This window comes from Diospyros lotus, chromosome 8, assembly GCF_014633365.1.
Source record: "Diospyros lotus cultivar Yz01 chromosome 8, ASM1463336v1, whole genome shotgun sequence".
Classification (NCBI taxonomy): Eukaryota; Viridiplantae; Streptophyta; class Magnoliopsida; order Ericales; family Ebenaceae; genus Diospyros; species Diospyros lotus.
In genome coordinates, this window is record NC_068345.1 from 13,449,407 (window position 1) to 13,521,495 (window position 72,089).

Here is a 72,089-nt window from a genome sequence, read left to right on the forward strand (position 1 = left end):
TTAGAATACCAAAAAATTGCCTTCATAACAATTACAAGTACCAAATTGATTGTAAGGAATGCCTCAGAGTGTAATTATCTAAGGAAAATGATATGATCTCGATGAGCATTACAAGATAGGATTTATGGTTTTAAAAGAAATTGGAATTGAGTCTATTTTTGGTACAGTTAAAATACAACTATGATTTAGGTTGAAAAATTGAATGGTTGTAGGGGACTCCCCGGAAGTCAACGCAATCCTAAAGGGGCTCCGGTTCTTCGTAAGGAACAACCCTTAAGTGGTTTCGGGATGAAACAAAGGGGTTTTGCAAGCAAAGCATAAGTCCGGGCCAAAGTGTAATTTTTGAAATTATTGAGGGAGGTCGAAATGACGTATTTCCTAGAACCTCGGGGGTCAAAAGAGAAATTTTGAACATAAGGGTCTCAATAGAAATGTTGGAAAACCTAGGGGCCTTGTGGAAAGGGTCAAAATGTAATTCGAAAATGAGAGGGGGTGATAGTGTAATTTCTAAAAGAACTTGGAAGCCATGGCCAACCAAGCTCCATCCTATCACTGAATTCGGCCATAGGAGGCCCGAGAAAGTGGCAAGGGACCTCGGGGCAAGGCCCTAGGACCGATCTTGGTTGACAATCGGCCTTGGCATGGTCGAAAATAGCTAAACTTTTTGGCCGAAATTGGCCAAAAAGTTGGCCGCTTAAATCAAGTTTTTGGGTTACTTTTGGTGGGTTTTGGAAGGAAATAGGGCAAGGGGAGACATCAGTGGCCTTGGGTTATGAGAAATTAGTTGTTTTGTGGCTCGATTTGGTGTATTAAAAAGGAACCATGGTTGTAATACCCTAAGTCATATTTGAATAAATTAATTTAGTCTATATGATATTAAGTTTATGTAAGTTTATGTAATTAATTTGATTTAAATTAAATTTGATTAGTTTAAGTATGTATGTGAAATGTAAATAAATGTATAAATATGTAAATGAAAATAGTAAGATTTAAGATTAATGTGATTGAATGAAATTATAATATGATTAAAGGAAATCATAATTTATGTAAATATAAGTATATATGCAGGTATGTATATTGTGTATATATATGTATATATATATATATAAAAATCGGATTTGCAGAAGCAGTGCGCGGCCAGAGCATGGCCGCACCTGCAAGTTGCTTCTTGGGGGTAAAGGAAGGGTTTTTAATGCTGAAATGACCGGGGTATGGCCTCTAGGACGCGTGGCCATCGATGGGGAAGCGAAGCACGTCGAAAATGGGCTATAAATAGCCGCTCCAAGACTGCCCAATCCATTCGAAAATTTCGAGGCTTAGATCGGTCGATTGGGAGAGAGTTTGAGAGACTGGTGAGTGGGGTTTTGATCTTCAAGTTGTGGGCATCGTTTCTGTTAAATTTGGTGGCTAATGAAGCAGCAAAGAAGGGGGAATCGAGCTTTCCGAAAAATGCGCAACTCGCCGGAGCCGCGACTTCAAACGACGAATCGAGGTATTTTCTTATGTTTTTTCTCGAATTTAAGGTTTTTATGGTGTTCGGGGGGTCGGATATGGGGGTTTAGAAGCTTCGTTCGAAGCTTTTTGAAGCGGCAGCATCACCGGCAGCGTGTTCAGCCACCGGAGAAGATGAAGCAGACGGGCGCATGCAGCCACGCGCCCGCGAGTAGGAAGAAGGCGCGTGGCTGGCACGCGCCCATCAGAAAATAAAATAAAATAAAAAGAGTAAAATTTTGAAAAAAAATTATTAAATTTGAAATATTGTTTATGATATATTGGTGAAGCAATTTTCTGGAAATGCCAAAATTATTAATTATTTATGTAGATTTTTCTATTATAGAAATAAAGAAAAAATAGGATTTTAATTCAAAAAATTTCAAGAAAATTTCAGAATGTTAGAAGTATTATTTAAGAAATATTAGTGAAAAGAAATTGAATAAAATGAAAGATTAGGTAATTATTATGTAATTTTGGAAGAGATAAAGCTTAGGAATAAAAGAAAAAATGGAAGAAATTCTGAAAAACTAGCAAATGGTATTCTAAAAATAAATCTATGTTGTAGGGATCCTTGTGAGCAAGGAGATTAAGGGATAGCCACTTGGCACGTAGTTCGAGACAAATTAGCTGTAAGTATGCTACCTGAATTTAATACAGTTATAAATGTAAAATGCTTTTATCATATTGGCATGCTATGATATGAAATCATCACGTAGACTGCATCAATGGCATGACTATGAAATGCATACATGCACAATGATACTATATGAGGCCGTAGGGAGTACGAACTGACACCGCTGGCCTATCAAGGGTGCACCCATACACCCCGGCTTCGAAGAGGTGGCCGCTAAAATGATAGGTAGCATGAGGGGTGTAGTTGACACCTACGATGAAAGACATTGCATACACTCATAGCATTGCATTTGGTATTCTTACTTAGATGATTCATCATCTAACATGGGTTCGCCCCTGGAACATTCAACGTTCCAGCCGGGACTTGCAGAGATGATTCAGAGAGTGGTGATGTGTAGTGACACGAGACACCAAGATGCGAGTAAATGTACGATGTTATAATATGATTAGTTTAAGATTTATGTATATTGTACCATCATCAAACGCTTTATGTATTAACTTGTATTAAATGCCATGTACAATTATTAAATTATGCATTACCATGAGCAGGTTCGATTCAGCTTCCGCTTGTATTTAATTTCTAGTGTAAACATCTCGTCAAGCACTAGATAAGGCCTTAGGGAATTTCGGGAATAATGTAACTAAAAAAAAAAAAATATATAGACCAAATTTCCTAAGATATAACATGTCCGAGAAGGCGGGCTGTTACAATGGTGGCCAAAAATTTTCAAAATTTAAGCTCGAAATCGGGCACAATTGGGGGTGAATCGAGACCAAGTGATAGAGGGCTTTTGTTCTTGTGTTGGTAAGGATGAATTCTGAAGAATTTAAAGCATTTTAGTGGTGGTTTGAAGGGTATTCGAGGCTTGGCCGGAGAAGGAGGCGGACCATCAGGCCAAAGCTTCGACTGGCCCGTTGAGGGCCTTCCAATGTTCCTTTCAGGCTGAGAGTTATGCCATTGGGATCGACTCAAGTAGGGGAGCAAGGTGGTGGAGGAAGCCAGCATCATCGGTGTGTCGGTGTAATACCCCATAATTTAATGTAAAGGTTGGATGTTGCAATAAAGTGTTTCAAATGGAAGTTTAGAATTAAAGTGTAAACATGAATGGTTTTAGGGCATTAAACCGAACCCAAGTGTAAATATCACAACTTGTAAAAGGGATAGCTTGTTTCCAACAAAAGGAATGAATGCAATAATGAATCCTTATCCTAGAAGCCATGTGTTGGAAAGATAGGATTGGTTTGAGAATTTTCCCTAAAGTCTTAAAGTGTTATGATTGTAATGATTGATTTTTATCCTAAAAGTCTAAACTTGGAAGATTAGGATTGGCTAGGATTTTCTTACAAGGGAAGAAGATGATAAATCTTATCTTGGAAGTGTAGTTGGGAGCCTAGGATTGGAAGAAGTGGAAGCTTGCATTAGAAGATAGGAAAAATTTCAAAGTTGTGATGATTACTAGGGTGGAAAATGAGTAACTTGGAGGCCAAGTGAAATCTTGAGGATTTTGGAATTTGAAAGCTATATAAAGGGAAGGAGTTAAGCCACGTGAAGCCAAGAAGAAAGAAAGCAAGCAAGGAAAGAAAGAAAATCAAAGAAAAAGCAAAGAAGAAATGATAAGGAGACTTGATCGGAAAACTGCGAAAACAGAAAGGAAATCAAAAAGGTAGGCCAATTTTCTTTCTGTAGAATCATAGAGCATGAAAATAAGAGTCCTTAGGTTCAAATGGAGAGCGAATCAGAGCAAAATGAGCAAGTTGTAGCATTTTTAATTTTGGGTTGCAAAATCCGTAACAAGGAAGGAGGAGGCGCGTGGCCAACCTTCCGGGGGCGCGTGAGGGCGCGTCCAGCCTCCGTTTGGCCTGAAATTTTCACCATAATTCTTATAATTTAATTATCTACAATACCATGTAGAAATATTTAAGGTTTGGTTCACTGAAATACATGATTTTTGCAGAAATAGCCCCTAGTGCTCGAAACCAGGCTGTGAACGGTGCTATCGAAGGGAAAACGATCGAGGTGAGTGATTCTTGCATGTTTGTGACACTTTGAGCGTTTGTTGCTTTACTTGTGTGTGGATGTTGCTTGCAAATCATGCCTTTGTGGCTTACATGTCATATTTTCCCTTGACTATGCATATTCTTTCTACTTTGTCATATATCATGTTTGTGTTGGTGATTGTGGCTATTTGTTGGGCCATCATGGAAGAACTCGTGCTCTTGCGGTGAGCCAAGGGGTGACTATGATGACCGCAGGAGTGATTGTAACACCCTGGTATTACTACCACAGGGGTGGATTTCATAATGGCAGTATTGCATTTGCACGTATGTACTTTTCTTTTCTGAGTCACTCACTTAGATGTTATTATCTAACTCGGGTGTTTCATACCCCTGGGATATTCAACGTCCCAGATTTAATAGAAGTGCTAGGTGTTCCAGGTTCTGGTGCGAGCAAGGGCGGAAAGATGGTACTTGGCTAGCTTTGGGTTTCACAGCCAGCTTCAGCCTTTATTTCATTATGTACCTTTGTAAACCAAGTGATGTATTGTAATAGAAGTTAGGATGCTAGAGCTTGTATTAAATGCATGGGTTGTGTTGGTGTAATATCTCAATTGTTGCACTTCAAGTGTTATATGGGAAAGTTGCCATGATAAGGGTTTACTTGCTATCTTGGGCATGTGTTGCAGTTATAACTACAAGTAGTGAGTTGTGTCTTTTGGGTTTATTGAAAGTTGTTTGCATTTCCTGTACATACAAAGGAATCTAGTGGAAACCCCTTTATTTAGCTTTGGTTAAGCTTGCAGGTTCGATCCAATGCTTTCGTTCGTAAGGGTTTCCATAACGCCCGTAGGTGATGTCTTAATTATATTTCAAGTTAATGCGTATTTGGAAAAGTGGGGCGTTATAGTCGGCGCCAGAAAAGATAATCGGCACGTGGCCTGCACGCACTAGTCATCACGCGCAGACCACGTGTTAGCGCGTGAGGGCATATGCGAGTTTGGAAAATTGTGCAAAAAATCTTGAAAATTCTAGAAAAAGTGATCTCGAGGTTTGTGCAAAAAGTTTTGGTGTTTGCCTTTTTTGTTTCTCTATTTTCGAAATGACCAACCTTATTTTGCGTACAATCAAAGCTTCAACATAAGTTCTGGAATTTTCTTTAGAAGTTCTTAGAATATTATGAATTGTTGTGGAAAAAGATTGGAGAAAATAGTTAAAGAAGTATTTATTTAGAAATTTTAGAGAGGAAAATGGAAAAAAATGGAGAAAAAATAAAGAAATTGAAGTATTGATATATTCCGTAAATAAATATGATGATTAGGGTGCTTTGAGGCTTAAGATGAAGTAACTTATGCGAATTTTGAGGTTAGCATGCAAATCGATATGATGCACGTATTTTGAGGCAAGGCGCAAGTATCAAGGTAGCCCGTTAAGCTTTAGAAGGTAAGTGGTTCGACCCCAAAAACTTGATTTTATGTAAATGAATTTATCATGTTGTCATGTCTTAATATGAATATGTCATGTAGATTGCATTTACATGTATTGATGATGAAATATGCATATAAGCACGATGAGATTTACGGTCATATGTTGCATGGGTTTGGTATTAGGGACTAGCGTTGTTGCTTTGCCAAGGGTGCACCCATACACCTCGGTCTAGCAGGGAGACTGTAAAAATGGCGGGCAATAGTTGGGTGTGGTCAACCCAAACATGAGAGTAATGATGATATATGCATTGCATTCATACGCGTGCATTAAATGTTTTGTTTCCTTATTTAGATGATTCATCATCTAACTTGGGCTTTGCCCTTGAAATATTCAAATGTTCCAGATAGAGATTGTAGAAAAAACGAGGATGAATGAGGCATGAAATGGCACTTAGCAAAGTGCATGATGAATTGAATGTATGTTATGTAGCCCATGTATTTAAGTTCTGCTACTTCGAATTCTGAACGTTTTGACGAATGGTGTTATATAACCTTATTTATGGTTAATGAGGATGTAAGAATTGATTTATGATTAATGTTAAGATGTTAGGTTCGATTCTAGCTTCCGCATTTGATGTTTATGATGGTTCTCTTTCAAGATAGATGTATGGAAATTTTGAGATAGATATGAGGAATGATATGATTTAGTAATAGTTTTTAAGAAAAAAATTTATTATCCCAGAATTGTCCTAAGTTATAACACGTCCGAGAAAGTGGGGTGTTACAACCTGCCTCCATACGCTACTGCATAGGGACCACACAATGCATCTCTCACTCGGTAACTAAATAGTTCTTAGCAATGGCAAATCTCTGACACCAATATACAAGACAACCTGTAAAAAAAAAAATATACAAGACAACTGTGTTGCCTCCAATCTAAGGACCAGTAACACAATCGAAGCCTATGATAGATCATAGATCCTCTCAACCATGTGATATATCATGTGCATCACATTCAACAGATGTTCCACTAGCATCTACTCATATGTATACTCTGTCCATCTCATGATGGCATGCGACTCACCATCCTTTATTATTAGCATCTCATACTAATCAAAGGTAGTATCCTATGTGCCTGTCCGTACTTAACTGGTCATAGTCCCCTTCTGAGAAGTCTTAAGGATTGGGAATTATTATTAAGATATCCTTAATAAAAAGGTCATTAGTCACATATTCTTAACACTTAAGAATAAGACATTTAACAAGAAATCTAGGTACTCATTCATATATAATGATTGGAGAGCTGTGAATGAAGATATAACTTTAAAATATGAAAATACATTTTACTATATATGCAAGAATTACATTATTAGTCTCATTATTACAATTACTAGATGCCATCTAAATCTAGCATTAGGGCACCAATACCAACAGGTGTATCTTGCAAGAATGGCCATGTTGCATCGTACCGTGGTCTTACTACGACATGCATGCTGCGACGAAATCGTGAGTTCCAATAAGCATTTCCTACCGCAGTCTTATCGCGGAATGCATTCTGTGATAGGACCGTGAGCTCTAGAATGTGCATGTTGAATTCTTTGGGGTATACCTTTTTGTGTTTATATTTGAATTGAGATCCTTTTGTTTCTTTGTAAACTAGACTTCATAAGTTTCATTTTGATATATAACTTGAATCATTTGGTTACGATTTGAGCTCATACCAACCCCGTTAATCCTTGCCTAAAATCTAGAAATGTTATTGTTTACAAGTTTTGCCTTGCTTTAGTTTTCATGGAATAACTTTTTGTAGTTATTTTGATTGCAAATCTATTTGTTGTTCTAGAAACTAGATTCTTGAACTTCAATTTTGACATATTGTTTGTGGTATTTGACCAAGTATTGAGCCTAAAACATGTCTTTGAAAATTAGCTTAAAACCTAGAATTTCTGGAATTTTGCTCATTGAGTTCCTTTTGTTTGGTTATTCTTCCTAAGCTTAATATCACGATTCTTGCCCACTTTATTATGTTTAACCTTGTGGTCTTCCTTGAATATTTGAGGAATTTCATTTGGAAGCCAAATGGGGTTTCAATTCACCCTATATTCTTGTGGAATAATGCCTAACCATGTTAGGATAGGTTCCTAAAGGGTATGGAGGTGTCGTGTGTGTGTTTTGGGTGTGTTGTATGTGGATTTAAGGGTGTAAGCTATAGAGGTTGTTGATCAATTGGGCTAAGTTGTCAATCGTTTGGTGGTCCTGCGAAAGGAAATTGTCGACCGACTCGAGGAAGCTTTTGATGGTTTCCTCTGTCAACTGAGGGTTGGCAACTATCATTGACTCTACCAATATTTATCACTCAGCATTAACTTGTAGCGTTGGGCTTTGGGATTGTATTATGGGCTGATCATTTATTATGTATGCTTGAACACGGGCATTATAGGGTGACTAGGAGCATTAGCATTGCATCAGGTGTGATTGACTACATGGGCAAAGCGTGGCCTAATGCCTGGATTATGGGGGCCATTGTATCACATGTATGCTTACACCGTTGTGCATTTCTTATGTGTTGCATTGCATGGTTTCTGACGCACATCGCAGACTTATCCGTTGGGTATACCCACAAGCATTGGCTTGAGATGATGACTTACAAGCGTTGGCTCGAGATGATGTTATATTAGCAGTGGCTCAGGATGATGTTATGGGAATTTTGGCCAATGGTGATTTTGTGGGAGCTTTAGCTCGAGATGGGGCTATGTGTCAGCCAATTCATGGCTGGGAACAGGTTTGCATACAGAATCCTATGTGTCAATGTGTCTTATGTGGGCCTCTTGCTTCATTTTATGTGCATTGGTGTGTGTTTGTGACCGATGGGTCGAGTTATGAATCATGGCATGGCTTGTATATGGTGTGAGGGTGAGTTTATCTTTAGTCTTGCTCCCTTATTGTTTCTTTATGCTTGCTGAGTCTTGTAACTCACTCTTGCTTTACATCATTTCAAGTAAGGGTAAAGAGATAATCAAGGGTGGGTCCAGCAAAGCTCAATCCTCCATGGGTAGATGACATGTACAAGGACACCCTGACTGAAAGACTCTTAAAGCATTTTGTTTTGTTTGAGTTTAGAAAAGACAATGTTTTATTTTTTTAGAACATGTTATTTTTGGTAAATTGTATTGCTCTTTTGAGCCTATTGGGCGGATGGGTCTGAATGTTAGGTAAAAGAATTGTGAATTATGTTGTGTCTTGCTTCCATTGTGAAAAGAATTGAAAGGAATTTGAGAATGTGTCTCTTGAGTTGGCATTTGTGTCCATTTTGACAAGACCACTGCTACGGACTCATATGCTAGCAGGACTTCCGAGGTTAGGGCCCTGACATATGTATATGAGAGTTTGAAATTAATAATGAATACAAGCTACAAGATATACCAAAAATAAATAAAATGAGGTAAAAGGCAACATATAGTAGTTCGATGTTTCCACACACACCTAGTTCACTCTCCTAAGGTCTAACCACCTTTAGGGTTCCATTAAACCAATCTCACCAAGGTTTTCTCCCTAGCTCACCTTGGAAACTAGACACACTCCTAGATTTTAACGGTTCTAAGCAACCAATCTCACCAAAGTTTTCTCCCTAACTCACCTTAGAAACTAGATATACTCATAAATTTTAATAGTTCTAGACAACCAATACAATCCACAATAAAAGTTTATATGAATATAAATATTTGTCTACACTTGGATACAAATGAATCAACAATTAAGAAGAAATACACAAGGCAATGATATGTAACTAAATAAATAATCAGTAACCTCAATTTTGATGGAGAAATTTGTAGTAGACTTGAAAATATTTTCTCCACTGGTCTTGTGGCTCTTTGATGGATGAGCAATAAAGCTTTGAGAGCCTTGGATTGTTTGAAAATTTTCTTGAGAGTGTTTGAGAGCTTGTGGGTGCTATGGATATACAAAATGTGCAATTCTTGATCTTCAAAATGAGCCTGTTGTATTTATAAGTGTTGCTGGAAGCACTATATAATGGTTGACCGTTAGGCTTTGAAAGTCGACTCTTGTTTGAACAAGAGTCAACTTCTTCAAGACATCGCTGGACAAATTGAGTGACGATAAAAAATATGACCATTGGGCTTCTAAGAGTCGACTTACTGGTCCAGATTGTGGGAAAAATTATTTTTATGCATTTAAAAATTTACTTGAGGAATAGTTCTAATGAAAAATACCACTTTTGATAATTATATACTATGAAAAGATATTTTACAAATTAATCGAAAACAATTAGGGACTATAATTTGTATATTATTAAAAATATCATTTTTGTTAATCATCAAAACTTAATTAGAGGTTAAGTGGAGCAAGTTGGCTCAACATTCTCTCTTTTTTATCATGACAAAAACATGTTTTTTGACATGATTAATTTATTTAAAAATATTTTGAAGTCTCCCTTAATTTTATACTATAGGCTTCCCCTTTCAAAAATACTGATAGCCTAATAAATAATACATAAAAAAATTTTGACAAATTTTAAGGACCAAAGAACCTGATTGCTTAACTCTCATACATACAATCTCTCATAATTACATAGGATATTTCATACTTCTCCCCTTTTTTGTCATAATCAAAAGAGACATTGTTAATGGAAAGAATAAAGATGTAAACAGCATAATTCATAAGAGAAATTAACCAAGCATAATCCATTGATAATATAAACATGAACATGATAGATAAGGAATAAAATAAGGCACTAAATATACTGAAACATTGTGAGGCACCATTAACATGACCTAATCTTCTATGCCATAAAAGAATATTTTCATTTTTCACTATTAGGCATTTCACATTAAATTCCTCAATATCGGCAATGTAAACATTACCTTGCCTATTAGCACATATAATAACAAAATTATTTTCATCAATAACAAGACTATGCCTTTGTTTGAAACTAAGCTCATAGCCATCATCACAAAATTGGCTAATATTGAGATTATGTTTTAAACCATCTACTAAAAGAACATTTGTAATAGTAGTGGAATGTGGCGAGCCAACCATACCTATACCAACCACTTTACCTTTGGTATTGTTAACAAATGTGGCAGATCCTCCATCCTTGAGAGTGAGATCTAAAAATAGATCTCTCTCACCGATTATGTGCCATGAGCAACCACTATCCATATATCATCTATTTCCCATTGTGGTCTTCACGCATATTTACACATTTGAAAAGATCATGTTTTAGATTTGGGTGCCCATCTATAGACGGGTCCCTTGAATTTTGTTTCATTTAGATCAAATAATTTTATTACTCTTGATGCATTTAAATAAGGTAAGTTAACAACATTTGAAATTTTGTGATCCAAAGTCTTCATAGTTTGGACTATCGCTTTGGATATCCACATTTGTACTTGACTACTCTTCCTAGGTTAGGGTTTCCAACTAGGTTGTTTCCACTCTTTCTTAGGTGTTTTGCGCCTTGGTTTGAGTCTTGAATTCTTCCTTGAAATCAATGTGGCAAGGGTTCTTTCAATGACATTTTTTTCTACTAATAATTTGTTATTTTGAGTTTTTAGGAATTTGTTTTCTTCTTGAATTTTAATTAATTGGTCATCTACCTTATTTTTATCTTCATTCTTTAAATCTTGTGATTTTTCTTCTAAGTTCTTTATTTCATTCTTTATTTTTTCATTTTTTTTCTTTATGAGATTTCTTAAAATTTTTTAGCTCTTTCTTAATAGATTGATATTTTCTATATGTTCTTTCCAGCCCAACAGGATTGGCAAGGACCGATTGCAATGGCGGTGGAATATCGCGGTCCGACGAGGGTGGCTGACACCTGCAAACACTCCGACGCTCAAATCAGTAAGGGTTCAAAATAACAGAGTGAGGGTAAGGCTTGGAAATAACATACCTTACCCTGCGATCAGGCTGGTTTATATAAAGATAAAGGTGCCCTGTGTGTCACCAGCCGTTGTGGGAGGATAGAGGACAGAGATACACAACAATGATAGGGATCATCTTCGAGGATCTCTGATTCGATGAAGATTACGAGCTAATGAGGATCAGCATACGAGTTGCTCAGAGTTGATAAGATCTGTTACCAGAGCAAAGATCTCGGCTTAGATAGAAAGATTATTCAAGCTTCTTAGGCTGAGATCTGGTCTGAGGGCCAAGCTCGGTGCCAAGCTATAGGCCTATGGGCCAATGGATCAGATGGTCCAGCCAGAACCACTGCTTATCCTTTTGGGTTGTGACAATGGCACCCCATTATCACAACCCCAAAAATTCAGAAGAATTATGGAAGTACATGGCATCCAAGAGAGAAACATTCCCTGATCTTTACAAGGCCTACTCTTTTATAAGAACAAGAAATTGGGTGGTGAGATTGGGATCTCAGTATGGCGTGGACTTGGTCGCCTAGCGTCACCATCCCGCCTTAGTGCACTCTAAATATGCGGTGCTTGTTTTGTCAAGAAGAGAAGGCGGAGGCGCAAATGGGCAATTGAAGGTTTGGTTTGATCTCCATTGCACATTAAGGCTATGTGGCAATGTTGCAAAGACACTATTACTTCTTCACATTGATAGAAATGGCATTTGTGCTGGTTTTCCCTCCTATTTGGATAGTTATAGTGTTTGAAGAATGCACCAGCATAAGGTGGAGTTCAAAATAATGTCGCGAGGATAAAAGCAACAGTTGAAACCGAAACCAAATGGTAAGCAATGGGGTCTTCCGTCCTTGCTTTACTGTGTACTATACCTTTACTTTCACAACACTTTTATTTTTTAAGTCTTCTCTAAGAATCGTGCTACATTGCCCGAGGGGCTTACCGAATGGGGTCAAAAAAATCAAAATGCCCTGACCCAAAATACAAATTTGCAAGGGATGCCACTACTTTTGCCTTTCTCCTCTTTCCCTTCCCACGGTAGTGATGCGACCGCCAAACGTTGCTGCCTTCGCCTCGTTGCCTAACCGACAATCGTTGCATCCTCCGACGGTCGACGAGACGATGGTAGCGAGGCAACGAGGCGAAGGCCATAGCGCTCGACGATCACATCGCAGGCATGGGAAGGGAGAGAGAGGAGAGCGAAAGCAGTGGCATCCCTTGCAAATTTATATTTTGGGAGAGAGCACTTTGATCTTTTTGACACCATTTGGTAAGCCCTGCGATAAGTCCCTTGGGCAATGTAGATTAAACTTTTATCTAATGATTGACTTGAGAGAACTTCAATTATGGGCCACAGCAACGACAAGGACGCTTGTCGGTGGATTTGCAATTTTTCTTTTCTTTTTTTTTTTTCTCAGAGACAATAATATTCCCATCAAATTAAATTCTTCAATAAAATAATCTGAATTTGATTATAAAATAAGGGTTGGCATTATTGGGTTGTCTTCACTTTCTACAAGAACATGAATGATTGTAATGATTGCGATTGGTTTGGTTGGATAAAGACTACATAATTTATATTTATGGGGAAATGTGATGGTAGCAAGGCAGGCTAAACTCAACTATCTGCTGTCTGTTTTAAAATAGAATGTGATTGTGAAATTGATGTGGCTGGCGACGATGTAAGTAACAAATAACATGCAAAGGGAGACGAGACTCATTAGAGTGCATGAATGAATGTGTGGATCAACAAAACCCAGGAAGTAATAAGGTAAACCACAACCATGACCGAGCAAGCAGGGAATGATGTGTGTGGGAACAATAACAAGAATACATATGAACACGTATTTTTAGTTCAACACGCAACAAGATTCATGATCAGCTATCATATATATATATATATATGTATATATAATAGGACCCTCAAAACTCCAAAATCTTGAAACAAAAAGAAACCAAAAAAAAAGCAGAGATTGAAGTTATAATTAAATTGATCCAAAAAAGATTACTCAGGTATAATCTTTACTATAACTAAAGAATTGAATATCACAAAGAAATATATATGTAATAAATGGAATGATGACCACATTACAAGGATCACGTGCTTAATTAACCCATTATTCTTCTGACAAACAATTTAGGTTAACCAAAAAAGAAATAAAGCTACAAAGGGTATTATATCACGGTCATAAAGTGACGACTGGGTGGGTGACCGACCACCGACACCGTGTGTCGCTGCTGATGTCTACAAACAGAAAAAATATGCTTTAGCTCTCTTTCAGGCACAGGACGGAGCCAGGCATTCATCAACCATATCTACAAGGTTAGGATTTTCCAACGCAGCTGCAACCCGCTCTTTGTCATTCAACTGTTTATTAACTGTCAACAGACAGACAGCAGCAAAAACAAATGTCATTTATCTTCTTTTTATGATAATTTGAGTTACGATGTAAAATGATAATCTCGCCAATTTCAACCACATTGTATTAATTCCATCAACTAGATGCTGTTGGTTTTGTAGGGACTCCATTAAGGAAAGGACAGCCAGTTTTGGTCGGCCTACAAATCATTTTTCTTCAGGAAACACTAACCAGAACTGCCACTTCTCAGTGTTAGAAGTTTGAAGAAGCTCAAGGAAAATCCAATTCAGTTAAAGGTGTTCTCGCAAGGAGTGCATGGTCACTTGCCAGATCACAATGGGCACAATATGCTTTTCATAAATGGGGATGTTTTACCTTAAGTCATGGAAACACGAAATATTTTATGTGTGTGTGCGTGCGTGTGTGTGTGTGTGTGTGTGTGTGTGTGTGTGTGTGAGAGAGAGAGAGAGAGAGAGACCTGCAGCTTCAGTTGCATGAGACCCAGGAGCCACCCTGATATCCACCTAGAGGAATAGCAAGAGATACCATGGAAAAAGCAAACATGTGAGACAACCTAAAATTGAAGGCTTTTTATCCAATAAAACCATAAATTGATGATATTCCAACTGAAGCAAAGCATTGATGTCGATGACACTTAAGTCAGCCACTCAAAAAGTAAAATTGCAGTTCCAGAGACTTGCCGCCAGATAATAGAACTACCAATGATATACTTCATGAAATACAATCCTCAACAAAAGGAATCTGATATTTATCAATTATTGCGACATCTGTCAAAAAAAAGCCAATATTTAACAATAAACATGAAAGTGACTTCACCACTGCTGCTTACGAGAGAAATTCCAAACAGAAGCTCAGATCCATACTCATATCAAAGCCTTGACACAATCAGGTACAATGGGTCTCAAAACAACGGTTCCAAATTTTTGGGTAAAACATGCTCTGAGCCACATTTCTGGTCACAGTAAAATTGGAGGTACATTTGAGATACATTTTATTTAATGAACATTTCTTAACTTTTCAACAACAATAATGGGAGTGTCTTGTAACCAATAGAATACTTGGCCCAAACAAGCTCTGTGAACACTCTCAACTTGTACATATGATTAGGTGAAGTCAGCTATATGAATTCTATATTTCTATCTATGGGTATATCCTCTTGTAAACGATTATATGCATGTTGAAGCGTTCCCTAACAAGTATTTTTTAGCCCTTTTCTCCCTCTTTTACAACAAACTTCCTCCATTTCATCAACTCATCACACGCATCTACCGTCTTCTATCCTCTTCTCACATGTCTAAATCGTTTTAATAGCAATCCCACTTACTATCTTCAATAGACATAATTCTAACCTTATTACATATAATCTCATTTTTTATTTTGTCTTTTTTTATTCTGCACATTTTGGTATTTAACAACCTAACAAGCTAGCCATAAAACATCAACAAAAATGATCTTATAGCTGTCCAACAACTCAAATTGTAATATCTACAATTTTAGTATTAATTAAATATGTATCCCTATCATGTCAAATCTGAAAAAAAGAAAAAAGAAGAAAAAAAAAAACTACTGAAAAGGTTGGGGCTCGTTTGGTAGGATTCCATTTTAAGTTTATGTTTTTGTTTTATTATTTTGGAAATGAAAACAAGAAATGGGATTTGATTGCTTGTTTTAAAAAATTTTGAAAACTTTTGGAAAAATAGGAAAGCTAAAAAGGTGTTTCCACATTTTTTTCATTTTAATTTTTGACCCTTCCCCACTACAGGCGGCCTTTGTTGCTGGAGGGAGTTGTCAGAATATCTGGGGACTCACAGATAGGAGTCTTTGGAGTCTAACAGCCCCATCGATGATAGAAAGGAGAAAGGGAAAGAAAAGAAAGAAGAATCATGGATTTGCTGGGGACTCCACTAGCAATGGAGAGCGAAGAAGAAGAAGATTTGAAACAAAAAAGGGGGAAAATTGTCCCAGCTAGTGACAATGGCTATCTTACTTAGTGTAAATCGGTGAATAGCAGCAGAAGAGAGAAAAAGCTAGGCAGAACAAAGGAAAGAAAGAACATAGAGAAACAGAGAGATAGAAAGAGAGAGAGAGATATTGAATTTCAGTGAGAATTCTCGATGATCCTTCCTAGAAGGTCTAGGAGGAATATATATACCTCCTAGCATGGGTGCTGCCATAGCAGATTCCCCCTTACAAGCGGTTATAACAACCGGTTTTGTCCTATTCTAACCCATACACGTGGGCCCTCCCTAGAATATTTTTCTAGTAACAAACTATTACAGCTGGAAATTAAGGCAACAAACTACAATAAGCAATAACAATAATAAAGGAAATAACAATTACAGCATTAAGGAAAAATTTTGAAAATATCAAAGAATAAGTCATCGCACGTGACAGTTCCCTCCCCCTTAAATCATTTCTTGTTCTCAAGAAATGCTAAGGAGGCTAGTAGCCTTGGGAAATCACTGGAGAAGACTTGGCAGGTATTCCCAAGTGTTGCTTCCCGTGTCTCCTTGTTGCCATTTCACCGGCACTTGGATGAGGGGTACCCCTTGGTTGAAGATCACCCTTTTGTCCATAATGGCTTCCAACTCCTCCAAATTTTCCTTCTCCTTAGGAATGGTGGGCAGTGCTGGGTTGACCGACTCAACTCCAGTTGACTTCTTCAATAGGGAGACAAGGAATCTAGGATTCCTCGGGGAGTTGTAGACAGTAGGCCACTTTCCCTACTCGGGCCACTATGGGAAATGGCCCAAAATACTTGGGACTGTGTTTGGACACCAGCCCTTGGGTGAGGGATTTCAAGTGGGGGTACCTCAACCATAAATACACCTTCTCTCCAACTTCCAATTCCCTCTCACTCCTCTTCCCTTGGGTGAGGGATTTCAAGTGGGGGTACCTCAACCATAAATACACCTTCTCTCCAACTTCCAATTCCCTCTCACTCCTCTTCTTGTCTGGATATTGCTTCATCCTATTTTGGGCTGAGCCCAATTCTTGCTTTAAGTTGTTGTAGTACCACCCTCCTCTGCTGCATATACTCCTCAACAGCAACAGCTGTGGCATGTCCCTCTAAAGCTGGTAGGATGGGAGGTTTGTAACCGTAGTTGGCCTCAAAGGATGACATTTTTAGGGATGTGTGGTGGTTAGAGTTATACCACCACTAGGCCAATGCTAACCACCGGTGCTAGCTCTTAGGTTGTAGAATGCATACACACCTCTCCAAGCTTTGATTGACCCTTTCAGTTTGCCCATCCGATTGAGGATAATAGGCTGTAGACATATTAAGCTTAGTTCCCATAGACTTCATCAATTCCTGCCAAAACACATTCATGAAGATCTTATCACAATCTGATACAATGGTGTTTGGGACCCCATGCAACGCCACTACCCAATCCATGAATGCCCTTGCCACCTCTTGCGCTGAGTAAGGGTGAGCCAACCCTATGAAGTGGGCAAATTTAGATAATCTGTCAACCATAACTAGCATAATATCCTTCCCTTCAGATTTAGGCAACCCTTCAATAAAGTCCATTGACACACTAGTCCAGGCTTGGTCAGGTATAGGAAAGGGTTGAAGGAGACTGGGGTAGGCCACATTTTCATGTTTACACCTCTTGTAGGTGTCGCAGGTCAAAACAAACTCCTTAACATCAACATTTAGCTTGGGCCAATGAAACAACTGTCTTACCCTAAGGTAAGTATTTTGGATTCCCGAATGTCCTCCTACAGGAGATTCATGCAAGGACCGCAGAATCTTTCTCTTGAGGTTCCCACTGCTGCAAATAACAATCTGGCCATTAAACCTTATCATCCCTTCACTTAGTGTAACCCTCAACCTCCTTAGATCCCATTGCTAGTCTCTCCCATATCTTCTTTACCTATTCATCCACCTCATAGTTGTCTATGACTTCTTGACACCACTCAAGTATTACAATGGTGATTGCTGACACATTTCCCTCCTCTTGGCACCTCGAAAGTGCATCAGCTGCCACATTTTCTTTACCCTATACTGAATTATGTAATCTAATCCCATCAATTTTCCCATCCCTTTCTTCTGAAGTTGCGTTAGCAATTTTTGCTGCAACAGATACTTCAAAATCTCATGATTTGTTTTGATTATAAATCTCCCACCTTCCAAATAATGGCACCATTTTTCTACAGCCATCAGTACTGCCAAGAACTCCTCGTAGATGCTCAATCCTAACTGCCTTGGGCTTAATGCCTGACTTAGAAATGCCAATGGCCTCCCTCCTTGTAACAGTACAGCCCCAATGCCTACCCCAAAGGCGTCTATCTCTAATACAAAGGGTTTGCTAAAGTCTGGCAAACCCAAAAAAGGTACCCTGCTCATTTCCACCTTCAATCTTTCAAAGGCTTCTTCAGCCTCCTGCCCCCAGCTAAAATTTGCCTTCTTCGGTAGGTTGGTTAGAGGTTTACTAATAATTCCATACCCTCTAACAAACTGGTGATAGTATCCAGTAAGGCCAAGGAACTCCCTCAGAGCCCTCACTACTGTGGGTTTGGGCCAAGCTAACATAGCTTCCACCTTTCTAGGATCAGTTATAACACCCTCTCCTAATATCAGATGACCCAAATACTCGACCTGATCTTAAGCAAAGGAACACTTAGACCTTTTGATGAAGAGCTGGTTAGACCTAACGACTTCTAGAGTAATCTTCAAGTGATGTAGATGTTGGTTCAAAGTTGGGCTATAGACAAGGATGTCATCAAAAAATACAAGTATGAATTTTCTTGGGTAAGGTTCAAAGATTTGGTTCATTAGGGATTGAAAAGTGGATGGTGCATTGGTGAGCCCAAATGACATCACCAAGAACTCAAAATGTCCATGATGGGTTCTAAAGGCCGTTTTGTGGACATCATTATGGTTCATTTTTATTTGGTGGTATCCCAAACGAAGGTCAAGCTTTGAGAAAAATTTGGCATTATGCAACTCATCCATTAGGTCTTCTACAAGGGGTATGGGGTACTTGTCTTTGATGGTCAAGACATTTAATTAGCGGTAATCCACACAAAAAGGCCAAGATCCGTCTTTCTTTTTTACAAGAAGGACTGGTGAAGCAAATGGGCTCTAGCTAGGTCTTATAAAGGATTGCTTTAGCATTTCCTTCACCATTTTCTCAATTTTTGTTTTCTAGATTGGGGAGTAATGGTAAGACCTGGTGTTTACTGGTTCAGTATTGGGTTTGAGGTTAATTAAATGGTCCAAGGTTCGAGTAGGGGGTAAAGTAACAGGTTCGGCAAATAAGTCCTTAAATTCTAGCAGCAATTTATCAATAAGGTTTGAGGGTGTACCTAGTCAAGCTCACCTTGCTGATTGCTAACCGTCATGTGCAATTCTCCATATAATCTTTTCTCGACCCTTTCTTTTGTTGCCACAATGGAGAACAATTGGGTCAGCTGGCAGCACTTGTTTTTGAACACTCAGTGGAGCCTCTTCCCTGTTATCATTCTACAAGCCCCAAATTATTTCCCCCCTATGAGAGTCATTCTTTTTCCCCCTTTGTCAAAGGACACCTCCATCCAGTCAACCCCCAATACCACGTCACAACCCCCTAATTGCAGCAGCCTCAAGTCTTGATGCGGACACTAATCAAGACCCGGCCCAAGCCAAGTCCGAGCCGACCATGCCGGAATAATAGCACCAGAACAGTATTTTAATACTTCATAAGTTTTAGAATTCTACTTCAAGTTTCTACTTGATTTAGGATTCTATTTCATGTTTAATTAGAATTTATTTCTATTAGGATTCTAGTTGGATTTTGTTTACAAATATTAGATGAATTTGGATTAGCCAAACACTATAAATATGCCTAGGATCTAGAGTTTGTAATCAAATTTTTCTCAATCAAATTTCAGCAACCTATTTGAGTTTTTTTAGCAAAACAGTTTTGTTTTTGCGTCTTCATAAAAGCCAAACTTCGGCCATTGAAGTTTGTTCTTTCAAGGGCTTATTTTGGTGTATTTTTTCACACACACACTGCGTTAGGTGGTATCAGAGCGGTTCATCAACCAATCAAATGGCCAATCTTGAAGGTAACGGTAGCAACTAGCCTCGTGAGGGTGATCAGGAGCTGCCCGTGGTTTGAAGAGCAATCAAAAAACAACGAGAAATAACTCGTACAATGCAGCAACTGTTGGAGCGAATTCGCAACCAATTAGGCATTTTACGAGTTAAGGATAATCGAAACCGGACTAATGGCGTGAATCAAGCCAGCTACATTAAACCGGGAAGACCAATCATTAATCCTATCCTTGTTAATCCTAGAAAACCAATGATGGATGATAGCAACGATGAAGATGATCTTGGTCGTATGATAGCCAACCCTGGTAGTAAAAAGGTTAAGAGGAATGCGCAGCAACACAACCACTGGGGAAACGATGAGTATAAACTAAAGAATGGTTTTTCGATGAGTTTGGATCTTGATCTCAAACATTATGTTGTCCCAGCAACCTCAACGTTTGCAAACTCAGGTCCGATTTATTATGCTAACATGATAGAAACTCCAAGATTGTCGACTCATACTAGGGTATTTCTTAGTTCCGAGGGCTCAAGCATTGCTTCGCAATCCAAGGAAGGCGGTGTTTCTTCTGATTGGCTTGCGACTGTAAAGGAGATGGAGGCCATGATAGCAGATTCTTCTATAGTTTATTTAGGCTCTGGCATGATTGAATCGAAGGTAATAGAAACATATTCACCTTTGCGATTGCAAAAAGCAAGATGGTCACAGGGGTCTCTTTGTGAATAGGGGTGTTGGATCTCCCAGGTTAGTTAACTTGGGTAGCGCAATTGCTTTCGATATTAATCTAAAATTAGATTCCGAAACTAAGAATGATGTAGCAGCTGCTATTATACTTGATCAAGTGCTTAGATCAAAGGAGGATTCAAGCATCAATATTTAAAGTGATGGAGTGACTGCTAGTAGTCATGGAATAAGCCTCTATTCGAAACAGTTGCAAAAGAATGCTTCTCCAGGCAAGAAAAATCTACAGATGAATTCGGAAGCTATTGAGAAGTCAAAATCAAGAAAGCTGATGAAAGGACCTGTGATAAAATTTACAAGATTAGAAAAGCACTCAAGATGGAATGTTCAACGTCCTCAATCTAACAGTAATAATACAGTGGAGGCAGATGGCAACAAACACGGTGATGGTTAGACCTATGCCAATGAAGATAGGGCTAAGAGGGGAAGAAATGTCATTGCTTATGTTCCCTTAGCAGAAAAGTTCAAACAGTTCAAAAAGATGTCAAGTAAAAGTTGCACAAATAAAAAGTACAAGGCGACAACTAAAAAACATAGAAAGCACAAGGTATTTGCGATTAGAGATGAAGTCATGATATTCTTGAAGAATGAACGGATTCCAGCAAGGAAGCAGAACAAGCTCAAGTCAAAGAAATATGGTCCTTACAAGATTACAAAAAATATCAATGATAATGCTTATGTTGTGGATTTGCCAAATCATATGGGTATTTCCAAAATATTCAATGTTGCCGATCATTCTTTGTATTTGTCAGATGTTGAGTTATCATACCCGGATTATAATTCGAGGACGAATTCTTCTCAAGTGGAGGTGAATGATGCGGATACTGATCAAGACCTAGCCCAAGCCAAGGCCGAGCCGACCATGCCAGAACAGTAGCACCAAAACAGTATTTTAATACTTCATATGTTTTAGGATTCTACTTCAAGTTTCTACTTGATTTAGGATTCTATTTCAGATTTGATTAGGATTTATTTCTATTAGGATTCTACTTGGATTTTGTTTACAAATATTAGATGGATTTGGATTAGCCAAACCCTATAAATATGCCTAGGATCTAGAGTTTGTAATCAAGTTTTTCTCAATCAAATTTCAGCAAGCTATTTGAATTTTCTTAACAAAACAGTTTTGTTTTTGCGTCTTCTTGAAAGCTAAGCTTCGGTCATTAAAGTTTGTTCTTTCAAGAGTTTATTTTGGAATGTTTTTTCACACACGCTACACGCTGCGTCAAGTCTGCTTCAAACTTCTCACCTTGCATCTCCCAATTAAATCCTGGACAGATTGACTCACTGATCACCCTATTCCCATTGGCCATAGTCACACTTAGGGGTTGAGTTCCCTTAAGTGGACACTTCAATCTTCTAGCAGAACCTTCATCTAGGAAGCTATGCATGCTTCCACTATCAATTAAGATCAATAAACTATCGTCCTTTACTTGCCCCTCTACATTAATTATCTTATTATTGGTCACCCCCTTCAGTGCATGCAGTGAGATTTCACCCTTATCCCTTTCTCTGAACTCCTCATCTTCTTTTCTTTCTCCTTCTTCTTCTTCTTCTTCTTCTAGCCTTTCCCTAGAGTATCCCTCTAACAACAACAGCTAGACACACTGGTGCCCAAGATAATCCTTATCCCCGCACCTAAAACATAGCCCAGACTGCCTCCTCGGCTCATTGTATTTTCCCCCAGAACCGAGTCCCCCTGAATTCTTGACACCCTGATTGCCTCTACCCCAATCATAGTTATGTCCCTTTTCCCCTTGAAGAGACGCACCCCCGGTTACAACCTTGTGTTGTTGCCTCTGCTTCCTCATCAAGGCCTCCACCACCATCTCTTGCAAACGTGCACTCTCTATCGCTTGCTCCACTGTCCATAGCCTAATCATCTTCACCATAGGCCTTAAATCATCGTTGAGCCCACTCAAAAAACTACACACAAAATAAGCTTCTGAGAGGTGGGGATTGTTGTTGATCATTAATGATCTCAGCTCCTCAAACCTCCTCAAGTAGGTATTCACCTCTCCCACTTTGTTTTAATTTATTAAACTCCTCAATAATGTCTGGCATGCTCCTCTCTCCAAATCTCTCACACAGCCTATCAGTGAACTCCCCCCATGTAGGATTATCCCTAACCCTAGTCCACCCCTGGTACCAAGCGTCTACCAAGTCATCAAAGTAGGCTGAAGCCAGGGCTACTCTTCTCCCTTCAGGTACATTATACTAATCAAACATGCACCCACACTTCCTTACCCACCATCAGGGGTTATTCCCATCAAACACCGGAATCACCAGCCGAGGCATTGGAAACCCCAGTTGCTATGGATGATTCGGTCCTTCTTATCCACCTTCCATCATATTCCCTATATCTTCCTCCGGTTCAATCTCAATTCCATTATTTCCCACTACTTTGTCTCTCCTATTTTCTATTATTAAGGGTTTTATTCTATCTTTAGAAGGGAAATTAGGAGCCACTCTTACCGTGTTTTAGCGAGTGAGCATCACCATAAATTGTTGGAGTTGGTCTCCCAACTCTGCTCTCATTTACACATTGTCCTCCCACATTGGAGACAGAGCACCATCGAGTTTTCTCTCTAGCCCCCCTATCGAATTCTCCATCTTGCGATCCATTGCCATGATCGCCTCATGATTGCATTTCAAACCCAGCTCTAGTTGATCTACGCGGCTTTGGAATTCGGTCACTGTCGAGCTAAACTGCTACAACTGCAACTCGAAGTTCTTCATGTGGGTACCTTCCGCCATAGAAGAATTCTCTACTAACTCCGACCAAGACTATGGCTCTGATACCAAATTGTCACTACTAGTAACAATGGCTATCTTATTGACTTAATGTAAATCGGTGAATAGCAGTAGGAAAGACAAAAAGCTAGGCAGAACAGAGGGAAGAAAGAACAGAGAGATAGAAAGAGAGAGGGAGGGAAGGAGAGAGAGAGAGATTGAATTTCAGTGATAATTCTCGATGATCCTTCCTAGAGGGTCTAGGAGGGATATACATACCTCCTAGCATGGGTGCTGCCATAGCAGATTCCCCCTTACAAGTGGTTATAACAATTAGTTTTGTCCTATTCTAGCCCATACATGTGGGCTCTCCCTAGAATATTCTCCTAGTAACAAACTATTATAGTTGGAAATTAAAGCAACAAACTACAATACGCAATAACAATAACAAAGGAAATAATAATTATAGCATTAAGGAAAAATTTTAAAAATAACAGAGAATAAGTCACTGCATGTGACAAAAATCAAATGCAAAACTTGAAACAAGCCAAGGTCATAAGAAACGTATCACCTTTTTGGTTTTTCCAACTGAAAACAAAAAATGAACACAGAAAAAGTAAAAGCAAAAAATTGGAAGACCTATCAAACACGTTCTTAGAGCCCATTTGATTGCACTTTCGTTTTCAGTTTTTTGTTCTCATTGTGTTCATTTTGTATTTTTGTTTTTACTTTTCAATTTCATTTATTGTTTTACTCACATTTATACTTGTTGGAATAATGTCACAACTCTCTTTCTCTCAATGACACTTGCACTCACAACAAATCTCTCTCTCAGAATCACTCAACTCTTGATGCACACAGGAATTAATGAAACACAGAAAATACGAACACAAAATGAGAATCAAGAACACCAAAACATTTATCTTGGTTCGGTCTTTCAACAAGACCTACATCCAGACTGTCCGAGGCACTTTATCTCCACTATCTTGAATGAAACTCCAAGGATTACATGCACCAATAACCTCATCAGCCTTATACCCAGAATTGCTGAGAGTTTCCCTACCCAAGAATACAAAGATATACCCTCTTAATACTCAAGTAGAACCTACGCATACTCCTCTCACCTTCTCATCCCAAAACAGTATAATGCTCTCTGGAAAACCTCACACCCGACCTCTATTTATACTACATAGAGGTGGTAAAACAGAAAGCTATCTAGAAACCGGTAGTTTAACCAACTAACCGGATTTAAAAACTGCTAACTAACCCTTCTAGAAACAATCCTTCTAGAATAACACAAGTGATACACAAATGCTAACAGCATAAAACCCTCCCGAGATAACCCAAAGCTAATCTAATACAAGTGATTACAACAATACTTAACAACCACCACCTACTTGCTTCTCACTAGAGATGTCAAATGAACTGGCTTAACCCAACTTGAATCAACTCGTAGCTTGCTGGTTAAGGCAATCCAATAGCTTGTGAACCTTGACTGAAAACTCATTTTATTTTATTATTTTTAAACTATGATATATTTTATAACTTTAAAATAACTTTTACCTTAAAATTAAAATCAATATATGTTATACATTTGAATCAATTTTTATTCTTTTAACCACATAATGGCTACAAAATGATTGTAAGCTAATCATGTTTTAACTTCTAAGATAGTTGCTATTAGAATTAATGTTGTAAATCCCATAGAATTATCGTTTCCAGTGATCAAGCTAAGCAATCGCATGCAACTTGATCTATTTGACATCTTTATTTCTCACTAACAAACCAATATTCAGCTATTGTCTATTATTCAACTTATTACTCATTCTCAAATTGATAAATTTTTTTATACCAAACACATTTTCAGTTTTTATTTTTTAAAATTTTGAAAAATAACAGCGCTATCAAACAATATATCAGTTTTCATTTTTTTAATAGAAAATTGTTAAAAGGCATTTGTATTAGATTAGGGTTTGTAATGTAAGAGAGATGTTAAGGTTTAGTTTTTGTATAAATTCTTCTAGAAAGGCATGTTTCTAGAAGGTTGATCGGATTTGTTTTAACTACTATTTGGGGGCAGTCGGTCAGGTGGTTACTCCCACTTCTATAGCCTATAAATAGGGGTCGGGAGGTAGGCTTTGAGAGAGCTTTCATCATGTATTCATTCTATCTTGTGCGAGTTTGTGCTATGTGTGAAAGAGGATATTTCTTTCGGTTTCAACTCTATATAGCTTCCAAGTTTATGGGTTGTGAGTGAGTTGGGTGTTCAGGGCACATGTAATCGTGTATCATTACTCAAAGATAGTGGAGAAAGCTAAGGGTAAAGCCAATCTAGATGTAGGTCTCATTTGAGACTGAACCAAGATAAATCCTTTTGTGTTCTCTCCTATTCTTAGTTAAATTCTTGTGTGGTTTCTGTTTTACTTTTGTTTTTCAAGAGTAAGAGATTGTTCGGGTGTGTTTTGAGGGTTGAGCGATCATATTAAGAGGTATGAAAAAATTGAAAACAAAACTAAAAGTAGACAACTCTCTCAAACAAGCACTTAGTTTCTCGCAGAAGCAAACTTTTGTTTTCTCCTCAACTCCTATAATGTTCAGTAATGAAGGTACTAAACAAAACAACCCCCAATAGGACCAATCCACAAGAAACAAACACGCTCTCCCTATCATAACGAAGCAAGAAAGAAGTCCTTGGTCTCGACCCCGCATAAGTCCAGAAATGTTCATTTAGGAAGCAGGATTATTACATTTATATCAATAAATATCTGCTACTACCTTGACTCTGACCAATTAGGATCAGTACCATTTCAAGAAATCTAGAGAATTCTCTTATAGTTAGCAAAAGGACACCACACAATTCAAAATAAAATGATGAAGCCATGAAAACTTTGTTGTTAAGGAATAAAATTGTCTTTATTCCACAGATTACCAGAACTTCCAACACATTGGTTCACTTGGACAAAATGGTAAAAGAACATTAAAATAAACCATTAGCATATAGAATTTTATTATTTGTTTCAATTATAAAATGCTGTCAATTTCCATTAAAATAAACCTTACTAAATGACGTGGAACCACATCGTCGGCCATGTGATTCACATTATAGGTTTGGTAAATTTCTGAAAAAAAATAGCAAACTTTTGCTGATTTTTCAAATTAGAATATGTTTTCAACTTTTTCAATGGCCAAATTGAACTTTATTATTTGTTTCAATTATAGAATGCTGCCATCTTCTATTAAGATAAATCGTTAGCAAACAAAGTGAAGGCTGTCATCTACATTGTAAATTACTGATTTACCACATCATCCAAATGGATTGGATATCCATTTGATCTTTGGAGTTGCTTCAGAGTCTTCAGAGAGGAAGGGGTCATAATGTTAAGGGATCTAGTCCAAGGGTGATTAATAAGGTCAGTAGCTATTTCCTTGCAAGAAGGAGATGCTTTGTTAGTTCTTCTTCCCTTCCTACCTATGGTGAAACCTGGCGCTCGTTAGAGAGAGCCCCTCAATCTCTTGTACAAAGTGCTAGAAATAATTCTTATTACTTGCCAAAACTTTAACAAGCTAGAGGGTATTTATAATAACCCTAACACAACTAATTAGGAAGCTCTAACTTATTAAGGAAATAAACTAAAAAAGGAAACTAAGTAGTCCTTTTTAGTTTTAGGATGCCTCTGATACACACGGTTGATTGGCTGCTTTGCCGGCTTTGATCCTGTAAAGCTCATAACATCACTTCCCAAGTGAGAAATGTGCTTTTCCTCAAGCACAAAGGAAAATTGGTCATCAAAATATCCTCATGTTCCCATGAAGCCTCGGCTAGACACAATCCCATCCAATGCACCAAATACTCTTGTCATGACCCAAGAATCTATAGAGGGCAATATAGTAATAGGTTAATAATAGTTGTTAGAAGATATTTTAGATATTTTAGCAAGTGGTTAGAAGCACATAGGAGCATGTGCTAGACTGTTAGAAGGCAAATAGGCCTATAAAAGGTTGTTGTAATGGTTTGTTTCCTTATCCAGAATTAATGAATTGAATACTATTTTCTCTCTAAATCCACTCTTTCTCTCTCGTTCTTCTTCCTCTTTCTTCTATTCTTCTATTTCTCCCTCTCTTTCTCTTAATATCTCTCCCTCCTTCTATTGATTTCCCCCCTCCTTCAATCTGATTTTCTTCCCCATTTCCCCTTTTAATCTATCACGAACCCTAGGTTCGTGACAATTGGTATCAGAGCAGTCAATCCTTGGCTGTAGGTTTGATTTCAGTGGACGAGACCGGTGAAATAAATTTCAATGATTGAGCTCCAGATCGAGGAGGCCTCAAGGCGACTACTGTGAGGTGAGCGATTGTTGGTGATTGAGGCAGCTAGGCTTGAGACGATCCAAGTGGTCCAGTGAATCCAACGGAATCGAAGTCCTAAAGCTGGTTGATCGCGATTGGTGAGGGAGTCCGTCAAATGCGTTCTCGAAAACTCGGGCCTGTCGTTTGCGCATCGTCTGGCGAATTCAAGTAGCAGTGTCGGTGGGGAGTCAAGTTGCTTAAGGCGAGGACGAGACTCACTTCAGAGACGAGTTTGAAGGACGGTAGCGGAGCCGACATCGGCCATCCAGGCAAGCTTAGGGAGCGACAGCAGCGGTGCAGGTTGGTCGGATGACTGGAGTGCGTGACTAGAGGGTGACGCGAACGGCCAGGAGGTCGCGATTTGGACATGAGAGTGTTGTGATGCAATGGGTTGGACTCGGGGGTGTCTCGATACAGTGAGTGTTGCGATTTGGACTCGGGAGTGGGTGTAGCTATTGAACTAACAGTGAGTTCTGGTGATTTTGGAATCAGAGGCGATTGCAAGTGGGCAGGGATCCTTGGACGGTGATTGGGTTGAGAAGAACCGCCATTAATTTCTAGCGCGACTAGGCTAATTTGATCCGACAGTGCCTTCGGTGAGCAAGGAAGGCTGTCGATTAAGAATCAGCTGCAAGTGGAGAAGCCGAGCAAAGTAATTTTGGCTGGGAATTGAAGACGACACAAGCCAGGAGAGTGCCGATGATGATACTGGTTCTTTGTGGCTCTGAAGGTGGCGGAATAGGTCTTGGATCTCGGCTAAGAATCCCAGCAATTTCAATAACTGATTCCAGCAAGCTCGTAGCAGCTGGGAGTGTAGTTTTGAAGGCATTCCTAAGCCGATGAACCTCAGCCATTGAGTGACAGAAGCGTGACAGAGCAGCGGAAGTGTGGTGGACCTTGTTGAAGAACCGAGCAGTGGATTTTCCGTGTTTTGAGATTTAAGTCGGAAGGAAACAAGGTTGTTCGGAAATTAATAGCAAGCAGTCCAGGCTGTCTAGGGTGCATTCACATCGATTATTGGCTGTGATCTCTATTCAAAATTTGAAGGAGACTCCTAGAGCAGTTCGGTGATTCTCAATTGCTGCGATTTCGATTGTAATTTTCGACTGACAGTTAAGACGGTTTAGAGGACTCTTGAAGGCCGATCAAGTCACTGTAAGTGTGCAAATTTTTCTGCTGTTACAATAAACTTGGTCTTGAAGCATAACAGTGGCTGCAATTGCCACTTACTGGATCAATTTTAGAGGTGATTGGGTGAGGCAATTATAGAAGGAAATCAGGATGGAAGGAGCTGTTGTTTCTTAGCCTATTGCTTTTCCAACCAGTGAGATTTCGGCCAAGAGGAGTAGTGCACAAAGGAGTCCAATGGAATCTCAGTTGCAGCAGAAGAATTCTTCCTTTTCAGTTGGAATGGAGCATCAATGGCAACCAAAGAAGGCTGCATTTTCAGTGGGGTGTCCTACTCATGAAGCTAGGGAAGGCAGTGCATACATTAAGCAAAATGCTTCATTTTCAGTAGGAATGGAGCATCAATGGCAGCCAAAGAAGGCTGCATTTTCAGTTGGCAACAACAAGGAACAGAAGAAGGGGATCAGCCAATTGGACAAAGGAACTAGCGGTGGGTTTGATGAAGAGTGCAAGGAATTTGGCCGTATGTTCCGTGAGAAGTTGCAGGAGTTTGCGATGATACTAATTAAGAAGTATCATTACAACTTTCCAATAGAATATTTTGATGATTATCACGAAAGTTTTAACAAGGAGGACTTCCTTGGAGTAGAGCAGCCGAATGAGGAGACAAGAGTACAAATGACCGATTCATTGCCTACTAGAGTCTTTGGGCAGAAAAAGAAGCATTGTGACGGCGGCAACAGTGACCAGAAAGATGGCTGCAATATTGAGAGTAAATTTGGTGGTGAAAAGCATAATCTCAAGGAAAATTATAATGAACAGATTGATAGGGCAGCCAATGCAGAGGGATCATCTGATATTGCTGAAAAATAAGTCCAAATAGAGGGGAATTGCAGCCAACAAAAGGGAAAAGAAGTTGCTGAATTACTTGCAGGAAATCAAGATATCATAACTGAAACTTCAGTCATCATTAAGGATGTTCCAGGTGATAATCGAGGAGGTCCAAACCAAGAAATGATTGGGGTAGTTAATCAGAAAACAGTACTGATGGGAGCCAACAAGAAATTGGGAGACTTGGACATGAATTTGGCCACAACTGCTTTGCAACCAGCCCTGCAACAACAATTGAAGATTGAAGGCTGAAGGACTGCAAGTTTCAGCTGTTGCTTGTGATCAGAAGCAGCTAAATTCAATGAAGGCCCCAGATGATGATATATTGACTGGATTTGGAATCATATTGGATCCTCAATCTATGGGTACAAGCTATCTTAATTTGGTAGCTATCACCAACCCACGGAAAATGGTATGTCGCTCCTTGGAGGAAGATGCAGCTTTGATTGCACTGATTATCATTTTTGTTTCAGCTGAGGAGTATCCAAGAACACACAAGAAGCGGCCTAGAAAGGGAATGATTAAAGAAAGAACAACTAAGCTAGAAAAAGTTGGTATTGGTTGAGGAGCAATGGCTAAATTGTTGTAAATTCTTGGGGACAAGAACTCTCTCAAGGAGGGAGGAATTGTCATGACCCAAGAATCTATAGAGGGCAATATAGTAATAGGTTAATAATAGTTGTTAGAAGATATTTTAGCAAGTAGTTAGAAGCACATGGGAGCATGTGCTAGAATGTTAGAACGCAAATAGGCCTATAAAAGGTTGTTGTAATGGTTTGTTTCCTTATCCAGAATTAATGAATTGAATACTATTTTCTCTCTAAATCCACTCTTTCTCTCTCGTTCTTCTTCCTCCTCCTTCTATTCTTCTATTTCTCCCTCTCTTTCTCTTAATATCTCTCCCTCCTTCTATTGATTTCCCCCCTCCTTCAATCTGATTTTCTTCCCCATTTCCCCTTTTAATCTATCACGAACCCTAGGTTCGTGACAACTCTTTGCAACCTAAATGAAGACTGGAAATCGAGAACAGCTTGGGGGCTAAATTAAGGCAAGAGGTGGTAGTGCTGGAGTTACTGTAGGTAGCATACATGGAAACGCTTGAGGCAACAGACTTGAAAAATAGGATGAATGTGGCATATCTTTATGAAGAGCAAGCCCATAAGTAAGTGACAGACCAAATGTGACGAATCACCTGGAATCACTTGAATAGGATTTTGTAACCCACTGCATACAACTATTTCTTGTGACTTTATCATCATCTCAGACCTCGCAAGTAGTTGCTTGAACCTCCTTTGATAATTTGCCACTACACCAATTTGCCTCAACTCAGCTAGTTCACCGAGTCTTCCTTCCTAAATGGGTGAGGCAAACTATGTTTGAAATTCTTCCTTGAATTTTGCCTATCTTAGCATTGGATTGTCCTCTTTGACCTCATAAACCAAACTTGTGCATCCCCTATCAAGTGGAAGGATGCCAATTTTACCTTAACCTCCTCTAGTGTTCGTTAATGTCAGAAAGAAATGCTTGCAATGATTCAACCAGGCTAGCAAGTCCTCCATGACATCAAAAGATGGGATCTAAAACTTGGAATATCAAGGAATAAATCCTCCTTCGCTACCTGCAAGTTTGGCAGTCTCGTGGTGTGACCATTGTGCAATGTGGCTCTTTCCTCCTTAGGCCGTTAACTCTGTCTTTATTGTTGAAATCATTGATTCAACATCGCATACTAAGTTTTGGATCTATGCGAACATCCTCTCTGTCTCGGGAACCTCTACTGCACGATTGTATTCATACTTCATGAAAGATTCAAGGAGTTGACAGAACCCATTGTTGCTCATGGTTGGCTTTGATACCAATTTGTTAAGGTATTGAGTCCAAGGGCGATTAATGAGGTCAATAGCTATTCCTTGCAAGAAGGAGATACTTTGTTAGTTCTTCTTCCCTTCCTACCTATGGTGAAACTTGGGAATCCTTAGAGAGAACCCCTCAATCTCTTACATAGAGTGCTGGAAATAATTCTTATTACTTGTCTTTAACAAGCTAGAGGGTATTTATAATAACCTTGACACAAATAATTAGGAAGTTCTAACTTATTAAGGAAATAAACTAAATAAGGAACCTAACTAGTCCTTAGTTTTAGGACGCCTTTGATAGACATGGGTGATTAGTTGCTTTGCTGGCTTTGCTCCTGTAAAGCTCATAACACGACATAAAATATATTGTAGAGGCAACACCAAGATAAATAATGGACTGTCTTGTGGTAAAACATTAAGGAACATATGTCATGTGTTAAGGAAAAGGATAGTCCGTCTAGGTCCAACTTTGTCCCTAAATGTTGCAAACAGCAACTTTATAGATACATAACACAGACACACCAAACAGATGTACATGCCCTTTATAAATATGTATAACTATAAATCCTATAAGATATTCTAGAAGTTACATTGACCTTCCCTTAATCAAAAAAATATTAAGAACTTCATGCAATTTTATAAAACATTAGGGGTATTCTGTAATATAAATTTAACCTCATTGTCACACCCCTAGGGTTGAGCTATGGTGTGAAAGGGAATTTGGGAAGATTAATAGAAGAATTTAGAGGGAGATATCAGATGGAAGGAAGAGAAACAGAAAAAAGATGAGAATAATCAAGAGAAGGGTGAGAAGATAACAGAGAGAGAGAGACCAAAATATCAAATTCATTATTCAACCTATTCCATCCTATAACTGTGGCTTAATATATAGCCTCCAACTACACACAAGCACCCATGTGCAGTGTACCCCAAATCCTGATTGCCTATAGCTACAGGACAAATAGTCCTAACAGAAATTAAAAACTAAAATTACAATAGCTAACCTTGGCATGTGACAATTCCTCCCCCCCCCCCCCCCCCCCTCTCTTCAAATGTTTCTTGTCCCCAAAAAACTTATTACCATCAATCCCTTGTTCCTTTATCCCACTCCGGCTAGCTCTCCTACTTCGTTGTCTTCCTCTAAACCCTCCATATGTAGCAACTATCTTCTGCATTAGTGGCCCAGACTGATTTTGCCCCCGCATTTAAAGCATAATCCGAGTCTCCTCCTAGACTCCATAATAGGAGATTTGGTTGTATGAAGATGCTCTTTTCCTTGAGGCCATTGTCCAAGCACTTTCTCCCACCTCCTAACTAACTGCTCCAGGGATACCCTTCTGTTACAGTTTCATGCTTCTTAACAAATGCTTCCAATGATAATTCATGCAAACGGACTTTCTCAGTCACTTGTCTTATCGTAGGTTGTAGCATTTTGACCATCGCCCTTAGCTCATCACTTAGTCCACTGGGGAAGCTAGACACAAAATAATGTTCATCCAATGTCGAGTGAGCTTGTCTTACTATTAACTTAAGCTCCTCAAACCTTACCAGAAACTTTTCCACTGTGCCTTCCTACTTCAATTTGTTAAATTCTGCCACAATATCAGCTAGGTTTCGTTCCTCGAAACAAGCGTAGAATTCCTCTACAAACTCGGGCCATCTCCATTCCGCTCTCACACTCCACCCTTGAAACCAAAAATTTGACACATCATTCAAATAGGCAACTATCATGTTTACCTTGTTCCCTTCGGCTATTCGACAATGGAAAAAAAAAACACTCACATCGCCTGACCCACCATCGAGGTTTATACCCTTCAAACATCGGGATTTCAAGTCTTAGTGTAGGGGGGATTATTATGGTTCGTCAGGGATCCCCGAAGAGACCCCTTTAGCAACATTCTCCATTCGTTCATCCACTTCTGGCGAACCCCTTGGTCCGAGAAAAATGGGTCCTGTCGTGGCTTAGGGAGGGAAATCCACTAGCAAACGTGCATTGGGCTATCAGGAAAACATAGCGAGGGCAAAGCTCAGCTGCTGGCTCAACCCCAAAAACTCTTCCTGGATGTTCCTCTCCATCATTGACACATCTACTCAGATGTGGTTGATTTCCTCCAGGGTGTATCAGATCCCTACTTCAACCGTTTCTAGCCTTTCGTCTACTTGTTCATGGTTCGCCCAATTCCAAGGCGTCCAACCTCGACTCCAACTATTTCATCCGTGTGCCTTCCACCATCCTCTTCTCAATTGCTCACCCCCCCTACCTCCTCCTTCGTTGGTTGGACCCCTAGCCAACCTGATTGGTCAATATTTCCAATTAGTGGGTGTTTAGTTCGTTTGCCCGGGTTGCTAGATTCATCGCCTTCGGTCCTACCTTCCCTATCAATCAACATCCTCCCCAACTCGATCGGCTGATATTTCTAATTGGGTTGGTGTTCAATCCATTCGCTCAGACTGCTGGACTCACCTCGAATCCTTCCTCTGGTTCTGCCTAATCACCAATCACGTTCTCAGACCAAAATGGGTCTCCAAAACAAAGGCGTTATGCATTTCTAGTCAAGCTATCCGAACAACAGTAAGTTTGCGCTCAATGGCAAGATAATGCTCAACGCAATCGTGATTCTCTTTGTCGTGGTGGTTTTAATGATCATCCTCCACATCAGTGCCCGTTGGTATCTCCTCCACACCCGCCACTGCCAACATCTTTGTCGTCTAGGCAGCCGTCATACCCTCCCACAAACTCACGATCACCTCGAAACTTTCGCACTAGTAGTTCGTTCCAGTCACGAAACTCCTAACAATCCGCATCACCCTTCGACAGACTTCCACCTACTCATGAACTGTTATGTTGTTGTCTCGAGTATAGGATAAAGTCATTCCTAGAAAATCAGTGAAGGCAGTGCACATAAATGGCTATTGAAGGTTTAGATAGGAAATTGTATCCCATATGAAATTAGTGAAAGTTATGGGGTTAAACTATAATTATATACAATCTTTGTTAAGATGTCCACCCTATTCTGTAAATAGAGGGAAAGGGGGTAGCCAGGTGTGGACAAGTTTTTCTCATTTTCTATTGTAACGAGTGTTGTGATCATTCTGAGAGAAAGGCTAGAAAGAAAGGTAGCTTTGTAATCGTGGGGAACGAGGGTTGTGCGATGATAGGGCTTAATTGTATACATATTTTTATCTTAACCTTGTACTATTTTTTCTACATAAATGTGTGTTTATATAGATTTTATATTATTTTAATCTCTTTTTGCACGAACCCAGCAAAGGATATTATTTCGAAAATTTGGGCACAAAAAGAAAGAAAAAAGAAGATATAATAAAGTAATTAGTAAAGTTAATATTATATTAAATTAATATTATAATATAATTAAAAAATATTTATTTATTTATTAATAATTAAATATATATTATAGTACTTTATCTATATATATCATATATTATATTATATATTAAATTATATTATTTATATATATCTATTATATATTATACTAAACAAATGGCGTGAATAATATATATCTATTATATATTATTTATCTATTATATTATTTAAATAAGAAAGTGGCAGTGGTGTGGATTGGAGGGGGGCCAGGGCTGCCAGTGCGTGAATATATATATATATATATTATATTATATTATAATATAAAAGGAGAGAGGAATTGAAGATCTAGAGGGAGGCGCACAATGAAGAATTGCGAGAAGCGACAGATTGGAAGCTGGGCGACACAGGAGAAGTCACGCACAGAGACGCCTCACACATCAGCCAAGCCTTACGCACAGAGACGCTTCACACCCCGCAACAGTTGCACCCAGATCTATTTTAGATCTGGACAGGGAACTTCTTTCTTTTCCATTTAATTTTTAATTTTTTGTTTGTATTTTTATTTTAATAATGTCTAGTTAAATTATTTTAGCTAAGGTTTGGATGGATTTTAATTTTGAGATTATGTGATTATTTGTTTAGTTTGATTCAAAACCCGATTATTATTTGCATGAGGATTTATATTGTTGCATTTAATGCTTTAAAAGATTGGTAACTTTTTAATGATTTAATGATTTATGCATGACTGACTAAAGGATTGTTATAAATTAGATTCATAAGCAATATAAATCACATGCTCGTGTGTGGGAATCGAGGAAGTTTAGTGAGTCAAATTCCCTTCCAAGATTAGAGGTTTCCAAAGAACATAATGATTATTTATTTCGTTGATATCTGTTCAGAAATTTGACAATAAAATTGAAATAATAAAGGATTAATATGACTTGAGAGAGCTTATTAATTAATTGAGGGAAATCCACCATCACATCCAAATAATTATAAAATACTGTAAGTGTATTTTTTGTTTTGAATAGATAATTCCATAACCTAAATTAAATGAAATCTAAACCCTAGTGCATTTATTAATTAATTGAGGGAAATCCACCATCACATGCAAATAATTATAAAATACTGTAAGTGTATTTTTGGTTTTGAATAGATAATTCCATAACCTAAATTAAATGAAATCTAAACCCTAGTGCATTTATTAATTAATTTTTATCATAAAGAATTCAGTCTTTTCATTTATTTTCCTTTTTATTTATCCGATTAATTAATTAGTTCAACTTAGGCTAATTAAAATTGTTTTGGTATTGTGATCTAGTTCTCATGGGATCGGCACCCTTTTCATCACTATATGCATATTTGACTAAGGTACACTTGCCCGAATTAATTGTGCATAAATCACACAGCATGCGGTACTCGAGAATAGAAGGGAGGGAACTTCTTGTTGTATTGATCATTTGTTTGAAATAAAGGAGACTGTTCGCGGGGTGTTTTGATTGCTAGATGTAGGGTTGCAACACTTGCAATCTGAACCAAGATAAATTTCGACTTCTTATGGTTTGGTTTTCTAGTTTCTATTTAAGTTTTATGAATTCGTTACTTTTTGTTTGTGTTAATATTTCTTTCTGTTGATCCGAGAGTGGGAAAAGGGTTTGAGAGAGAATTGTTCATCTAAATCTGCATAAACCAATGTATATATTTCAACAAATTGGTATCAAAGCCTATCCCTAGTATCACGATTTGTCAAGATTTCATCTATTTTGATTCTTGGTCATAGAATAGTGTCAAATAATGGCTACAAGTAGGTATGACATAGAGAAGTGTGATGGCCAGAATGATTTCGGCCTTTGGAAGATGAGGGCTTTACTGTCATGACCCCAAGGATCCCCAAAGATATAGGAAATATAACGGTATTTAGCTTACATGCATTACCATATTTTGTAATTTCCTTTCTTTTTTATGTTATATATATATTTGTTTTAGCTATAGGTAATTATTGTCACTATTGTAACTGCACATGGGTGCATGTGCATTGTTGTGAGGCTATATAAGCCACGGCTAGAGAGGATGGAAGGCTATGTTTTTGATAATTGAAAACTCTAATTTTCCTTCCTCTAAATTCTCTCTCTCTCTCTCGATCTCTCTCCCTCACTTTCTGTGCTTTTGATTTTCCCTATTCTTCTTTTAAATTCTCCCTTCATTCTTCCAATTTCGAATCCAACCCTAGGTTAAACCCTAGGCACATGACAAATGGTATCAGAGCGATCGTTCTTCGGCTGTGGTTCATGCAATTTCACTAAATAGATTCTAACAACTCTTGTCGGAATTGATTGAATAGTAATTTGTGGACTCCGGCAAACTTTCTTAAACGCAACAGAATCCACAGACTTGATTGCTGCAATCGCAGCTCAGTGAGGCAACTACAGAGCAAGTCACAATCCAGTAGCTCCAGCAAGTATACATTGGTTGTTAGGCGAAGCCAATCCAATGGAAGTTTCTAAGCGGGTGAGCGTCTCTTAGATTGGATTCCGAAGGAGAAGCCAGAGATTGACCACGAATGTGATTTCGATAATTCTCAATTCAAACTTTGGAGGCGATTCACAGGAGTTGCAACGAGAGCCCATCGGACTCTCAAGACGTTGATACTTCCGATGTGGTGAATTCCAAAATCAATAATAAGGCCTCGATTTCTGCAGCTTGTGAAAATTCCAGCTATCCTAGTAGCTGGATCCAAGTCGCTGCGTGGGATAAAGGTAAGCAAACCCAGGCGATCTTGGCCGTTGTATCTTAGCGACGATCCTCAACCTCCTTCCACAGTGATTGATCCTCAATTCCAAAGAATCCCGTTAGTTGCAACACAGTCGCTCAAGGAAGTTGAGCAGCCCGATGATTCCAATGTAAAATTCTAGCAGTCATTGTTCAAATTTCCGCAAGTGCAACAGGAGGCGGCTCTTGGTTGGGTTTCCGACACTCCTTAGCGGTTAGTTTCTAATCATTAATAGGCCGTTACTTCCCAATGGCTCTTGGTTCGAATTTTGAGAGGCGAAGCAAACCTGGTGAATTCCATGGTTGCATCAGAGTTGGAGTAACGTAGCCGGGCAATTAATCCTTAGGTTGGTTTCGATTCGAGTTGAGGGCTACTGAACTAGGAAAATTTTGCAAGATCAGCAATGGCAGAAGCAACGCAAATGAAGAGCATTGAGTCCCAGGTGCAGCAATTCCACTCGACAGTCACTAATATGCAGACTCGAGTGGAATTATTGGAGATCAGATCCAATCACACCCATGAAGCAATCATAGCAATGGATCAGAAGTTGGATTCATCACGGGGGGGGGGGGGGTTGGAAAGAAGGATGAATGGAATCATAAATGAAGTGGGAACTCAATTCAGAGATCAACTACATAATTTAATGGTCATGTTCTCTCGCCAAAATCAGTCATCTCTAAATGGATCAACTTCAAATATTCCAGAAAGTACTAAGAGGTCTTTTGCTATATCTTTCTCCGCTCGATCTGGTGCTGCATCCCTTGTTTTTCGTCACGCAAGAACCATTCAAGGGCTGCACAATATACATGGGAGCTTTAATGTTCCTTTAAGTGGAGTTCAAAGACAGGAAGCCTTTCTAGTGGTCGTTTTGCTTTTGCCTCAAACAATCTCCCCATTGCCCATTTTCAAATATATCACGATAGCTCACATAGTCATTCAAGGGTGACAAACAGAGGTGGAATGAGTGTTGTTGGAAGCCTTGGATATAGCAGTGAGTGGCACAAATGGACTTGGTGGTTCTATTCCTGGGATTCTTCCAACCTCTGCAGCAATTGGTAACCAGTGTGTTGTTCCCGGAATGGGAGTATCTCCAATTCTTGGAGATGAAAGATCTCAAATTATAGGTTCAATGGGAAACATAGTCTATGGGGGCAACAGTGGGAGGAACATGAGCTCTGGTGAGGTTACTGAGGCAGCAAATGCAAAGGGACCATTTGATCTTTTTGCAAAAGAAGTTCATTCCAGCAAACACAAGGAAAAAGGAGTTGTTGAATTGTTTGCATGGAATCAGGAGGTTCAACTAAAAATTCAGTCAATATTAAGGAAGTTGGTGGTAGAACCGAAGCAAACTTATCAATGGTAACTCAGGATTCTGAAGAGGAAAGAAGATTGGACGAAGAGATCTATGTAGATCACACTTTACAAAAACAGGAAGCTGATGATTTGGGTGATAATTAGTCTATACAGTAGATTGGAGGTGAGAACTACTATGTAGATGGCTTCCATACATCTGATAGTCCGGATAGGGATACTGTTTCATCAGATAATTTGGTTGTAAATCATGTTGGAAAAGAACGTTGGGATGAAGGCCTTATGGCAGCCACTGAGGAACCGTTGGCTAGGATTTAAGTCACAACAGCTCCTAATGCTAATGCTCACAGACAGCCTTAATCTGAGTATCCAAGGCAAGTTTACAATTCTCCATTGTTGCATTTCAAGGATGTTGTTGATATTTTTACAACAAAGCATGGTTGTGGGTTGAATGGGAATACAATAAAGGAAGCTAAGGATGTAGGCCCACCATTCTTACTTGTATTGGACAATAATGAACTACTAACGGTAGTCACAGACACAGTTAGTCCTCCCTTTAGACTCCAAGTTTCAGCTACTAACTATATTGGTTAGAGTGTGGCTGATTATGTTCTTAAAGTGGAGACCAATCTTCATTGGACAGCTATTGTAGGAGGTGGTTTTAGTGGACTTGAACTCGATCAGCTTGCTTCTATTGAAGTTCTAGGCCAAATTACGCTTGGAATTGATCTTAGAAACCTAAGAACAAAGAAGAAGAGGCCTAGAAGAGAAAGAAAGGAGGAGGAATTAAATAGAGAGAGAAATAGGGTATTGGGTAAAGAAATAGCGATGCAATCGTTGAAAATTCTTGAAGACGAGAACTCTCTCAAGGAGAGAGGAACTGTCATGACCCCGAGGATCCCCAATGATAGAGTAGGAAATATAATAGTATATGGCTTACATGCATTACCATATTTTGTAATTTCCTTTCCTTTTTCTGTTATAGATATTTGTTTTAGCTATAGGCAGTCATGGTCACTGTTGTAACTGCACATGGGTGCATGTGCATTGATGTGAGGCTGTACAAGTCATAGCTAGAGAGGATGGAAGGGTATGTTTTTGATAATTGAATACTCTGATTTTCCTTCCTCTAAATTCTCTCTCTCTCTCTCTCCCCCCTCACTTTCTGTTCTTCTGATTTTCCCTATTCTTCTTTTAAATTCTCCCTTCATTCTTCCAATTTCCAATCCAACCCTAGGCTAAACCCTAGGTACATGACATTTACTAGGAAATTTAGGACTAGAAGAGGCTTTAGATAGTAAGGAAAAACCACTAGAAACTCTTATGAATGAATAGAAAAGAGAAACAACTAAATAGAGGAAAGAAATTGACAAGAAAGCATTCAATACACTAATTTTAAGCCATGGGGACAAAGTATTGCGGGAGGTAGCTAAAATGACCATCACAGAAGCACTTTGGGATAGGGAAACCCTTTACATGACCAAGACTCTTTCTACCAGATTGTATTTGAAAACCTAATTATTTTCTTTCAAGATGGGTGAGGGTCAAAAGCTACAAGAACACATAGACAGTTTAACAAATTGTGTTTAGATCTTGAAAACATTGACATTAAATATGATGATGAGGATAAAGCCTTAGTCTTATTACTCTTACTACCAAAGTCATATGAAACATTTGTACATATTTTGAAACCTGGTAGGGATAAATTGGCCTTGGATGATGTTATAGGGGCCTTGAACTCAAAAGAGTTGCAGCATGAGGTAGAGGGAAAAAGTGTTGCTGGTGAAGTACTCTCGGTTGGAACTAGACCGGATAGGAATGATCCTAGGCAAAGGGGTAGGTCTAGGTCAAAATCAAGAAATGATAGGAGAATAACTAAGGGCTATTACTGCCATGAGGAAGGGCATATCAAGAAGAATTGCCCTAAGAGAAAGAAAGAGTACCTAGAGAACAATAAGTCTGAAATCACCTCATCTCCATGTGAGTACAACTATGACAATGCCGATGTTCTAGTAGTATCTGAAAATGCTAATGGAGAAACATGGATACTAGACTCGAGGTGTTCTTTCCATATGTCCCCACATAGGAAATGGTTTGTGAACTATAGAGACTTGATAGGTGGTAAGGTGTTATTAAGCAACAACCAAGAGTATAGGATCAAGGGAATTGGAGATGTAAGAATTAAGATTAAGGTTGCATGATGGATTGGTTAAAATCTTAAAATCTGTAAGATTTGTCCCAAGTTTGAAAAGAAATCTAATTTCCCTAGGTGAATTAGAATTGGTTTCTCCCATAAAGGAGATAATGGAGTCCTAAAAGTTGCTAAAGGATCACTAATAGTGATGAAAGCAATCCTCAACAATGGTATTTATGTGATGCAAGCTTGCACTTTGTGTGGAGAAGCTGCAGCTACTAAAGAAAAAGCCTATGAGGATGGCTCACAATAGTGTAGGCCATGGGCATTTGAGGATAGCTCACAATAGTGAGCGAGGACAAAAGGAGGTATCTAAGACAGGGATATTAGGAGAGGGAAAAGTTGCAGATGTGGAAAAGAGTGAATCATGCGGATTTGGTAAAGCTACCAAAGTTAAATTCTCCAAAAGGCCTTGAATTCGTTTATAGCCCCATTAGAGGTCATTCATTAGGATCTATGGGGCCCTATCCAAACCTTGTCTCATGGTGGAGCTAGGTTATTCATGCCTATTAGAGATGAAGTTTCCCTAAGAAATCCCAAGCAAACATGAGCTTGCTAGAAGGTTGCCTCTGGTGTGAAGGGTTATGAGTAATGAAGTTTGGAGTTAGGTGTGCCTAGGTCTATTTATAGCTAAGGAACTTACCTATGATAGAAATTCCACTATGAAAGACATAAAATTAGATAAAACTAATGTCGAGGAAGGTAATCTAGAAGGCTGTGTAATATAAACAGCAAGTAGAACTTCTTGAAAATGTCTTAAATAGCCCCATGAACTGTTAGAGCCCCTGATTCGTAAGTTTTACCAGAGGCAGGGGCAGCCAAGGAATAGGACATGGGGGCAGAAGAGTCAAATTCAGTCGGGGGAGAATAACAACCCACGTGGTTGTAATGGACTGAGGAGGAGCTAAAGAGGTATAAAAACAGGTGAAAAATGAGAGAGAAGTAGCTAGAGAATTCTGAGCCTATATTGTTTTCTTTTATGTTCTTAGCTTGTAATCGAAGATTCTTAACATTGATTGTGAGATTATATCAATTACTTGCGAGGATCCTATCAATTTTGTATCAGAGCATCACCAATCCTAATGGTAAACCTGATGGACCGAGTAGGTGAATTGGAAGAGAGGATGGAAGGCATGCAATGGGGAGTTGATGCCTGGAGGGGTGAGGTTCAATTGGTGGGAAAGAATGTAGCGAGCTTGCTGGAACAGTTCGCTTGGATGAGAACGGGGTGGGAAGAGCAGGAACGGGAGAGGAAGAACAAGGAGGAGTTGGGAGACTAGCCTCGGAATTCATTCAGGATTCCAATGCAACGCCTGAAATAAGAGTGTGGCGAGCTAAAGCAGGGGGTTCCAAGGAGGGTTGGCGGCCGGAGATCCAAGGGCAACGGTTGGAGATGCCCCTCTTTGAAGGCAAAGATCTTGACGGCTGGATATTCCGAACCGATAGGTACTTTGCAGTGAATGGGCTGACTAACGAGGAGAATATGGACACAGCAGCACTATGTTTGGAGGGTGCTGCACTTTCATGGTTCCAGCGAAAGCAATGGAGACGGAGAGTGAGAAGCTGGGAAGAGCTAAAAGGGTTGCTGAGGAATCGCTTAGGATCCACGCAGGAAGGCACAGTGGAGAAGTCAGACAAGCTGGGGGACACAATTAAGGAGGGTGAGATGGTAGACTTGTCGCTAAATTCGGTGGTAGGCCTAACTCCACCACAGATGATGAAAGATCATGAAGAGGTGTGGGCCAAATATGGATGTTCCATTTTGTCAGATGGCTGGAAAGACAAGAGGGAAAGGACACTGATTAATTTTTTAGTCAATTCTCCGAAAGGAAGCATGCTTTTGGAGTCTGTTGATGGTTCTAGCTATTCAAAGACTGGGGAAAAGATGTTTCAATTATTAAGTAAATGTGTGGAAAAGATTGGAGTAAGAAGTGTGGTGCAAGTGGTCACCGATAGTGCTTCAAACAATGTTTTAGCAGTTATGAAATTCATTTTTGTAATTTGTATTATGTTTATAAATAGAAAAATGTGAATATTCATTAGATATTTATTATTTACTAATATCTTGTTAATTTCACTCTAAATAATAACAGGAAGATTTTTTGAGGCAAAATATCCTACGTTGTTTTGGACACCATGTGCAGCGCACTGCTTGGATTTAGTGTTGGAAGATATTTTCAAGTTGCCTAATATGAAGAAGACATTTGAGAGAGTTGTTATGGTGAATAGCTACATCTATACTCGTTCGGGTCTAGTAAACATGCTTAGAAGGTTTACCGACAAGAAAGAGTTGTTGAGGCCTACAAAAACACAGTTTGCAACTGCCTTCATCACTTTGGGCAAGATGCATAGTCTGAAAAGCAACCTTAGAATGATGTTTACCTCCGAGGAGTGGGTGGCAAGCAAGTGGGTAAAAGAAGCGGGGGCTAAAAAGGTTGTAGAAGTGATTTGGATGCCTTCATTTTGGAACAATGTTGTATATGCTTTAAAGGTGGCTGGTCCATTGGTGCATGTACTGCGCTTAGTGGATTGTGAGAAGAAGCCGGCTATGGGATACATATATGAGGCCATGGATAGGGCCAAAGAAGCGACTGCTAACTCTTTTAATGGGGATGAAAAGAAGTATGCACCCATTTTTCAGATCATTGATAATCGATGGGATGTTCAGCTTCACCGCCCCCTGCACGCTGCTGGTTGGTACTTGAACCCAGAATATTTCTACAAGGCTGAACGTATAGATCCAAAGATCATGACTGGCTTATATGAATGCATTAGAAAGTTAAATCCATATGTAAAGGTTCAAGACCAAATTGATGCGGAGCTTTCGATGTATAGCAAGGCAGATGGGTTCTTTGAAAACTATATGGCTATTAGAAAGAGAGCTGAGAAATCACTAGGTACACATATATACTTAATTGGAGTGTGTTTGAAAATGTAAGTGCATTGTACAGATAACACTTACAATTTTTATTAGTAGTTGGTTTGTTTCATGTAGCTTATTCTTAGTATGTTTTTACATAAATTGTTGCAGCTTCATACTAAACAGAGAAACAGGCTTGATCAACTTCGTTTAACGACTTGGTATTTGTGAAATACAATAGAGCATTGAAGCATCGGTATCAAATGCGTGATACCATTGACCCTATCATATTGACTCACATTGATGAAAGCAATGAATGGTTGACTGGAAAACTTGATGAGGAGAATGATAAAGATGATGAAACTGTTTTTCCAGATGACGTTGGGGATGGGTTGACATGGAGTAATGTCGTTGCGGCTGCAGGAGTTGGAGAGCCTAGTTATCGATTTAGAATTAAACAAACTCGATCACAATCGGGTTCAACTTCGACTTCGACTTCAAAGCTGCGAGTAACTTAGGATATTGAAGAAGAGGAGGAAAGTGAGGCAGAGACCGAAGATGATGAAGACTTGGAAGAGGGAGAAGAATTGGGAGATGAAGAAGAAGAAGAAGGGGTGATTGAAAGGGATGATCAAGATATTGACCTTGATGTTGATGATGATTGATTAAAACTTCCTTATATTGATTGTGGACTTGTAGTGTTTATGCGTTTGTTTATAACTTTGCATTATGATTGGTACTTGTTTGAGTTTAAGACTTTAAGTTTGAACTTTGATGATATTTCTAGTTTAGAATTTGCATGATGAATGAATCAATTTTGATGTTGTTAGTCTAGAATTTGAAGATAATAAATCATGAATGATATCAATGTGTTATTATTGATAATTTGATAGTTGTTTATAATTTTACAATATTTTGAGTTTTTTTTTCTAAAAGGTGCGCCTCGCGCCTCAAGCTCCAGGACCCTTTGCGCCTCTCGACTTTCAAAACTATGGGTTAGAGGTTTACTCACCATTCCATATCCTCTAACAAACTGACGATAGTACCCGATAAGGCTAAGGAACTCCCGCAGAGCCCTCGCTGTTGTGGGCTGTGGCCAAGTTAACATGGCTTCCACCTTTTTAGGATCAGTCCTAACTCCTTCTTTTGATATCAAATTGCCCAAATACTCAACCTAATCTTGCCCAAAGGAACACTTAGACCTTTTGATGAAGAGTTGGTTAGATCTAAGGACTTCTAGGGTGGTTTTGAGGTGTTGTAGATGCTAGTTCAAGGTTGGGCTATAGACAAGGATATCATCGAAAAATACAAGTATGAATTTCCTTAGGTAGAGTTCAAAGATTTGGTTCATTAGGGCTTGAAAAGTGGTCGGTGCATTGGTGAGCCCAAATGACATCACCAAGAATTCGAAATGTCTATGATGGGTTATAAAAGTTGTTTTATGGACATCATCAGGGCTCATTCTTATTTGGTGGTATCCCGAACGAAGGTCTAGCTTTGAAAAAAAATTGGCATTGTGTAGCTCATCCATTAGGTCTTCTACCAAGGGTATAGGATACTTGTCTTTGATAGTTAAAGCATTTAATTGGCAGTAATCCACAAAAAAGCGCCAAGATTCATCTTTCTTTTTTACAAGGAGAACTGGTGAAGCAAATGGGCTCTGGCTGGGCCTTATGAAGGATTGTTTTAGCATCTCCTTTACCATTTTCTCGATTTCTGTTTTCTGGACTGGAGAATAACGGTATGATCTAATGTTTACGGGTTCGGTATTGGGTTTGAGGTTGATTGAATGGTCCAAGGCTCGGTTTGGGGGTAGAGTATCAGGTTCAGTAAATAAGTCCTTAAACTCTAACAACAATTCATCAATAGGGGTCTGAAGGTGTACCTGGTCAAGTTCACATCGCTGGCTGCTGACACTCAAGTATAATTCTCCATACAGCTTCTGCTCGGCCCCTTCTTCTACTGCTACAATGGAAAACAACTGTGTCAGTTGGCTCCACTTGTTTCTGAACACCCTATGGAGCCTTTTCCCCGTTATCATCCTACAAGTCCCAAACTCTCTCCCTCCCATTAGAGTCATTCTTCTTCCTCCCTTGTCAAAGGATATCTCCATCTTACTGAAATCACAGCTTATGGGGCTCACTCCTTTCATCCAATCAACCCCTAGTACCACATCGCAGCCCTCTAATTGCAGCAACCTTAGGTCCGCTTCAAAATTCTCACCTTGCATCTCCCAATTAAACCCCTGGCATACTGACTCATTGATCACCCTATTCCCATTAGCCACCGTCACACTTAGGGGTTGAGTTTCCTTGAGGGAACACCTCAGTCTTTTTGCAAAACCTTCATCCAAGAAGCTGTGTGCTTCCACTATCAATTAAGATCAACAAACTGTCATCCTTCACCTTCCCTTCTACTTTAATTATCTTGTTATTGGTCACCCCCTTCAGCGCATGTAATGAGATTTCACCCGTGTCTCTTTCCCCGAGCTCATCATCCTCCTCATCATCCTCTTCCCTTTCTTTCCCCGAGCTCATCATCCTCTTCCCTTTCTTCTTCTTCGGATCCCCTTCTAGTAACAATAGCTGACGCCTGTGTTGATGCCCGAGATAATATTTATCCCCGCATCTAAAACATAACCCCGGCTACCTCCTTGAATCATTGTATTTTCCCCCAGAGCTAAGCCCCCTTGAAATTCTAACACCTTGACCGCCTCTAACCCAATCATTGTTATGTACCTTCTCTCCTTGATGGGACGCGCTTCCAGTGACAGCCCGGCGTTGTTGCCTCTACTTCCTCATCAAGGCCGCCGCCACCATCTCTTGTAGACATGCACTTTCTGCTGCCTGCTCCACTGTTCTAGGCCGAATCATTTTAACCATAGGTCTCAGGTTCTCGATGAGCCTGCTCAAGAAGCTTGACACAAAATAAGCTTCCGAGAGGTGGGGGTCGTTGTTGATCATCAGTGATCTTAGCTCTTCAAACCTCCTCAGATAGGCATTCACCTCTCCCACTTGTTTTAATTTATTGAATTCCTCAATAACATCCGACATACTCTTTTCCCCAAACCTCTCGCATAGCCTGTCAATAAACTCCACCCATGTAGGGTTATCCCTGACCCTTATCCACCCCTGGTACCATGCGTCTAGCAAGTCATCAAAGTAGGCTAAAGCCAGGGCTACCCTCCTTCCCTCAGGTACGTTGTACCAATCGAACATGCGCACACATTTTCTCACCCACCACCGGGAATTATTCCCGTCAAACACCAGAATCTCCAGCCGAGGTGTTCGGAACCCCGGTTGTTGTGGACAATTCTGTCCTTCTTGTCCAACTTCCATCACATTTCTTATATCACCCTCCGGTTCCATCCCAACACCCTCATTTCTCACTGCTCTATCTCGCCTATTGTCTGGTATTAATGGTTCTGTTCTATCTCTAAGGGGAAACTCAGGGGCCAATCTTACTGCATTTTGGCGAGTGAACATAACCATAAACTGTTGGAGTTGGGCTCCCAGCTCTGCTCTCATTTGCACATTATCCTCCTGCATTTGAGACAGAGCCCCATCAAGCCTTCTCTCGAGTTCTCCTACCGAATTTTCCATCCTACGATCCAATGCTAAGATCACCTCATGATTGCGCTCCGATCCTCGCTCCAACTGCTCTACGCGACACTGGAAGTCTGTCACCGTCGAGCTGAACTGTTGTAACTACGACTCGAAGCTCTTCATGCGGGTGCCTTCCGCCATGGATGAATGCTCTACTAACTCCAGCCAAGACCGTAGCTCTGATACCAAATTGTCACTGTTGGTGACTCAAGCTGGCTAGTTAACTTAGAATTAATCAACGACAACAGTAATGAAGTGAGGTAGAAAGGAAGGGAGAGAGAAAGAGCAGAGGGAAACAGAGAAAGAGAGTAAGGGAGAGATTTTGATTGCTATTGATATTCTCATTGATGAACCCAAAGGGTCTAGGAAGGATATATAGGCCTCTTAACATGGACGCAGCCGTAGAGGATTCCTTTCCCCTAAGCGGTTATAACAACCGGTTTGTCCTATTCTAGCCCTTACACGTGGGCCTCCTCTGGAATATTCTCCAATAACAAACTATTACAGCTGGAAATTAAAACAATAGTCATAATAAGCAATAACAGAATTAAAGCAAGCAATTACAGTATGCAAAAGAAAGAAAATCAGGGAGTAATATCGTCGTGTGTGACACCCAAGTCCACTGCAATTGCCAAAGATCAGTTGTTACGAATTTTCCTTCTCAATCACAAGTTCCCGAGATTCAATCGAATGCTGCTTCGATAGGAACACTATGATATTAGTTGAGAAGCAACACAGAATCACAGCTAGATCCTAAAATTGATTGCCTTTGTTAAATTCGTTTGCAATCAGCTTCCGATGATGGCTTGGCTCTGATACGAGTTGTCACACCCCTAGGGTTGAGATATGGTGCGAAAGGGAATATAGGAAGATTAATACAAGAATTTAGAGAGAGATATCAAATGGAAGGAAGAGAAACAACAAGAAAATGAGAATAATCGAGAGAAAGGGAGAGAAGATAACAGAGAGAGAGAAACCAGAATATCAAATTCATTACTCAACCTATTCCATCCTACAACTATGGCTTAATATATAGCCTCCAACCATGCACAAGCACCCATGTGCAGTGTACCCCAAATCTTAATTGCCTCTAGCTATAGGACAAATAGCCCTAACAAAAATTAAAAACCAAAATTACAATAGCTACCCTTGGCATGTGACACTCATGTGGAAATCTGATATAACTTTTTGAGTAGTAAGGATCTAACGTGCAATTTCTGAAAAATAAAGGGTGCTCCCTAAATACTACCAAACCTTAGGGGTGTCAAGTATAGTTTACCTACCTTAATTTTTAGACAAAGTACTATTAAAATAATATTTTACAATTATAATTTATTTTATTGAAATTCTTTCCTAATATATATGGGTATTAATGATTAAAATTTCTTTCCATTTTGAATTTTATTCTTATTATTATCATTATTATTATATTTAGTGATGAGATTCATCTACATATGTAAACAAACAGATAGGGTGTTTCCAACCAAGCTAACTGTGAACTGAATACATAGCTGACATACCTTATAACGCAAAGGCAGGCTGCGCATGAGTTTCACCCGCAAGCAAAGTCCAATCACTGTTGCCATACTACAATGTTCAACTGTTGGAGTGAATGTCACCCTGGATTAGAGATTTTAACTTAGACGAGTTCAGAAGAGAACTATGATAAGAATAAAAAAATACCATCAGTGGCCAGTAGAAGGAAATTTCTTCTACCTCACATAGTTACGCTCATCATCTACCTCAATTGCATCTTCTGTAATAACTTTCAGCTCTTCCAATGAATAAGGATGCTCAGGATCTTTTATGTCTCTAAGATGATTTAAGATTGTTAAGAAAATAAAACAGTTTCTAACTCAATTCAATCGGTTAAAATTAATACAGGACTTTACAGTGAGGGTAAAACTATATTCATCATACTTAGGTGATGTGAGTTAAAACCTAATTACAGCTGAAGAACAAAAAGCACAAGAAAAATGAGAAGCAAAATTAACACTGAGATAGAATAAATTCTACCATTTTGCTTCCAGGTGATCCTAAGAAGATACATGACCCCAGATTGGTAAATGGGTAATCGAGAATTAGCATTGACTGACCCCAAGTAGTACAGAGGCAGTAGCATGTTAAATTGAGTTAATGAGTTCACATATTCAAATGAATATATATATTAAATACCAGCACCTCCTTCACATGTGCCTCTACTCCCATTTTTTTGCCTCTCAGGGAAGAAGAATGCGGATGGCATAAAATTTTGCGCAACAGAAACTGTCGACTCATGCAGTTTGACTTATTTGGTCAACATATCTAAACAAAGATTCTTTTATGCTACACTTGTTTACATGTGATTGCCAACTCTAGCACTAAACTTTAAAAGAAAGTTCCAGATGGTAAGACACAAAATTGGGAAAACACATGCACATGAGACAGCACCAAATGCAATCAAACTGAAAGGATATCAAAAATTTCCAACTGGTCAATGTGTTCCACGGCGTATTCATCCCCATCATCTGGTGCAGTTCGGGCTCGACGCTCCTTTTTTTCATACACAGTTGGATTGGCATTGATTAAATTGGGAACCATTCTCCTCAATCAGACTGCTGCAGTTTACAAAATTAATCACACATTAACAACTGTCGTGCAAACATAAGGAAGCAATATTACAAACACCAATCACCAGGAGCGAGAGCGAGGCGCCGAGGGCGAGCGAGCCACGGAGCGAGGCTGCGAGCGAGAGCGAGAGCGAGAGCGAGAAGAGGCAGCGAACGAGAGCGAGGCGCCGAGGGCGAGCAAGAGCGAGGACGAGCGAGCGACCCGCGACGGACGGAGAAGGGTTTGCAGAAGGGCGGGGGGAGAAGGGTATGGCGGTTTGCAGAGGCCAGAAGGGGGCGGGGGCGGCTGATTGGGGTGTTGTAAAAACATTGGCCGGCCTTATCCATGGACTAGATGCAGTCAGGTTGGGCTATTATTAAAATTTTATTTTTTATTTTATAAATTTAAATTTGATTGTGAGCTCTTCTGGACCTCGGCATCCAATGCTCCCAAAAGATATCCAAAGCAAAAAAAACAAAAAGCAAAGACCAGCAATAGTTGACAATTAAGCTACACAAAAATGAAAATGAAAAATATATATGATATAAAATAAAAATGGGAAAATAATATTTTTTAAAAAAATAAAAAATTAAAATGTGAGAAAACTTATAAATAAAAAAAATACAAGGGCATTTTTTGTAAATATAATTTTTAATAAAAAAATATAATTATTCAATCTAAAAATAAATATAAATTTCCTATGCATTCAAATAAAAGTAAATAGAAGTGCTACCATCTATGAACCATGACTTACTAATTAAAAATAATAATAAATTAAAAAATAATCAAACACAATATAATTTATAAAAATTCCTCCATTTCATCATTCTCTTCTTCTTGGACATCAACTAAGTCCAATATCATTTAATCAACACATCAATCAAATTCACACTTAAATCCATTCCCAAACTAAAGCCTAGCAAATTGAATCAGTATAATTAAAAGGAACGAAGAAAATAGAGAGATCACAATGTTGTTAAAAACATACCAGTTAGCAAGTTGGGATGGATAACAGAATCAACTCTACTAAATACTAAGCATTTATTGGGTTGAAATGAGAGTGGGTACATCCCTTTAACTGCCATTAGACAAATTTCACTTTCATATTAAAGAAATCAACAATAATTCAATTTGTAATAATTCTAAATGAGTTTATTTAATCAAACAGGGGCGGCCTAAAATTAGGATGACACAAATCAACAACCCTAGTAAGAAAAGGTTCCCAACTTGCAATCAATCTGAACGATTATAACAACGCAATCAAATTATCACAATGAGAGTAAAATCATTAGCTTACAGACAAGAATCAAACCCTTTCAAGTCAAAACAAAGGAATACGAGAATCACCACAAATAAGACCAAGAAACATACAAAGGAAGAAAAACAAAAGAAATCATACCCGTTTAAGTTGAATCAACAACAGCACCGAGCACGAAAACGTGGATTCGTGTTTGGGAATCAACGGCGTGACGTGTCGCGAGAAGGACTTGTTACCATAGCTCATTTATATTTTTATTTACTTTATTATTGTAATTCCTAATATAGAAGTTCGTTTATTTACTTTTACTACTGTAATTCCTACTGTAGAAATAGTTACTAGCATGTGCAATGAGGTTAGAAAAATATCAAGTTTGTTATGGTAGTAAGGGGTAGGGGCTACCAGGCAGAAGAATCTTCTCCTCCCAAATGCCTTGTGTATATTCTCCAATCCTTGGGATGGACTGGAATTAACAAGAATATCAAAATTTTTGCATCATCTCTCTCTCTCTCTCTCTCTCTCTCTCTCTCTCTTTTCTCTGTTCTCCCTTATTCTTCTTTCTTTCTCTCTGTTTTCTATTCTCTATTTCGGCGTTTGATAGTTCTAATTCTCATTGGAATTTCTGCATCATCTCTCTCTCTCTCTCTTTCTCTCTTTCTTTTCTCTGTTCTCCCTCATTTTTCTTTCTTTCTTTATATTTTCTATTCTCTATTTCAGCGTTTGATACTTCTAATTCTCATCGAATTAGAGGGAAGGGCATCGTCAAACTTAGGTCATGACAATCTTGGTATCAGAGCAACAGTCCTCGGCTTGGTCTTCTAGGGGAAAAGGCGATGGTGAAAGGAACCCGCATAAAGAATCTGGAGTTGAAACTGTAGCAAGCCAGCTCAACGATGAATGATTTTCATAATCGATTAGATCTATTGGAGTTTGGAGCTACTCAAAATCATGAGGTGATCGTGGCCATTGATTGTAAATTGGGGAGTTCCATGGAGGGATTGGAGCAGATGGTGGAAAGGTTGATTGCACTCAAATGCAACAGTTAATGGTGATGTTCACTCATCATAACTCTGTAAGGGTCTCTCCAGACTTCCCTCTTAGAGAAAGGAATGATCCAATCCTACAAGGGAATAGAATGAACTGGGGAAATGGGACCTCCGAGATTGAGGTAGAACCAGAAAAAGAGTTGGAGAAGATGATAGGTAGGGACAAAGAAGAATCGCCAACCTTCATCATCCAGGGTTTCCTATGCCTAGAATGAAGATTCTGATATTTAAGGAAGCTAATCCCCAATGGTGGTTGAGGAAATGCAAGAGGTTGTTTAAGTGGTACAACATACTGAGGGCACAGAGGGTGAGCTTGGCCACTGTGTATTTCAATGAAGTAGTGGATGCCTGGTTTCAAGGGTGTTTAAGGGTGAGATAAGAGTATACTTGGGAAGAGTTCTATGAAAAACTCTGTGAGCGCTTTGGGGAGAGGAGTATGGAGGACACCATTGAGGAATTTAATAAACTAAGGCAAACAGGGAGTATAGGACCCTATATCCGAAGGTTTGAGGAACTCAAGTCTTATATGATCGGCTATAATCCACACCTCTCAGAAGCTTATTAGGAGTAGATTGAAAACACCCCATTAGCTTTGATGTGGTACGAGGAGTAGATTAGATGAAAGGGGTAACCCCTATTAGCTTTGATTTTAACCAGATAGAGGTGTCTTTTAGGGAGAGAGGAAGGAAGATGGCATTACTATAGGGGAAAGAGGTTGGAACCTGCAAGATGATATCAGGGAAGAGATTACAAAGGTTGATTAAGGGAAAATGAAATTAGTTGACACATTTTTTCTCAGTTGTGGTAGTAGAGGAGGTACGAGGAGATCAAGGATTGCACGGGCAGATCTACCTAACAATTAGCGCGTCCTAAGGGATGTCGGATCAGGTACATCACTTAGATCTCCTTAATAAACTACTGGTAGAATATGAGGATCTTTTCATTGAACCCCAATCCCTTCTCCCTACCAGAATGTTTGACCACTCTATCAACCTAAAACCAAACACTGAGCCTGTTAACATTAGAACTTACCATTACCCTCCAATTCAAAAGAATGAGATTGAGAAAATGGTTAAGAAAACGTTCCAACAATTTATCATTGTACCTAGTCAAAGCCCTTTTGCTTCCCCTATCCTATTGGTCAAAAAGAATGATGGAACATGGTAATTTTGTGTGGATCACTACCAACTAAATGCTATGACCATCAAGGATAAATTTTCTATACCCTTGGTGGAAGATCTTTTGGATGAACTTCACCATGCCCAATTCTTTTCTAAGCTTGACCTATGCTCAGGTTACCACCAAATTAGGATGAAACCCGAGAATATCCATAAAACAGTTTTTAGAACTCACCATGGGTACTTTGAATTCTTGGTGATGCATTTGGGCTCACCAATACCCCTGCCACTTTTCAATCCCTCATGAACAAAATTTTTTAATCCTATCTTCAAAAGTTTATACTAGTGTTCTTTGATGACATACTCATTTACAACCTTACATTTGAACAACATTTAACCCACTTAAGAATTACCCTTGACATCCTTAGATCTCACCAAGTTTTTATTAAGAAATCTAAGTGTGCATTTGGTCAAGGTCAAGGGATATATGGAATATTTGGGACACATTATATCAAAAAGGGGGGGGTGAGTATTGACCCAAGAAAGGTAGAGGCCACGATGTCCTGGCCAAGGCCAACTTTAGTGACGGCCTTAAGGGGATTTTTAGGGCTAATCGGGTACTACAGTCGATTTGTAAAGAACTATGGGATAATTAACAAGCCCTTAACTAAATTGTTGAATAAGGGAAGTTTCAACTGAGGGCCAGAAGCAGAAGAGGCATTCAAGAATTTAAAAGGGGCCATGAGTAGGGTACTAGTGTTAGGGCATCTTGATTTCAATAAGCCTTTTGTTCTAGAAACATATGCAAGTGGAATAAGAGTAGGGACAGTTTTGGTACAAGAATGAAGGCCTCTAGCATTCTTAAGTCAGGTATTAGGTCCTAAACACTTAGGGCTTAGTATATATGAAAAGGAATTTCTAGTTGTATTGATAGCTATTGATAGGGGGAGGCACTACGTGGAAGAAGGTAGATTTATAATCAAAATGGACCGTGAATGTTTGAAGTTTTTGTTACAACAAAACTTCAAACGCAACTACAAAGAAAGGGGATGGCCAAACTAATGGAATTTGATTACATAATACAATACAAAAATGAGAAGGAAAATATAGCAGCTGGTCCACTTTTATGGTGCCATGAAGAAGGGAGTTTTGCAGCTATGACAATGGTGATGCCTTAATGGTACCGAGAGGTTATTGATAACTATTAGGGGGATGAGAAGCTTAGAACCTTGTTGCAAAGATTGATTATTAGGGCTAATAAGGCTAATGGGTATACTTTGAGTGAAGGAATGTTGAGGTACCAGGGAAGAACAGTGATTGGGGATAATGCATAACTCAAGAAGAAGATCTTACAGGCTCTACATGAGTCTCTATTGGGGGGGCAGTTAGGGGAACAAAATACTTACCTATGAGTTAAACGAATATTCCATTACCCAAGGATGAAATCGAAGGTTAAGGGGTTTGTGCATGCATGTGACATCTATAAGAGATGTAAATCAGAAGCGGTGGCCAACCCTAGGCTACTGCAACCCTTGACTATCCCAGACCAAGCTCGGTCAAGTGTGTCTATGGACTTTGTGAAAGGATTGCCTAAGTTGAAGGGTAAGGGCAATATTCTTGTAGTAGTAGACCGGCTGACTAAGTTTGCCCATTTCATAAGGTTAACTCACCCTTACATGGATCAGGAGGTAGCTAGGGTTTTCTTGGACTAGGTGGTTAAGTTACATTAGACTCCTAAGTCTGTAGTTTCAAACAAAGATAGGATTTTCACCAGCTTGATGTGGCAAGAGTTGATAAGGTCATTGGAAACAAAATAGAGCATGTCCACATCTCATCACCCTAAAATAGATGGGCAAACCAAGCGGGTGACCCAGTGCCTTGAGACTTATCTAAGGTGTATCTGCCTCTTAAAACCTAAGGATTGGCACAAATGGTTATCCCTGACCCAATGGTAGTATAATACTACCCACCATTCCTCAATTAAAATGTCCAAATTTGAGGCCTTGTTTGGGTACAAGCCATTTGTTCTGCCTACCATAGAGGGAGGATCTTGTTAGATATAATCCCTTAAGACCAATTCTAGAAACATAATGGACCTTGATCTTGTAATTCTTTAAATTCAATTTAATGGCAAGTTTTATGCTTAATTTAAATTGCAATATGGTTTGAATTAAGCATATAAATGTCCTTTAGTATAATAAAAAGTGGATACCATTCTTAAATGTTAAGAATAGTTGTGATGGTTAATCCATAGTACATTATATTATAAATGAGTTCTTAGCCATAGAGTTTCTAACTTGGATATTAGCAACTAGCAAAGGCCGGCACATCATCTTCCTTATTTGTTCGGTATGAGATACTAAAAGATAAGGTTGGTGAGTCTCGTGCCATTCTGTATGAGATGTAGAAGGAAGAAGAGATGGTGCTTATTATAGGAACGAGTTTACTGAATGGAACTATTAACATTGAATCACATGTGTTTTATTTCATAGTTCAATGATTCAATGCTAACTATGGATTTGCAACTAATCCTTAGACCTGAGATGATATGGATACTTATGTATTGGTGGATTAGGTTATTAGAAGTACTATATGGTCGTTCTAATCAGGGATGATCATATATATCTATGTGCCTAGTTTAGTGACACATGTGGTATGTGTACATCAGACATGGAATCTATCACCTCGAGATATACAAAGAGGATATCCAATGCAATCTAGTAATCACCTGATGATAAATCCTTGGCCAAGGTAATATGACGATGGAATGTGTCTTCCATAAAGGTTGTGTCATATTAGTCAATATTGATTTTGAATTTAATTATATGACGAGATTAAGAGATTTAACTTGCTGACTATGATCTTGTATCTTGTCGGGATATAGGATGATAGAGGGATGATGTGCTAATATTTCCTACATATTTTTTATACCATTATTACTTAATTTTATACTTAATTATCATGTTTTCATATTTTTTTTTATATTAAATTTAGGTAATTTATCATTTTGACAGGATTTGAAGAAAAAGTGAGAAAGAAGAATAAAAATTATAAATTTTCGTTGTCAGGGGTCTAATTGAAAATAAAATTTGTACCAATTGGAATGTCAAAAATTTTGAAAAAAATATATGTAAGAGCTCTATATGTCTACTTTTCAACGCTTCAAACTGTGCACAAATCCGAATTTTTTACAGAAAATTATGGCTATTGGAGTGATAGAAGGTCGGAGCTGACCAAAAATCAGCAATACCTACGAATTTATCTTCCATTTTCTCCAAGGTGGGCTAAATTATAGATGAATTAAGAGTCATTTCCAAGGGTTATTAGAGCTATATATTTCATGAAGATTTAGGCCCAATTGGACCTAAGAAGCCTAACCCAAAAGTCTAATTAAATTAAGCCCATATCTTACAAAAATCCCTAAATTGTAATTCTTGATATTTTGAGGGATTATTTTGTATTGAGTATGGGACCTAAACTTTTGAGTGGACATGGTTGGCATGAAACATGGAATAGGAAATTAAGGATTTATGGAGGTAGGGTATGGTTTGACCCATGTTTTAAGGAGAAAATTAAGAAAAAGAAGAAAGTGATGAGTATAAAAGGAGAAATGGGGCTGATTTTTGGAAAAAGAACCAATGGGAAAGAGCTTCAAGGAGTGAAGAATTGAAACATTCTTAGTAGAGGATTTCTTCAAAGATTGGTGACAACATTTTTGGAGAAGGAAATTCTGCACATCAAAAGAGTTTTTATTCTCTTCTTTCATTTTCTTTAAATTCTATGTTTATGTTCATATATCGTGTTATGGATTTTATCATTAATAATATGAACTAAACTCTATAACTAAGGTGTTTTGATGTAATCTAATTATGATAATTTGAGTTTTATGGATTGATTTTCTTTATTCATGCAAGTGTTTATTATTATGCTTAATACTATCAAATACTTGGTTAATATTTGATTGATATGTTGATATAGATTTAGACCAGGAGGAAAAATCTATAACTTGATCTAGATAATAAACACCACAAGAATATAATTGGAACGAAAGTAAAAATTTGATTTGTGTGGTTAATTATCATTGCATGAATAATTAAATTTGGATTATCAACCATTTAAATTAAATTGGATTAATTAGGTGAAATCGAAATACTCTAATGCTCTCCAAATCTTGAAACTCTTCATATTTACTTTATGTGTTATTATTTTGTTTTCTTAAATTAATTCCTCTTAATCAATTACTTAAATAACGTTTGAGTTAATATAATTTTGGTAATTATCACCCGATTCTCGTGGGAATGATATTTTACTCATTACTCTATTACATGTGCAATCCGTACACTTACAAGAAAACGCCATCTGATAGAATCGAGTAGCTATGGTAACAATACCCAAGAGGGGGTGAGTTGGGTGATTTAAAAATTTGGTGTAAAACTGGAAAATTTTCTTACTAAATAAAAATGAGAATTTTGATGCACGTTAAAGATAAGAAAAACAATTGCAAAGCACAATCTAGGATATGAAAAAGTAAGTGTAATAGAGAAACACAAGTGATATATAGTGGTTCGGTTTAAACAAGCCTAATATGACAAGTAGATCCTCTAGCTATGCAAGCTAGGAACACAAGTAATGATACAAGAGATGTATTTTTAAGAGTATGCCCTCTTAGTTACAATGCAATTAAGAACAAATATAAGGCTAGAAATATGCTTTTACACAAATAAAATACAAGCCTTGAAAGCAAAGAGATTTAGGGCACCAATGAATCATAACAATTGATGAGCACTTGGGAGCTTGTAGATGGATCACTTCGATAGTTTGAATTCTCCTCTTGACTTGTATTTATAGAGATTTGAGAGCCCATACAAGAATCATCATGTTGCAAGTAGAGACACCATCATAGAAGAGTGGAGAATTTGGCCGTTACAAGATGTTTGCCATAGAAGTTGTCGACAGTTTATTTTCAGGCTATCGACAAGTTACTTTAAATTTAAACAATTGTCGACAGTTTGAGTAAGGCTGTCGACAGGTTTCAAAAACTGTCAACATTATGATGCAATGACTGTCGACACTTAGAAATCGTTTGATGAATACTGTCGACAATTTGGGCTATAAACATAAAAATGGTCGACAATTTTAGGATTTACTGTCAACATTTTTATCCAAACAAAACATACTGTCGACATCTCTTTAGAACTGTCGGCATTTTGCTTTAATGTTTCAAAAGAACATTTGTTTTAAAGACATCATTTTTCTCCATTCTTTGAAATCTTAAGTTTTGAAACTTATTTGAAGAATATATATTATCTCCAATCTTTTAACGAGCTTCATATAGATCACATGAAGGATTTTTAATTTAGATAAAATTTTGATTTTTGTAAAGTTAAAAATGATTTTTACCTTGAAACCAAACCTTTTGAATTATGCCATGTGAACCATTTTGTTGATTATCATCAAAACCGAAACTAAAGAAGCAAATTATCACTATCAAATTTTTGGTGCCGTTGCCGGGGATCGACAGTTGATAACATCACTATCAAATAACTCATTTGTTAATTTAAATCTATTTTTTTGTATTAATTTTTCTGTTGATTTTGCATATTTTATCTTTTGTGTATGTGTTAGTATATATGTTGTATTTTTAGTATTTCTTGTTCCATTAGTTACTATTTATATTTCATTTATCAATTTTCATTCTAGTTAATTTACTATTATAATTCTGTGTTTGTGTTCCATTTTTCATTTTTATTATTATATATTTGATTTTCAAAATATATATATATATATATATAAAGTAAAACATTGATATTCCCACTCCAACATCTTGGCCACCATCAAGTATGCTCACTGAAATTGGCACACTTACTTTTCTTCACCATAACCCATAATAGTAATTGAAACAAAAAAAAATTATATCTGTTTGTTTTATTTTTTTTTTCCTGTTAAGCTATTTGATTTACTATTAGTTGTAGTTTTTTCTTCTTTTGTCATTATAATATTTAATTCTATTTTATACTTTGTTTGTTTATTAAAATAAAGTGTGAAAAAAAAATTATAGATACTGGAAAGAGAACTTGAACCTAAGACCTCATAGTTAACAACTACACACTTTAACCATCTAAGCTATTTTAGTTATTTGTTTATTAGTTACTATGTTTGTTCTATATCCCTGTAATGTTGCATAACTTGCATATAATTATGTTTTAATTATTATTATTATTATTATTTTGTTATTATTTTGTGCTCAAGTTTTATTATTGATATGCCCTGCAAACTTGAAGAGTCACGAGACCTAATGATTGCTCCCTCACCTTGCACATTATTTTAAATTAAATATGACATTATTATTTTCAATAAAAATGGGTGAGGAGTTTATCCTCGCCAGTGTGTAAGTGTGCATTGAGTACAATTTTAAATTTATATTCTGATGAGTACCAAGTCGATCCATAGGGAGATTATATGGATGGGAATCAAAAATACCAGAATAAGTTGGTTATTAATTTTTTTTTTTTGTTATTTTATTGGAATACTTATACACATGATCAGAAATAGAGCATGGTAGTGAATAACCTAATTTACAACGATGAAAGATAACACTGCATATTTTGAATTAAAAATAAAAAGTAAAAGTACTTAGGTCAAGACAATTTCAGTACCAACACCAATTAATTCCAAATTTAATAGAAAAGATAATATTAATTTGAGTTCAAATTTGAGCTTTTTCCATTAAGTGCATTTAGAGATGATGATAATTCTAAGTCTAGCAATCCCCATATATGATATGAGGGATTCTATGTTAAGCAATTACCATAAATCCAAATGAAAATAATATGTTTGTCAGTAACTACAATTTAAGATAATGATAATTCTTGATTAAGCAATTTCCATACATGGCGTGAGAGATTCTAAGTTAAGCAATTACCATAAATTGAATTATAATTAACAGATAGAATTTGTAACTATAGATTAATCATTTGGGATTGGGTATGAAAACATTTCCAAGTCTAGCAATCTCCATACATGGCATGAAAATTTTAAATTAGGCTTATGTTCTAATCCAAACTCAAAGATCCATTATACGCATATTGCTCAAATTAAATAAGATTAATATTACATATTTGAAGCACAATTTTCTTTGGAAATCATTGACGTTGAACACTGTCCTTGCCTTAACCCAATATTAGATTTAATCGGTCATACTCTGGCGGTGGATAATAAAGATAAAAAATAACATAACATAAAATAAAACTTCAGAAGCAAACTATACTACACTTAAAATAAGAGGAATAAAAAACAGAAATTAACTGGCCATATTAAGGCGATGGATAATAAAGAGACAGAAATTAAAATTGTAGAAATTAAATGACATAAATTAAATAGTAAAAATTAACTGGCCATAATCAGGCGGTGGATAATAAAGATGATAGAAAAATAATAGAACACAACTATATATAAACTAAAGTTGAAGAATTGAGAAAAAAATTCTAAGAACACAACTATGCTTTGATTCAAGAATAATCAATTTATACAAGTGCAACCAAGTGAGCTATTTATAACCCACAAGATGCAATACAAATCACACAATTTAAAATTATACAACTAGACATAATTATATCTAATGGGCACTCACAATACATTCACCTAACTAGTGGAAGAAAATTAGCTAAAAGACACACCTAAAGTTAAATAGGTTTTAGCTAAAAGACACACCTACAGAAGCACTCATAAAACATATATTTAAAAATAAAAAATAAAAATAGATTTTCAGAAGTTGGGTTTTTGGTATTCTTTATGTTTGATTTGGGCCTTCCTTGTGATTAAAATGCTTGGGCCTTCCTTGTGATGGATTCCATTTAATAGTTGACCCAATTGCACTTGAATTTGAGTAGTAACATTGGCCATCCGATTAACTCTTTAACATCTTCAATTACACGGCAAATGTCAATTTCTTTATATTATCTTGACAATAATACATAATGTATATAATTATTCAATTTAAACATTAATATAAGATAAAAATAGGGATATAATTCATTAAGATTTAGAAAAAACTAACTCCTCATCACCTAAAAGAGTCGCGAGACATGGACATGAAGCCCAAAGGACAAACGGGTTACAAGAGATCAAGAAAACAAGCCGAAGGAGCAAGAGGTCAAGCCAAGACCAAGTGGGGAGGACTCACTCAGTCATGACAGAGTGGGTGTGGCACTGATTTGGTTTTTTAGGCATAACTCTCTCGTCTGAGTTTCCGATTGAGGTGATTCAAAATTCTATAGGAATCCAAGATAATTGTATACAACTTTCATGTTTTGAGTTTTAAGAGATATTGGCTGCATCAAGGCTGAAATCAGCCGAGACCAAATAGAGAGGACTCACTAAGTCATGACCAAGTGGGTGTGGCATTGCTTTGATTTTTTGGACATAAAGCTCTCGTCCGAGCTCCGATTGAGGTGATTCAAAATTCGATGGAAATGTAATAGAATTATCTCAACTTTAATGTTTTGAGTTTTGAGAGATACAGGCTGCATCAAGATGGAAATTGGGCTTGAATTTGAGGTACATACGCTATTGATGTTAAGGAATGGGAATCGCTCAAGTGAAGAGTCACTCGATCATATGATTAAGTGGGTAGGGGTCTTATCCCCCTCTCTCTCTTTTACCCTCCAAATGCATGCAAAAACCAAGTCACTCAGTCAAATGATCGAGTGGGCAACATCTCACAGCCCCGAGACTCCAAAATGCACCAAAGTTCAAAATGTGACGAGAGTTGAAAATGCGCTGAGAGTCCAAAATGCACCGACAATCTAAAATGGGCTAAGAGTCTAAAATATGCCGAGAGTCCAAAATATAACGAGAGTCCAAAATGTGACGAGAGCCCAAAATGTGACGAGAGTCCAAAATGGTTGCGAGACTCTTAGGATGGGGCCGCAACTCTCGGAATAGGCCACAAAAACTCTTGGGATGGCCGCTATGTGTCCCCTTTTCCCTCATCTATAAATAGGAGGCAACGCCTCTTACTTCAAGTATGCTCACCCTCACACTTTGAATACATTTTTGCGCTCTTTCTCTCAGGAACTAACTTAAGCATCGGAGGGTTAGCGTGGAGACACCTACTCGAGCCCCTAATTTTGTGTTCATCATCCAGGTCTTTCGGTCATCAAGGGTCACTTGATCATCATACTTTCTTGGTCATCACACTCTCTTGATCATCATACTCTCTTGTTCATCATACTCTCTCGGTCACTAAGACTCTCAACGCACTTTGGTGATGAAACTCTCAACGCATGTTGGTGACGAAACTCTCAATGCACCTTGGCAACGAGACTCTTAGGATACTTGACTCTCAGAACCCTCAAGACTCTCAAGTCTCTCGAAACTCCCGTGATCAACCACACACCTTACATTCTCCCACGAAAAAAAAAATTGTTGTGTTTTGGCAACAACAACAATTATTATTATTATTATTATTATTATTATTATTATTATTATTATTATATTGCATTTTGATCCAAAACTATTATTTAAATTTGGCTATACTATTTACTAAAATAAAATATTCTAGTTGTATTTTAATTTATTTTTTTCTTATATTACGTTTAATATTTTTTATTTTTTCTTGCCTTCCATTTTATTTGATTTCAATTTAAATTTTTTTCTTCTTATTGCTCATGTGTGATTATTTTCTATATTTTTGTTGAACTAGGTGTGCTTTAATTGTGTATGCAACATGTTAGAAGCCTTGAGCTTGTTCCATTTGATCCTAAAATTAAACGCACTATTCGTGCGTTAAGGAGAGAAAGAAGGGTAGTAGAACAACAAGCAACCATGAACAATGAAACAACAAATAGAACATTGAGGGAATATGGTGTTCCATCAATAAATGACACAAATTCAAGCATTATAAAATCGACTGTTCAAACCAACAATTTTGAAATTAAGCCAACAATAATTTAAATGATCCAAACTTCTGTCCAATTTTGTGGATTACCCAGTGATGATCCAAATGTTGACATTGCAAATTTTTTGGAAATATATGACACATTCAAACACAATGGCACATCTATTGATGCCATTACATTAAAGTTATTTCCTTTTTCTTTAAGAGATAAGACAAAGAATTGGTTAACATCACTCCCTGTAGGTACCATCACTACTTGGGATGATTTAGCTAGCAAATTCCTAGCTAAATTTTTCCCATCAGCAAACACTGCAAAGATGAGGAATGACATCACAACCTTCAGCCAAGCCGATATGGAAACTTTGTATGAAGCTTGGGAGAGATTCAAAGACTTGTTGAAAAGATGTCCACATCACGGGCTTCCTAAATGGTTGTTGGTCCAAACATTTTACAGTGGATTAAGCCATCTAATAAGGATCACCATTGATGCAGCAACTGGTGGAGCTTTGATGAGCAAATCCACTCATAAGGCTTATGATTTGATAGAAGAAATGGCTGAAAATAATTACCAATGGCCTTCAGAAAGAACCATGTCAAAGAGATCAGCTGTGATACATAAAATTGAAGCATTTACTGCTTTAAATGCTAAGGTAGACTCTATTTATAAAAGACTAGATCAGTTGAATATTAATGTTGTTCATTCTGTTATGCAGGTTTGTGAATTGTGTGCTGGGTAACATGTTACAAGCGAATGTCAAGCTGGCAATCCTTTTGCAACATCGAGTGCGGATCAAGCTCACTATATTTCAAATTCCAATCAACAACAAAATAATCCGTACTCCAATAATGATAATTCAGGGTGGAGACATCACCCAAATTTCTTATGGAGTAATAATCAAAATAATGTAAGGGTACCTCTACCTAGATTTCAGCCTCAAGAAAATAAGACATCCTTAGAAGATTTGGCGGCAACATTCATTAAGGCCACAACGGAGTTCATGACAAAGACAAAAACAAACTTCCAAAATCAACAAGCTGCTATAAGGAATTTGGAAGTACAAATGGGGCAATTGGCTAACACATTGGCAACAAGGTCACAAGGTGCACTACTAAGCAACATTGAAACAAATCCTAAAGAGCATGTGAAAGCCATCACTCTTAGAAGTGGTAAACAGCTAGAGGGGCAACAACAAAAAGGTGTGGAAGAAAATTCAACCAAGGCAGCACCTTTGCCAAAAGAAAAAGCACACAATGAAGAAGAAAAGAAACAAGAGGAGTACAAGTGAGAGCTAGTTAAACCTTATGTTCCTCCAATTCTTTTTCCACAAAGACTTTGCCAACACAATGACGATAAGAATTTCTTAAAATTTCTTGATGTGTTTAAAAAGCGAGAGGAATACGAAACCTTTGCTTATCAAAGAATGTCATTTGGTTTGTGTAATGCACCCACAACCTTCCAATGGTGCATGATTGCTATTTTTTTTGATATGGTGGAAAAGTTTATAGAAGTCTTCATGGATTACTTCTTTGTATTTGATTCTTCTTTTGATAATTGTTTGGCTAATCTTTCCTTAGTTTTGTAGAGATGTGAAGAAACTAATTTGGTACTAAATCGGGAAAAATGTCATTTCATGGTACAAGAAGGAATTGTATTGGGACATAAAATTTCAGCTAGGGGAATTGAAGTAGATAGAGAAAAAATTGAGATCATTGAGAAATTACCTCCACCTACCTCTATCAAGGGAGTGAGGAGCTTTTTGGGACATGCTGGATTCTATAAAAGATTTATCAAAGACTTTTTCTAAAATCACTAAGCCTCTTTGTAATTTATTAATGAAGGATACACCTTTTAAATTTATTGTTAAGTGCCTGTGTGCTTTTGACAAGTTGAACAAGGAGCTAATTTCAACTCCCATTATAATATCCCTTGATTGGAGTCTTCCATTCGAATTGATGTGTGATGCAAGTGACTATGCAGTAGGAGTAGTGTTGGGGCAATGAAAAGATAAAAGGCTGCATGTTATTTAATATGCCAGTCGCACATTAAATGATGCACAACTGAATTATACTACCATAGAAAAAGAACTTTTAGTTATTGATTTTGCCTTATATAAATTTTGATAATATCTTATTGGGACAAAAACAATAGTATATGCAAACCATTCAACTATTAATTATCTTTTTGCCAAAAAGGAAGCAAAACCGAGATTTTTTTGTTGTAGGAATTTGATTTAGAAATAAGATACAAGAAAGGAGCTAAAAATCTGATAGCAAACCATCTATCTAGATTGGAAGTGGAAGAGGAAAAAGGAGATGCATTTCCTATCAATGAATATTTTGCCCAATGAGCAATTATTAGCAATCCACATTTCCAGTACTTCTTAGTACGCTGACATTGTGAATTATTTGGCATGCAATATTATTCCTTCCCATTTATCTTATCGCCTAAGGAAGAAATTTTTTTCTAATATTAAATATTACTTTTGGGATGATCCATATTTGTATAAATATTGTTTAGATCAGCTTATTAGGAAATCTATTCCTAAAAAAGAGATTGAAAGTATTTTAAATCATTGTCACTCTCGGGAATGTGGTGGACATTTAGGTTTTCAAAAATAGTTAATAAGGTACTTCAATGTGGATTTTATTGGCCTTCATTATTTAGGGATGCTAAAAACTTTATTAATGTATGCGATCGGTGCTAAAGAGCTGGTAATATTTCATGTAAAAATGAAATACCATTAAATAATATTTTAGAAGTAAAGTTGTTTAATGTATGGGGAATAGATTTTATGGGACCATTTTCACCATCTTTTTCAAATCAATATATTCTTGTGGCTACAGATTATATATCTAAATGGATGGACTCTCACCTTGAAATTAAAACACAACAAAATTTATATTAGATTTTTTTTTTTTTTTTGGTGAGAGGTTTATATTCGCCAGTGTTCGAGTGCAGTTGTAGTCCAAATTTAATTTATTTTTTGGATAAGACCAGGTCGTCCACTAAGAGATTTATTTATGAAAAAGAAAAAGAATGTCACGCACACACACATTTGAATGAATTGGCAACGCAATTTTTTTGTGGATTTTCAAATAGCGGATGCTAGGAAATAAAACAAAGCAGAAATTAAAATAAACACTAAATGTGAGAATATAGAATTAGATAACACTTGAGTTAAGACAATTTCAGCACCAACCTACTGATCCCTAATTTTTACTAGAAAAGATTAGCAACATTAATTTAATTTCAGATATGAGGGTATGCTATTAATGCAATTAGAGATGATGATAGTTCTAGTTTAATAAATCCCCATACATGATATGCGGGATTCTAGTTTAAGCAACTACCATAAATTTGTTGCAATTAATACACAAAACAACTAAATTAATCATCCGAGTTTGGGTATGATAGCGTTTCCAGTTCTAGTAACTCCTATACGTGGCATGAAAGCTCTAAGTTAGGCTTACGCTTCAATCCAAACCTAGTGATTTCTCAATAATTAATACACACTCATACTGAAATTTAAATTAATGTCACTCATTTAAAGCGCAACTTTCTTTGGGAATCATTGGCGTTGAACACTGTCCTTGCCTTAACCCAAGATTAGATTTAGCTACTCATATTCATTTGAAAGTTAATTGATAGGAATTTAAATTGCGTAATTTAAATGACAGAATTTAAATGACAGGAATTAAAACAACAGAAATTAACCAGCCATTTAAGCGGTGGATAATAAAAAGACGTGAATTAAAATTGCAAGAATTTAAAGGCAGAAATTAACCTGCCATTTAGGTGGTGGATAATAAAGTAACAATAAATGACATGAGAATTCAAAAGAAGAAAGAAAAGAAGTAAGATCAAAGAGAAGATAAGAGAAAAAAGAAGAGAGAACAAGAGCAATTCTCAAAGAGAAACTCTAAGAAGATAACTAAGTTTTAATTCAAGAATAATAATCACCCCTTACAAGTGCAACCAAATGAGTTATTTATAGCCCATAACATGCAATACAAATCATATAATTTCAATTATACAACTAGACATAATTATATCTAATGGGCACTCACACACCTAAAGTTAAATGGATTTTCGCTAAAAGACACATCTAAAGAAGCACTCATAAAAAAAATATTTAAAAATAAAAATAAAAAAATAGATTTTTACAAGTTGGGTTTTGGGTCTTCTTTATGTTGGATTTGGGCTTTCCTTGGAATTAAAATGCTTGGGCCTTCATTGAAATTAAAATGCTTGGGACTTCTTTGGTTGGACTCCATTTAATAGTTGACCCAATTGCACTAGATTTTGAGTAGTAACGTTAGTCATCTGATTAACTCTTTAACATCTTCAATTACTCGACAAATGTCAATTTCTTCATATCATCTCGATAATAGTACATAATGTGCATAATTATTCAAATTAAACATTAATATAAGATAAAAAATATGGATATAATTCATTAAGATTTAAAAAAATTAACTCCTTATCAATGGGTTGAGGCAGTGGCACTTCCATCAAATGATGCTAAAAGTGTACTAAATTTTCTACAAAAAGAACATTTTCACTCGCTTTAGCATCCAAAGGGCACTCATTAGTGATGGAGGTAAGCTTTTTTGTAACCATTATCTTGATCTCTACTGACAACATATGGTGTCACTCATTGTGTAGAAACTCCTTATCATCCTCAAACAAGTGGCCAAGTGAAAATTTCCAATGGAGAAATCAAGCGAATATTGAAAACAATAGTGAATTCTTCAATGCGAGATTGATCCAAAAAGCTAGATGATACATTATGGGCATATAAGACAGCATTCAAAACACCAATTGGAATGTCCCGATATTGTCTAGTCTATGGTAAGGTTTGTCATTTATCGATGGAAGTTGAGCATAAAGCTTATTGGGTAATGAAGTTGTTGAATTTTGACATGAATGTTGTAGGTGAAAAGAGATTGTTGCAATTGAATGAAATAGATGAATTTTGTCTTGATGCATATGAAAATGCCCATATTTACAAAGAAAAAAAAAATCAAAAGATGGCATGATAAAAATATTGTGAAGCGAGAATTTCAAGAAGGGTAACAAGTACTTTTTTACAACTCCCGACTTCAATTGTTTCCAAGAAAGCTTTGCTCTCGATGGTTTGGCCCATTTACCATTACCAAGATTTTTCCATATAGTGGAGTGGAGCTGCAAAGTGAAGATAAAACTTTCAACATTAATGGTCAAAGGTTGAAGCCTTATGTGAATGGAGGTTTTGAAAAACACAAGACTTCCATTAAACTTGATTAATGTGACATGTTGCCAAGTCTATCTAAAAGACTACAAACAAGCATTTTTTGAGGGGGCAAGCCAAATTTATTTTTCATTTGCTGCATTTTATTTTATTTTCTCACCCCAATTTTTAATCTCATGTGTTTTTTAATTTGGTTTTGCATGTTTTGTAGGAACATCAATGAAAGAAGCATTGAAGTACCACTCATGTTCCTTTAAGACTGCAATAAAATCAAAGGAGTATTTTTGTTTTTTTATATCTTTTATTTCTCAAACAATATTGAGGAAAATATTGAGTTTATGTTTGGGGGTAGATGGAAAATTTAAAATTAAAAAAATTGGTTTAAAAAATAAAAAAAATCAAATTTTTGTGTTAAAAAAAATTATTTGTTTTGTTTTGATTTGAGGCTTGTTTGTTTGAATGATTGAAGAGCCTATGATAAAACTTGATTGAAATAAATTTATACTTTTGGAAAATCCTCTGCATTATGATAATTTGTATTTAAAGATTGAGTTAGTTTATTATTCATTTGGAATTTTTAGAACAATTTGAGCGCATAGGCTTGATTAATAAGTTGTTTTGCTACTTAGAGAAGGTTTATGTAAATTTTGTTACTTTAAATAGATCTCAACAAACTTTAGAACTTGCTTGATTACCTCTTGAGGCGAAATCCTAGGCATTGCACAATTAAAGATATGATTTATGCATTTTTTGGATCAAAATTAATATCCTTTAAACTTATCATGTATTTTGTATTTATCCCTAGTTTATGCCTTTGAGCCTTGTATATATTTGAACTTTTTTCTTTGGTAAACCACATTAACCTACCTTTTATAGCCTAAACACTAAGCCTACCTTTCAAAAGGAATTGTTGGTGAAAAAAAAATGTGTGAATAAAAAAAGAAAAAGATGTGAGTGTGAGTGCTATAAATTTGAGGGTTAATTTATTGAAATTGATGAAATAGAGTTGGAAGCTAGCATTCCCACACTCATGATGAAAATTAAGTTTGGGGGGAATGGTGAAAATAAAGGAAATTTGAAATAGCAGTTGATGCTTTGTAATCAATTTTTGTATTTATATTTGTGATTGCATATAGTAAAAAGAAAAGAAAAAATGTGAAAAAAAAGAAAAAAAAATTATTTGAAAAAAAAAAGCAACAACAACAATTTGCTCTTCATGTGGATTCAACTCATCATATTAACATAATTTTGTAGTGTTTTTGGGGCTTTGAGTGAAATTATCTTGGGTTAGTGAGAAAAAAATTTCATTAACGTTTTCTTTTGTTTTGCAATCCGTATCTTTTCTTGTTAACCCCTACCCAAACCATAACATTCTAAACTAATAAAGACCTATTGATCCTTAAATGTGCATTATTCTACATTAGTGGAGAGAGGAATGAAAAGTATGCGTATGGAGTTTCAATTCTTTCTATCTAGAGGTCATTTTCTGGCTACTTATTTGCATAAACTCATTTAAAGTGCATTAATAATTTACAATTGGCTATACACGCACACACTCTCTGAAAATTTATTTGTGAAAATTAAGAATTGTCATACTGGAAAGATAATATGATCTGACACAATTTAGATGTTATGCATATTGAAAAAAATATTTTTGACAATCTTTTCAATACAGTAATGGAATTGAAAGGTAAAAGTAAAGATAATATGAAGACTAGAATGGACATGAAAGAATACTGTAGGCGAAAGAAACTTGAACTAATAGACCGTGGTGGGGATAAGTATTGGAAACCCAAGGCCTAATAAATGTTCATGAGGGATTAAAAGTTAAGTGTTTTGAAATGGATAAAAGAACTTAAGCTCCCTGATGGATATTCTTCCAGATTGGATAGATGCATTGATATGAGACACGCGAAGTTATTTGGGTTAAAAGCCATAATTGTCATGTTCTCATGGAGCGATTACTTCCAATGGCATTTGCGCATTACCAGATCGAATTTGGAATCTGGTTACTGAGTTATGCTAGTTTTCCAAAGACATTTGCTCAACAGTATTGAGGATTCAACACCTAGATGTCATGGAACAAAACATACACATCATTTTATGCAAATTAGAGTGTGTATTTTTTCCGGGATGCTTTAACCCAATGGAGCATATGCCAATACACTTCGTTTACGAAGCAAAGGTAGGGGGACCAATACAATATAGATGGATGTATCCCTTTGAAATGTACGTCTGACATAATTTCAACTATTTATTTTTAAAAGAATAAAATTTTCCTATATTGAGGAGATCTTCAAATGATTTAGGTTACTTAACACTTTAAAGAAGAATGTCTGCAATAAAGCTCCTGTAGAGAGATCTATATGTAAGGCATATTTAATTGATGAGACGTTCACATTTGATTGATATTATTTTACACCAAATGTTCCATCAAGAAGGACGAGAATCCCTCGAAATGATGGTGGGGGAGATTCTTCATATCCACAAATTTCTATCTTCAATTATCCAGACCATGCTGCTAGTCTAATGAAAATCAGGTGGATGGATGAGAAAGAATTTAAAGCCACCAAATTATATGTCTTATTGAATACTCCGGAGGTTGAACCTTATATCGAGTAAAAATTAAAATTTAAATGAATATATTTATAAGTTCATATTATTTGGTTGATACATCACTTTAATTTTTCAGCACGTACACTAACATATTGCATCAGCTATCTTCAAATATCACAGACGCAAAAATAGACAAATAAATCGAGAAACATTTTCCTAAGTGGTTCCATCGTCAAGTATGTTACTTCATACTAGGTTATTTCTAAATTAAATTTTAGTTATACATTAAGTGATTCAAACATTTTCTCAGGTTAATTCGAGCACTCAAGTTGTTACAAATCTATTAATTCAAAACATAAGATGAGGACTGACTCCAAACGTGCAGTATTGACCAATGTATTTTGTGAATTGATATAAATTTCATATCGTTGAATATAGTAATAGTAGATTTATTGAAAATTTTGGTGTTTGCGTGCCTGGGACAGGAGTCAGATCCTTAGAGACCTATTATTACGAAAAAATCATAGACATTATTGAATTAGAATATGCAAGCCTACCAATCAAAAGGGTAGTTCTGTTCAAATGTGAATGGTTGGATCCAAGTCCTCGGGGAACTAAAATCCATGATAAGTAAGGTATTGTGGAGGGTCGATCATCAAGAAAGTATAAGAAATATGATCCTTTCATATTTACCCAACAAGCTAAATGTCGACGTTCAGAAATGGTCAACCGAGATTCGACGGCCCGTATGTAATCACTAATAAGAGGGGAAGAGA

General features: G+C 37.4%; 1 protein-coding gene and 2 non-coding genes across 4 annotated transcripts; all 3 read right to left on the reverse strand.

The window, feature by feature from the left end:
- Positions 1-13,427: 13,427 nt before the first annotated feature.
- Positions 13,428-50,527, reverse strand: LOC127807885 (protein AE7-like). 2 transcript variants are annotated; one of them, XM_052346075.1, is made up of 6 exons: positions 50,292-50,527; positions 50,072-50,211; positions 49,334-49,437; positions 49,138-49,237; positions 14,276-14,321; positions 13,428-13,816 (listed from the first exon to the last, which is right to left on the reverse strand). In XM_052346075.1, exons 2-6 carry the CDS (start codon positions 50,195-50,197, stop codon positions 13,716-13,718), a joined length of 477 nt encoding a protein of 158 aa, XP_052202035.1. In that variant the 5' UTR covers positions 50,198-50,211; positions 50,292-50,527; the 3' UTR covers positions 13,428-13,715. The 2 variants fall into 2 exon arrangements, with proteins under 2 accessions (XP_052202035.1, XP_052202034.1); XM_052346074.1 differs by having other exon boundaries at positions 50,072-50,214.
- LOC127809014 (small nucleolar RNA snoR35) lies at positions 38,346-38,426 on the reverse strand. The gene has a single exon (XR_008025025.1). It is a non-coding gene; the product is annotated as a small nucleolar RNA snoR35 (small nucleolar RNA).
- Positions 50,528-63,840: 13,313 nt separating the features above from the next.
- LOC127809033 (small nucleolar RNA R71) lies at positions 63,841-63,947 on the reverse strand. The gene has a single exon (XR_008025041.1). It is a non-coding gene; the product is annotated as a small nucleolar RNA R71 (small nucleolar RNA).
- Positions 63,948-72,089: the final 8,142 nt, after the last annotated feature.

Coding starts and splice junctions, on each gene's coding strand:
- LOC127807885 (XM_052346075.1), bottom strand. CDS start 50,197: ATGGTTCCCAATTTAATCAATGCCAATCCAACTGTGTATGAAAAAAAG. Junction 14,322..49,137: donor GCCTGCCTTTGCGTTATAAG/GTATGTCAGCTA, acceptor CTATTCCTCTAG/GTGGATATCAGGGTGGCTCC. Junction 13,817..14,275: donor TCATGCAACTGAAGCTGCAG/GTCTCTCTCTCT, acceptor GTCTGTTGACAG/TTAATAAACAGTTGAATGAC.